The 72,089-nt window shown below is 37.9% G+C and overlaps 2 protein-coding genes and 1 long non-coding RNA gene across 12 annotated transcripts; 2 read left to right on the top strand and 1 right to left on the bottom strand.

Moving 5' to 3' along the window:
- The first annotated feature begins 15,487 nt into the window (after positions 1 to 15,487).
- LOC142166218 (uncharacterized) lies at positions 15,488 to 31,856 on the top strand. The gene is made up of 2 exons (XR_012696412.1): positions 15,488 to 23,834; positions 31,556 to 31,856. It is a non-coding gene; the product is annotated as an uncharacterized LOC142166218 (long non-coding RNA).
- Positions 31,857 to 34,938: 3,082 nt separating this feature from the next.
- Positions 34,939 to 47,800, top strand: LOC107760538 (U11/U12 small nuclear ribonucleoprotein 25 kDa protein-like). Of its 9 annotated transcripts, none has more exons than XM_075224787.1 (10): positions 34,944 to 35,101; positions 36,320 to 36,613; positions 37,584 to 37,844; positions 38,102 to 38,130; positions 42,652 to 42,718; positions 42,919 to 42,976; positions 44,308 to 44,520; positions 44,630 to 44,735; positions 45,605 to 45,704; positions 47,207 to 47,800. In XM_075224787.1, the coding sequence occupies exons 3-10, from the start codon at positions 37,782 to 37,784 to the stop codon at positions 47,312 to 47,314; spliced, it is 744 nt and encodes a 247-aa protein (XP_075080888.1). In that variant the 5' UTR covers positions 34,944 to 35,101; positions 36,320 to 36,613; positions 37,584 to 37,781; the 3' UTR covers positions 47,315 to 47,800. The 9 variants fall into 9 exon arrangements, with proteins under 9 accessions (XP_075080885.1, XP_075080882.1, XP_075080883.1 ...); XM_075224786.1 differs by having other exon boundaries at positions 37,578 to 37,844; XM_075224784.1 differs by lacking the exon at positions 37,584 to 37,844 and having other exon boundaries at positions 34,939 to 35,101; positions 44,639 to 44,735.
- Positions 47,801 to 48,028: 228 nt separating this feature from the next.
- LOC107760537 (sister chromatid cohesion 1 protein 4) lies at positions 48,029 to 63,965 on the bottom strand. 2 transcript variants are annotated; one of them, XM_016578599.2, is made up of 16 exons: positions 63,748 to 63,965; positions 63,123 to 63,379; positions 60,142 to 60,403; positions 59,423 to 59,520; positions 59,299 to 59,342; positions 57,405 to 57,451; positions 56,511 to 56,598; positions 55,417 to 56,374; positions 54,878 to 55,303; positions 54,467 to 54,614; positions 52,309 to 52,445; positions 50,801 to 51,822; positions 50,065 to 50,101; positions 49,341 to 49,452; positions 48,538 to 48,667; positions 48,029 to 48,437 (listed from the first exon to the last, which is right to left on the bottom strand). In XM_016578599.2, exons 2-16 carry the CDS (start codon positions 63,244 to 63,246, stop codon positions 48,339 to 48,341), a joined length of 3,732 nt encoding a protein of 1,243 aa, XP_016434085.1. In that variant the 5' UTR covers positions 63,247 to 63,379; positions 63,748 to 63,965; the 3' UTR covers positions 48,029 to 48,338. The 2 variants fall into 2 exon arrangements, with proteins under 2 accessions (XP_016434085.1, XP_016434086.1); XM_016578600.2 differs by having other exon boundaries at positions 50,065 to 50,098.
- Between the last annotated feature and the right edge of the window lie 8,124 nt (positions 63,966 to 72,089).

Raw genomic sequence — 72,089 nt, 5'->3', positions numbered from 1 at the left:
CCAACTTGTTGGGGGTAATTTCATGAAGTTGTCTTATGATGAGGCTTGTGACATTCTTGATGAGATGGCTAACACGTCCTCCGCTTGGCAAAGTAGAGCCAATGTTCCATAGGGTGACCCCACGGTCACTCACTTGAACAAAGAACTACACGATCATGGGCAGGCAATAGCAGAGCTGACAACAACAATGAACCAGCTAGAAAAGGCACACTTATAGCAGGTTCAAAATCCACGCCAAGTAAATGCTATGGAGGGTGTCAACATGCTAGTGAACAAAAGAAGACAAAGAGGTCAACAAAACCGAGGGAGTTCGGATCAATATGATAATGATTGTGGTAGATTCCAAGATGATGGTTATGATGGGCAGAATGAAGAAGTGCAATATGTGAACAATTATCAGGGCCAAAGGGGCAATTCTTCCAACCAACAACAATGGAGACCCCAAGACAATTGGGGCAATCAACATCAACAATGTAATAGTAATTGGGGGAACAACAACCAAAATTCCAATTGGGACAATCAGAATAATAATCAGAACAATCAGGGTAATGGAATGGCAACAACAACAACTGGGGTGGTAATAACAATCAGGGTGATTGGAACAATGGCAATCAAGAAAATCGGGGGTAAGGCTTTCAAAGGCCCCCAATGTATCAACAACCGAACAATCCACCCCCATTTCCATCCCAAGGTCCTAGTTCTTCCAACAATAAAATGGGGAGAATTGAAATGATGTTTGAACAGATGATGAAAAAGAATGCGGATTCTCATGCTTAGTTGGTTTCCCACAATACTTCAATTATTTGGAGGTTCAATTAGGCCAAATCTCACAATCCTTGAATACTCGCCTTAAGAGGGATCTACCAAGTGATACGATAGTTAACCTGAAGGGTAGGAACAATCATGCTATGGCGGTAACTACAAGAAGTGGACAAGGCGGTGATGTGAATGCCTCCAAACAAAAAGAAATTTTGAGTGATGAAGTTGAGTTGCAAGAGAATGAGGTCCTTTTGGTGGTTGAAAATGTGATTAATGAGAACGTGAACGAGGAAGTGAATATTTATATTCAAGATGTCGAGATGGAGACTCAGAATGACGTGAATTCGTCTAGGGAACACGTAATAGACATGTTGGAAATGGTTGTTCCTAAAGCCAAGGCTCCTCTGCCAAGGCCACCTCCACCTTATCCTTAAAGGCTCGCGAAGTAGAAAAATGAGAATCAGTTTAAGAAGTTTATTGGCATAATGAAGAGCTTATCCATTAGTGTGTATTTGGTGGAGGCTCTAGAGCAAATGTCGGGTTATGCTAAATTCATAAAGGACTTGGTGATAAAGAAAAGATCCATAGATTGTGAAACTATCAAGATGACCCACCAAGTTAGTGCAGCAGTGCACTTAATGGCCCCGAAGCTAGAAGATCCCAGTGCTTTCACCATTCCTTGCACCATTGGGAGTGCGTACTTTGCAAAAGCTCTATGTGATTTGGGGGAAAGTATCAACTTGATGCCCAACTCAATTTTCAAGACTTTGGATATTGGGCAACCGAGGCCTATTTCCATGAGATTGTAAATGGCGGATAGAACTATGAAGAGACCATTGGGTATTATTGATGATGTCCTTGTCCGGGTGGACAAATTTATCTTACCAGCTGATTTTGTGATCTTGTATTATGAGGTAGATTATGAGGTTCCAATCATATTGAAAAGACCTTTCCTTGCTACTGGGAAGTCCTTAGTTGATGTGGAAGCAGGGGAACTCACCTTCCGGGTGGGTGATGAGAAAGTGGTCTTTCATGTGTGCAAGTCAATGAAGCATCCCAATAGTTCTGAGGTGTGCTCCTTTATGGACCTTGTCATGATAGTGATAGTTGATAATACTAGTGCAATGATCAATGTGGAGGACCCTCTAGAGGCAGTATTGTTGAATCTAGATGTAAATGAGGATGAAGGCCGAGTGGAGTGTGTGAATGCTCTGCATGGAATGGGCTCTTACTCTTATAAGCCTAGGAAACTCTCTTTGGATCTTGAGAATAGGAAGACTCCACCAATAAAACCTTCAATCGAGGAACCTCCGGTGTTGGAGTTGAAGTCGTTACCTCCACACCTCAGGTATGAATTCTTAGGCCCTAGTTCAACTTTCCTAGTTATTCTCTCCTCTTGTCTTACTAACATGCAGGTTGATGCCACATTGGCGGTGCTACAAAAGCGGAAGAAGGCAATTGGATGGACCTTAGCTGATATTCAGGGGATAAGCCCCGCATTATGTATGCACAAAATTATTCTAGAAGATGATGCAAAGCCCTCCTTGGAACATCAAAGGAGGTTGAACGAGGCAATGCAAGAAGTTGTGAAAAAGGAGGTGATCAAGTGGTTGGATGTCAAGGTTGTGTACCCCATCTCTGATAGCTCTTGGACTTTACCGGTGCAATGTGTGCCGAAAAAAGGTAGTATGACTATGGTTACCAATGCACAAAATGAGTTGATTCCTACCAATACCGTCACCGGGTTGAGGGTATGCATGGACTACCGAGTGTTGAATAAAGTGACCCGTAAGGATCACTTTCTATTGCCTTTTCTTGATCAGATGTTAGATTGACTTGTTGGGCGTGCCTTCTACTGTTTCTTGGATGGGTATTCTGGGTACAACCAAATTTTGATTGCTCCGGAATATCATGAGAAGACCACCTTCACATGTCCATATGACACATTTGCCTTTTCTAGGATGCCTTTTGGGTTGTGTAACGCACCGGCTATATTTCAGCGATGTATGATGGTCATTTTCACCGATATGGTGGAAGATATTTTGGAGGTGTTCATGGACAACTTTAGTGTTGTGGCTGACTCATTTGATGAATGTTTGAAAATCGTGATAGAGTGTTGGCCCGTTGTGAAGAAACCAATATTGTTCTTAATTGGGAGAAATGTCACTTCGTGGTTGAGGAGGGCATAGTTCTTGGGCATAAAATTTCAAAGAATGGTATAGAGGTGAACAAAGCAAAAATTGATGTGATTTCAAGGCTCCCTCCCCCTACTTCTGTCAAGGGAGTTAGAAGTTTTCTTGGGCATGCGGGGTTCTACCGGAGATTTATCAAAGACTTTTCGAAGGTAGTGAATCCTATATGAAAGTTATTGGAAAAAGATGCCAAGTTCGTGTTCGATGAGAGATGTATGCAAGCCTTTGAAATTCTCAAGCACAAGTTGACTACCACTCCTATTATTACCGCACTCAATTGGAGCTTGCCTTTTAAGCTCATGTGTGACGTGAGTGATGTTGCCGTTGGGGCGGTCTTGGGTCAAAGAGTGAACAAAATATTTCATCTGGTGTACTATGCGAGCAAGACAATGAATGATGCTCAAGTGAACTACACGGTGACTGAGAAAGAGCTTTTGGCTATTGTGTTCGCAATGGAGAAATTTCGACCGTATCTTATGGGTGCCAAGGTCATAGTTCATACCGATCATGCCGCACTCTGGTACTTAATGACGAAGAAGGATTCCAAAGATAGACGGATGCGATGGGTCTTGTTACTTCAAGAGTATGATTTGGAGATTGTGGACTAGAAGGGTAGTGAAAACCAAGTGGCGGACCACTTGTCCCACTTGGAGGAGGAGGGAAGGCCTCGTGATGGCCTAGAGATCAATGATTCATTTCCCGATGAGCAACTTCTTTTTGTGTTGGTGAATGAATGGTATGCCATGGTTTGCGGACGTTGTTAATTTCCCGGTGACTGGTATAATCCCGTGTGAGCTCTCTTCTAACCAAAGGAAGAAGATCAAACGGGATAGTTTGGACTTCTATTGGGATGAGCCGTACTTATTCAAGATCTGCACGGATGGTGTGATTCGAATGTGTGTCCCGGATGAGGAGCAATTGAGTATCTTAGATGCTAGTCATTCCTCTCCCTATGGTAGCCATCATGGGTTCAAAAGTTCTTAGTTGTGGGTTTTATTGGCCAACTTTGTACAAAGACGCAAGTGAACTTGTGAAGAGGTGCGACGAATGTTAAAGAGCGAGTGGAATTTCGAAGAAAGATGAGATGCCTCTCAATACCATTCTTGAAGTTGATATTTTTTATGTATGGGGCATTGATTTTATGGGCCCATTTGTTAGCTCGTATGGGAACACATACATTCTTGTGGCGGTTGATTGTGTTTCAAAGTGGGTTGAAGCTGTGGCTTTATCCAACAATGAGGCCCGAAGTGTTGTTGCATTTCTCAAGAAGAGCATTTTTATAAGGTTTGGCACTCCTCGTGCAATCATAAGTGATGGAGCATCTCATTTTTGTAATAGAGCTTTTGACACTTTGCTTCCAAAGTATGGTGTCAATCACAAAGTTTCTACCCCTTATCATCCTCAAGCGAGTGGCCAAGTTAAAGTCTCAAACAGGGAAATTAAGAGTATATTGTCAAAGACGGTCAATGCAAATAGGACCAATTGGTCAAAGAAGTTGGATGATGCTCTATGGGCTTATAGGACTGCTTAAAAGACTCTGATTTGTATGTCTCCATATCGGTTGGTGTTTGGGAAAGCTTTCCATCTACCGGTTGAGTTAGAGCACAAGGCCATGTGGGTTTTGAGGAAGCTGAATCTTGAATGGGATGTGGCAACAAATATTCATGTAGAGCAGCTTAATGAACTTGATGAATTCCGATTCCATGCCTACTCCAGTTCGTCTTTGTATAAGGACAAGATGAAGTACCTTCATGATATGTATGCTCGTGGTAAGGAGTTCAAAGTAGGTGATTTTGTTATCTTGTTCAACTCTCGGTTACGTCTGTTTCCGGTAAAGCTTAAGTCGAAATGGAGTGGACCTTTTGAAGTGGTGTTTGTGACTCCGTTTGGTGCACTTGACTTGAAGAACAAAAATGGGGAGATTTTCAGAGTTAATGGGCGCAGGGTCAAGCACTACCTGGGAAAAATTAATGACAACCACGTGGTGGCAATGCTATATCTAAAGTGATTTGATGGTAACTTGCATCGTGCCGCGACATTAAATCGGGCGCTTCTTGGGAGGTAACCTATGTGTCTTTCTTTGTTTTTCTTTGATCTTTTTTTAGTATAGGATTTTCTTTTGGACTAATGGGTTGTGAGATATGTGTAGGATTGTTTTGATGCAGTGCAGGACCAAATTGGAAAAAATATGCACTCTCTGAAGTGTGCACTGCGGCCGCATTACATTTCTTGCGGCCGCAAAGGCCTTAGTGCGGGGGCAACATTTCAATGCGGCCCAAAAAGTTGATTGGTAAAGAATGGGTTTCTCTGAAGTTTTCCACCGCTGCCGCAATGCATTTTGTGCGGACCGTGGTGGACCACTGCAACCGCAAAGCATTACTTGCGGTCCGCAGTGGACATCTCCCAGTACTTCATGTTTGTGAGTACCGCGTATCACGGTTGTTGGCCCAAGTAAAGGTTAGCTTTAAAGACTGACAAAGGAACTCAGGCTGAACCATGTCAATCTCTCAGGTGCATAAAAACGGGCAGATTCGAGTATGTGGGATGCACGTGAAGGAGATAAGCTTAACTTGGTGTATTTAATATCTTCTAATCGAAAAGGTTGCATAATTGATAAGGAAAAGGACTCCTTAATCAAAGAGAACACTATCCAAGATAGGGAAGGAGTTAGAAGTTGAAATCAACTAGAACTCTTCCACCAAGGAAGAGTTACATCAGAACTCTAGTTATTTCTTCATCTACTAACTCTATAAATTGCATGATGTTCTCATATTACAGTGTTGCATAAAAATGCAGAAGTTAAACATAAATTGAGAGCAAAATAGCAAGGCTTTTGCAAGCAATTCGTGTGTGATTCAACTGTGCAAACCTGAAGCTATATGAACCAGATTGAAGAACCAGCTCCATAAAGAGTTTCATGTGTCTATATTTTATTCTAGTTCAATTGTAGTAGGTGATTTTACATTGTACCTTTCAGCTTTCATAGAAGCAATTGTATTAGGTACCTAGAGTGTTCAAGTTAGAGTTAACTTAAAGTTGTCGCAATAGTTGAGGATGTGTGCCACAATGGGATTAGAGTTAATCCTTAGGTTTATAAAGTGTTTTTGTAAATGCTCTTTTGGCTCAGTGATTTTAGTGGAAGTTTGGGAAAATCCTACTGAGTAGTAAGTCGTGATTTTTTCACCTTTTGAGCCAGGTGTTTTCCATGTAAAAATCTCTGTGTTCTTTATTTTCTGTATTTTTATTCCGCAAACAGTAGTAGTTGAAACACATAGAAGAACCAGGTCTTTCCATAAACAGTTTAAGCAAAAAATTGGTCACCACACAAATCACCCCCCTCTTGTGTGGTATTGACGTATAAAACATCAACGGTGCCTTTTTGTGCGGTCCGCGATGGGTAGGTGAAGTGGGCCCCAGTATCTTTTTCTATAAATAGGACCTAAGGCCTTCATTTAAAACTTTTCGATCCTTTGCTCTCAATAGTAAAAAGAATAATGTTCACCCAAGCCCTAACTAGCACGAATTCAATCACTCACTCTTATTCATCTGTGTTGTATTTTGTTACTGGTATTTTTAATCTTTCCTTAGTCTTTAATTGTGTTTATTTTCTTTTAATTGATTAGTTAATACGTCTTCGTCTTCCCTTTCTCTTTAAATTTTTAGCTTAGGGTTACATATTGTGTTTAGTTTAGGATTAATTAGTTAAATACCATGATTAACTACCTATTTGGTTCATAATATGTGCACTTAGGCTTAAATTGAGCAAAATCTAAAACCCTAGGTTGGTATTACTGGTTGTGGCTTATCGCAGTCCGTGTGGATTTATTGCGGTCCGTGGTGATTCTCCGCGATTCGCAATACCATTTTGTGCGGACCGTGGTGGTAAAACTTCTGAAAGTTGAGAATTGAGGACCACGACCGCAATGGATTTTCTACGGTCTACAGTGCCTTAATGCGGACCGCAGTGCCATTTTGTGCGGTCCGCAGTGGCCTTTTTTGGAGAGTGGGTAGTCTGACCCCCACCTCAATGCGGACCATGGTGCTATTTTGTGCGGTCCGCAGTGGTCCCTCAGCAGCCGCACTACATTTTGTGTGGACCGTCGTCTACTGTCTGCAGATATGTTCTTCTGTTTCCTGCAATTATGTCATTCACTGATTCTTCTGATACTAACAAGCTTCAATTGAATTCCACTTGTAGAAAATGGTTAAATTATGAGGCGGTGGTGGAAAACAAAGAAGAAAAGGAGAGTCCTACTAGGGTAGGGGACAAGTCATGATCAGATTGACCCCACAAGTCCGACAAGCAATCAAAGATAACAGAATAAGGGTTGCGGATAGAGCTACTTCCCATTCGGGAAGTAAGTATGTGCCCTCCCGAGAGGCATCTAACTCCGAGTCAGTGCCGGAGTATATACCTGACTGTCCGGAAAGGCGAAGATTGAGAGACACACCTCCGGTCACTCCTACTGCTCAAGATTCAGTGGCAATTTCTTCTGAGTCGTCTGAGGGCTCAATTGAGAGCGGTGATGATGTTTCTTCTACCTCACCTACAACTTCATCAGACAGTGAGGATCCCGTAGAACGAGGGGTGAGCCTCAAGTAGGAGGGGTGAAGAGAACTAGGAAACTAGAGGCTTGGCAAGATAGGTTTGTCAGTGAAGTGGCATACCATAAGTTCAGAGAATGGTGGTCCGAGAGGAAGTTAATACCTGAATGGAGATTCATTGACAAGGATCTTCTGCCTCACAACCCAAATGTGCAGAGGCAATTAAGAGACAGGAGGGGCTGGGATTATTTCGTAGGCAATGTTGAGGATGCAAATGAGCACTTGGTGAAGGAGTTTTACACTAATCGTGCCCACATAAAAAAGGGGACTACAGTGACCAAGGTGCGAAATATGAAAGTTAAGTTTGATGGAAAAACAATTAATGACTACCTGGGCTTCCCGGAGGAGGATGAGACTTTATACTTAGAAAAGGAAGCATTGGGAGAGGATGCTCGTCCGTGGTTAGCAGAGTACTTGGCAGTCCCAGGTACCACCCCAGCATGGTTGACAACGGGGGTCAAAATTTTGAGGAGAACCCTGAACTTCGAGGCGAAAGGGTGGGAGACATTTGTGTGCAGCATGCTAGACCCCACCACTCACGAGAACTATCTTCCTATCTCTCGGGCTATTCTGGTGGCATCTATCATGGCAGGGTACCCAATCAACATCGTGAATGTTATGTCTAGGGTGATTACACGGGTGGTGAACGAAGGTGACAGATCCTACCCCTTCCCAAATTTCCTAACTATGTACTTTGAGGATCAGGATGTAGAAAAAAGGAGATTTGATGTGAAGGTGAAGCCGAAGGCACCCTTTTCCTGGTACAGCCTATAGGGTGATGACAACCCCAAAGGCAAAGATCCGAAAGGCAAATCCACTGCTTCTATTGGCCAGTCTGAATAGCCAGTAGTAGTTGTAGCTCCTACTCAGCCTCCTTCAGCTACCCTAGCTATGGCCCCAGGTCCCTCTACTACCACTGCTCCAGATATCCCCTCCTCTTCAGCCTACCCATTGACTACCCACCGTCTAAACTAAACCATTGCCAATATCAACAACTAGATGCAGGCAGCCACTTCTAAGTTGTCCGTACTTTCTACCTCGGTGACAGCCTAGTCAGTACCCCCTCAGCCACAGGTCTCATAGTTAGTGGAGGACACTCTCAAGGAGCTTCTGGAAAACCAGAAGAAGCTCCTGGAGAACCAGCAATTAATATTGGACACTGTAGGTTCTCATGGAAAAGCATTGAAGGAGTTAACCAAAGAAACAAAGAAATTGAGAAAGACTCGGGCATCGAAGGAGTTAGTGAAGGAGTTGAGGGTGGAGGTAGAGAAATTGAAGGATGATCACTTTCCTTTGGACCTTTTATTGCATGACCCGGCTCCAGCAGCCCAGCCTGAGCAGGAACAGGAGACAGAGAGGCCAGCAAAGAGGAAGAGGGTGATTCCCCGTGCTGATGATGTTGTGATAGAGTTGGAGGAACCGCAGGGAGGTTCCTTTAGCCAGCCTCAGGCCCCAGTGCAGGCCCAGGACCCAGTACAGGCCCAGGTCCCAGTGGAGACACAGGTTACAGGGAGCCAGTCATAGGTTCCCAAGTAGTCCGAGGATCTAGGGACCCAGACTCATGATCCTATGCAGGCGGAGGGCCAATAGGGAGTTTCTCTTTACTCTCTATCTTTTATTGATCTTAATTTGGTTAGTTAGCATTGAGGACAATGTTAGCTCTCATTTGAGGGGGTAGGCCCTATTTTGATGATATTGGGTTGTATATATGACATTACTTTCTTTTTATTATGCTTTCTTTTTACTTTTGGTATGTACATAATTTTACCATTCTAGTTCACTTTTCGGACTTTGCAATCTGGTCTGTATATAAAGTTACTTTCTTATGTTTATATTTATTCCCCTTTATGTATATTCATCTAAATCCCCTCTTGTACATATTTATTCTACTTCCCGCATTTTCTCTTTCATAGCTTCTTATTTCATTTTGATAGCTTCTTATTTTTAGTTTTGCGTTCAATAAGCCTTTGGTTTTCTTAATGTCATGGTTCTTTTCAAAGGTGAAATTTGTGTGAACCGAGTGGCTCTTCCCGATGATGGATGGCATGACAACCTTCTTAAGGGTTTGAGTCTGTTTTCTTTTGCTTTTTGTGTAAATAGTAGATAGTGAGTAAGGGTGCCTCAAGTAAAGCTTCACTTGGGCCTAACGCATTTGCCTTTGATCCTATGATCAAAAATAAATTATTGTGTATAGGATGGTGAAAGTTATGACCTTGAGACTTTTGTGTTGGCCTATAATCATCAAGTGATTTTTCGGGACCATTACTTTTACGCAAATCTTAGCTAAGGTTTTTGTGGGCCCCCGACTCTGTCTCTTTAGCAATCCTATAGCTTGTGTGTTGAGAATTTGAATTGCAAGTCCAAGTCCCGAGCGATTAGTCTAGAACTTGTCCTGAATGTTCGTCTAGGCAAAATTCTATGTGTAGTTTGACTTGAGATGTGATTATAGGCTCTCCTTGATCCGAATGATATATTGAAAACTTCCATAGCCTACTAATGTTAATATCCCTAGTCAACCCTTTTGAGTCATAGACCTTTTTCTTTCAAAAACCACGATACAAGCCTTTACCCGTTCTAAAAATACCCTCTCTTGGCACCCGATCTTTCCTTAGCACAAGGCAAAAGCATAAGTTTGGGGGGAGAGACGATGACGAATACAACAAAATGGTAAAAGGTATAAAATGAAGAAAATGAAAGGCAATGAAAAAGAAAGAAAATCAAAGAGTCAAAAAGAATGAGCAATGTAAAAAAAATAAAAAATGAAGGGACTCAATAAAAGTAAAGAGATGAAAAGTGTGAAAAGTTGAGAAAGGAGAAAAAGGTTTGAAATGAACAAGAAAGAGTGACAGTGTGTCTCTCTAACCTCTAAGAAAGAAGTTAATGACTCAAGAAGTCAAGAGAATGTGTGCCAAAATGAAGTAAATGAAGTGCTTAAGGGAAGATGGAACCTACTTAGACCAAGTAAATGAAGTGCTTAAGGGAAGATGGAATCTACTTAGACCAAATATTTCCTACCCTGAATCAAAAGCATTCACTATATATCCACAAAAGCCCTATATGATCTTGAGTTGAATGAAGCTTACATTAGTGGTGACTCACATAAGGGGCAAGCTTATAGTACTTAGAGTCGGACTTGTGACCTTTCTTTGAGAGAGATGAGTGTGTTTCCACTATCATCGTTCTGAGTGTTACAATCTAAAAGTGAGGTTTGCGTAGGGAGAGTTGAGGAGTATGAGTTTGGGTTACACAATGACCAAAGTAATAGAAAGAGTTTCCTTGATGGGTTGAGTCAACTCTTGATGCTCTTGTGTCTCACTAAAACCATGGTGCTTAAAAGGACAAATGTTGTTAATGATTCATTTGAATTGAGGGCAATTGCTAGTTCTGATTGATGCTAGATGAGGTTACTTTAGGTCAGCTGAATTTTTTTAGATTTACTCTTAAGAGGTAGGTCTTATTTTGTTTGATTGAGGATAAGAAAAAACCTTAAGTTTGGGGGAGTTGATAACTAGGGATTCTAGTTCATTTTATACTGCTTTTTACTTGAGTTTTAATTAAAAATATATACAAAATAGTCCCAACGGCTTACATGTTGTACTTGTTTGCAGGGTTTGGTCAGAAAGGTGACAATTAGTCAAAATCATCTCAAAAAGGAGTGAAATATGCACAAATACCAAGAACAAGTCAAAGCACAGCTACAGCTGGCCCACCGCGATCGCAAGCCATTTAGTACGGTCCACAGTGAGGAGATTAAGAGAGGTGCACTTTTGGACACTAAGGCAATGCGGACCGCAGAGGAGTTCGTGCGGTTGCAGTGGCCTCTTTGCGGCCGCAACCTGTAGACATGTGATTTTTGACACTCCCCAAAATTTTTATATTTTAGCATTTAAATATTTAATTTAGGCATAATATAGCTATTTCAACTAATTCTTACTCTTTTACTTTATTTTATTACAAGAAAAATAAAAATTACAAAAATATATTTTAGTTTATGCATTTTTCATAAATTAAAAAATATACAAAAATAGTACTTTATTTTTATTTTTACATAATTTCGAAAACACAAAAGTTGTTTCATGTTTAGTTTAATTAATTAGGATTAGCTTTGGCATTGTGTAGTACTTTTATCTTATTTTAAAAGGAGTCAATTAAGGTGTTAGACCACAATTTTAAGAGTTTTAGAGCCTAATTCTTGGCCCAATACCCAATACCCATTAAGCCAACCCTAGGGACCCTTATAGACTCTTCTTTGGAACAAAAATAAATAAAAAGACCCTAAGGACTTAACACAAAAAGACTTAGGGACTAATTGGCAAAATACACAAAATGTAAACCTAGACTCTAGACCTATAAGACCCTAAGGAGTTGCAATACATAGGGGCATACAAAAAATAGACGCCCAAAAAAATTGAAGGAGCAAAATACACTCTGAAAAAGTTGCGCAGCTTTTCACAAACGACCCCCCCCCCCCCCCTCGAATCGTCTCCTTCACACCACCCTACCCTATACGATCCATCTCCAACGCCGGAAGCAGCCATTCTTCATCAGCTAGACAAAAACCAAACCAGCAACCTTTCTCTTTCTTCAACCCATTTCCACCCTCTCCATTTCGAATCTAGAACAACCATCCACCACCCAAATGAAGCTCTTCTGTCAAGCAATTTCAGACCGTTACTGCTACGCCGGAAGGTGATGGATCCGGCGAGAAATCTGGCAAACCACCAAACAATAGCCAAAGACCAAAATCCAGCATAAAACATCCCTTGTGATGTCCAAAACCGTCGTCCAAGCTCAGTCGAGTTGAATCCGGTGAGATCCGTTCGAAGCTTCTGATTTGAGGTCTGTTCGAGGTCGTCGTTGAGGCTCTCTGGTCTGGTCTAGGTCGAGTCGACCAGCTTTCAATTAGCAGATCTGAGGTCGTCGTTGAGGTTCTGGCAAGTCATTTGGTTTCCCTGTTCAAGGTTCTCATTTACTTGATGATTTGAGAATTGTTGCAATTGTAAAAGTCGATCTTCTTTCAGATTATATGTAAGTGTTTGAATTCTTAATTCGTTGTTTTGGTTGAAATCGCTTCACATGTTCTAATTAGTTATTTTCTTAATGCTTCTGTTGGGCCTTGTTTGATGAGTTTTGTCGTTTTAACCTGATTCTTGTATGGCTTAAACTTTCTGTGATAATTTTCATATTTATCGTAAGGTCAAATGAGTGTTAGCTCAATTCTCACAAGTTAAAGCTTCTCCTTTGAGTTTAGACTATCATTGTGCAAAAGTATTTTAAGTGGGCCTAGGTGTGTGCTTGGTTCACTTTCAAGATTCTGTTCTTTCAAGCCTATTGAGTTGATTTGGGCTTAGATAAAAGTCGATTCACTTTCAATATTAATGCTAGCCCATTCCTAATTGATGTATAGGCTAGCCATATCTTATAAAGTAGACATCAAAACAGTTATGAACATCCGTAGTTTGCTTTAGTTGAGTACAATTCTTTGAAATTAGAGATGAGGCGCGCCATTTAGTTGAATTTTCATGGCCCTCGCAAACTTAAAAGCGCAGAGTTGCTTTAGGCGCGTTATTTTAATATTTTACCTTCCTAAACTCGAGTGCGCATTTATGTGACCCAAATCCAAATCTCAACAATGTTAGATAAAATGTTAGATAAAATGTGTCGCGGACTGTGGGTGAATTTATGTGACGTGGTTCAAGACATATTTTAAATGATGTTGTAAATCTTTCTTTTAAAAATGGTTAAAAATGATTTAAAGTAAAAATGTACATAGGTTTAAAATGTACTAAAATCAGATAATAGACCATTTATAACAATTGAGCGTCCGTGCTAGAACCACGAAACTCGGGAATGCCTAACACCTTCTCCCGGGTTAACAGAATTCCTTATCCGAATTTCTGTGTTCGCGGACTGTAAAACAGAGTCAATCTTTCCTCGATTCGGGATTTGAACCGGTGACTTGGGACACCATAAATTATCCCAAGTGGCGATTCTGAATTTTTAATAAAATAATCCCATTTCAATTGTCACTTTAAGTTGGAAAAAACTCCCATATATACTCCCTTCCGGGGGTGTAGGTAAAAAGGAGGTGTGACAGCTCTGGTGACTCTGCTGGGGATCGAACCCAGAGTCTCTGGTTCAGAGTTCAGAATTCGAGCTTAGATGAATTGTTGTATTTGGCTTTATCTGTTATCAAATTATATACTTGGGCCTAATGTGTTAAATGATGCTCTTACCGCTTTGATATTATCTGAATTGTATATAAACTGCTACGAAACTCTTCTCTTCTCATCTTCGGGGATGTGCTCGCTGGTCGAGACTCCTTATTCTGTTAGTGTCATACCTTGAAATAAGAAAGAGGCTCAGACAAGTTGCTAAGCCGGATGGCCTTTTGGTTCACGGTACGTAGCCCCTCCTTGGCTCGAGTTATCCGTTCGGGTACACAGTCTAGAACAAATACCCAGGTTTGAACCTAGAATAACTCAGCCTCATGCCGGATCTCTAGTAGGAATACTTGTTTGCATCATGTGCATTTTGACTTTGGGGACTCAACACAGGGGTTGGGTCCGTCTAGGACAGGTGTACCCAAAATAACATATCATCTTGATGCATCATATGTGCTACATGTTGCATTTCTTCGAGGGTAAAAGGGTCATTTGGCGGATTAATGATAGTTGAGGGCAAATGAAAAAAAAATGAAAAAAAAAAGAAAAAAAAAGAGAGAGGGTGAAGTGTGAAGAGAGTGGGGCCCAATTATACTTTCTGTCACATTTTTTGTTAAGGAAAAAGAGCTTGAAAATTCAAAAAAAGATTTTGCACTCTTTCATCATTTTCTGAAAATCAGGAAATCAAAAAAAATCCAAAAAGAGTTTACATGTTCCATCATTTCAAAAAAAAAAGATAATTTTTTTTTCAAATTACTGTTTTTTTTTAATTCTTGCCCGTATCCAATCTGCCCGAACTACGCATACATGATTCTCGTCTTTCGGGGCGTGATATGTAGGCAACCCACATAGGGTCCGGTCTCCCTAGTGATCTCAGGTTCTTGGCTTTGCGGGGTCTTAGCCAAATCTTACATTTTTAGTCACTTTTAGCCACACGGGTTAATTTTAGAAAAATAGCCTCAATCATGTCTTGCATGTGTCCAACTGGAAGGGTTATTGTCTCACATAACATTATAGGTCTTTACTTTATTTGGTCTTAATTTTCTCATAAAGGAGTGGGTATACTTATCGGAGTTTGAGCATGACATACACCCCGAGACCATCCATTCAAGAGTTGCTTAAGGAGATTTTTCTTTTGATGTTTTGAGTCTGTTTTTCTTTTTATGTTGTCTTTTACCTTCTAGTTTTGTACGGTAATGTCGAGTCTTTGGTTATTGCATTTTCTATTTTTGTATTGAAAAAAAAAGTGTGTCATAAATCAAAAATCCAAAAAGAGATTTTGCGTTTTTATTTCCTTTGGAAGTTTTCTTTAGAATACCAATTCTAGAATTAAAAAAATAATCTTTTGAGGTGTTTCTCCTTAGGAAGTTAATATCTAGAACTCCAAATAGAAAATTTTTGCATTTATATTTCCTTTAGTATATTCTGACTAAAAACTCAAAAAAAAAAGAATTTTCTTTTCATACCTCTTTAGAAGTTTTCTTTTAAAAAATAATAAATTCACAAAATCCAAAAGATTTTCTTGTGAGGTTCTTCTTTGGGAAATATATATATAAACAACAAAATATATATTCTCTTATTTGCACTAGAATTGTAGGACATTGTATATAGAAGAAAAAAAATACATTTTATCTTTTGTTTATCTTTAGAGTTTCGTCTTTAGGTAATCAAAAATTGAAATCCAAAAATATTTTATCTTTTCCATTTCTTTTATTCGAAATCTTTTTTCAAGATATCAAATGAAAATTCAAAATATTTTTCTTTGGTCTATTCTTTAGATTTCCTTTTTTTTTTAAAAGAAAGAATCAAAAAATATTTTTCTCTTCTAGGGTTTTTTCCTTAATAATTTCCCATAGAGTATTTGTTTCAAAAAAATACATGCTCGTTAGGCTTGAGTTTAGAATAGGTTATAGAACATTCAATCTAGAAAAATCAAAAAAAAATATTTGCTTATTTTGTTTCACTTTTCTCATCAGAGTAGTCATTAAGGTAAAAAGAAAAAGAAAAAGAAAAGAAGAAAAAGAAAAGAGAACGTTAGTTTGTTTACTTTATTTTCGATCTTCCCAAACTACGCAAAGACCTGATTCATGCGACGTCATGATACGTAGGCAACCCACATAGGGTTCGATCGAATCATATTTTTTAATAGAAAAAGAAAAAGAAAAGAAAAAGAAAAAGAAAGGAAAAAGAGAAAAAACAAAAAAAGAAGAAAAAAGATGGTGAAATTATGGAATGTGAGAAATGAGAAGGAAGAAAAGAGCGATAATCAGAAAGAAAAAGGGGAAGGAAAATGAGCGAGCTAAGAAGTGCTAGAAAAACAAAGAAAAGAGAGGTTAAAATGAACAAATTGGAATGATGCCAACTAACCTTTGTACCCTCGAAATCATTTTAGGACCGATAATTGTGGCTAGGTGCATTGCACATAAAGTGAGATTATCTTATGTTAAATGCCCTGACGCTAACGTGATGGCTTCATTTTGTTATATTCATAGCAGAAGGGTGGTTGTTTTGTGGTTTTTAAAGTGGTAATTCTTCTCTACAACACAAAGTCAAAAGGCAATGGCAGACAACAACAGAACTGAGTTGGTTGATACTGGTGCCCGAAAGTAGTCGGTTGAACAGGACAATGGGTTGGTTGAAGAGGTAAAGATGTTAAGACAACACATGGCGGACATGTATCAGGCTTGGATGACTGGGAAGGCACCCCCACCACCACCTAGCTTTCTAGATGCTGCCCTTACCCAAACTCCGGACACAATGCCAGATGATCCTCCATACTCTCCAGATCCACCCGCTTATCATAGCTTTCCCAACCACCCCAGTATCTCAATCACTCTTCCTCCAATTACCTCTCCCCAAAATGGCCCTCATGTCATATCCGCTATTCCCAATAATGAATACCTACTCAAAGCTCATGGTGCCCAATATTATCCCTCAAAGGTTGCCCATAAGGTTCCTGACTCACACAAGAAGAGCCCTCGGGATAAGCTTCATGCTGGAAATGAAAAGGTTACAGGAAAAGAATGGCGAGATAAGATATCCAGGAAGCTAAAAAGCATAGAACAGTCTTTAAAGAACATACAAGGGATGGGAGACCAGGTTAGCATATCTTACAAAGAGTTATGTATGTTCCCTGACGTTCGCCTGCCCGCGGGGTTTAAAATGCCAAAGTTTAACTTGTATGATGGGAGTGGAGATCTGATAACCCATCTGAGGGATTATTGCAGTGAAATGAGAAGTGTTAGCGAGAAATATGATTTATTAATGGCGTATTTCAGTGAGAGCTTGACTGGGGCAGCTTTGGAATGGCATAATCTTCAAGATGTCGTGAAGTGGCATACATTGGGCGACATGGCTCAAGATTTTGTGTGATGCTTTCAGTACAATATAGACATTGTCCCATACCGCTCCTCCCTATATCAGATGGAAAAGAAACCCAAGGAAAGTTTTAAGGATTTTTGGCTCAGATGGAATAAACAAGTTGCTTGGGATAGTCCTCCCATTAATGGAAAAGATGTTGTTGAGCCCCACCGACGACAGGGTCCAGTGGTCGTTCTTGCTAAATGCTTTTAGTCTCAATACCGACCCCATGAACATCCCCAAACTTCGCATAATCCACCCCAGCATTATCCGTCGAACAACATCCGGTTATCCGTCTAACCACCAGGTCACTCCCTTCGCCAACGAAAGGGTCCAGTGGTCGTTCTTGCTAAACGCTTTCAACCTCAATACCGAACCCATGAACATCCCCAAACTCCACATAATCCTCCCCAGTATTATCCGCCGACAACATCCGGTCATCTGTCCAACCACTAGGTCACTCCCTAGGGCGAGCACCAGTATCCTAAAATTCTCGTGTGACTTTACAGCATTTTCAAGCATCCAACAATCCTAGAAAACTGAGGCATGGAGGGAAACAAAGGCAAAAAGATAATTTCACCCCCATCGGAGAATCCTACACAAGTTTGTTTGAAAAGTTAAAGCATTCTGTCCTGATTGAGCCGCTCCTCGGCTATACTCCAGAACCATATGCAAAAGGCTTTGATCCTGCTGTACGATGCATGTACCACTCTAATGTCCAAGGGCATAGAATTGAAGATTGTCGCTCTTTGAAAAGGGAAATATAAAGAATGATTCAACAAGGGGTAATTGTGGTCAATGACAGTGACAGGGAGCATGCGAATCCTCTTGGGAACTTGTTGACTAAAGTTGATAATGTTGAAGTTGGTAATGGTCTTGACAATATTGATGTGGAACTCAGTGGCTAAGATGCCATGCTTGGTAATTGGAAAGACGCTCCATCTCTTGGCTAGCTGGAGAGGAGTCTTGGCGGTTTATTTTGTTGTCATTTCTGGTGTCCGGGTTATTTTCAGGGTTGTAACCCGGATATTGTCTTGTGACTCAAACCCTTCTATCCTTTTATTTTGCCTAGTTTGCTTAGTCATAGTAGCTCGTTAGTGTTATCTAGGTTTGTTCCAGGTTTGTGACCCCAGTTTAGTTTGTTTGTTTTGTTGTTCAATCCCTTTCACCATTTGTCTGATGCAATTTTCTGTTTTCTGTTATTTTAGTCATTTTTGTTTTGTTCTCTTTTCTTTTTATAGTTCTTTTCCTGTTGACTCTAGTGACATGACATGCACGCGTAATTCTCAGCTTGGTCTTAAAAAGTCAGTTTAGTCATGATGCAATAAAACAATTTTGAAGATGATAGGGACATCTGAGGGAAATAAGTAAAGGCATGTTGAGATCACTTCAAGCCCAAGTTGTGTGAAACTGGGGCAGGTAGAACATAAAGAAACCCTATTGAAATGCATCATGCCACATTGGGTTGAAGCTAAAGGCAAGTTTGCCCAAATTGATAGGAGTCGTTCGTGGTAATGAGAGTGAGAGTGTTGTCCAATGGTGCTTTGTATTTGACAAATGTAGAAGGCAAATATGTAGAAATTGCTATCAATTCTGATGCGGTCAAAAGATATTATGTATGATTTCTTTGGTTAAGTTGTGTTTGTTTGTACTTGGCATGTTTTGAAGATTGGAATGACGAAGGCATTTTGTTCTGCTATCTAAACACTTTATCCTTTGTTACCCTTTTTGAGCCTTATTTATTTCTTTTTCATACCCCTCTTTTGGAATCAATAGTAAAATTCAGAAACGCAAGTGCAAAATGTAAGTAAAAGATAAAGAGAAAAAGAGAAAGAAAAGAATGAAAAGAGAAAGAAAATAATGAAGAGAGAAAGAAAATAATAAAAAGAAAAAGGAAAAAGAGAAGGAAAAAAAGGGAAAAACAACAAAAAGAAAAACAAAAAGAAGAAAAGAAGAGAAAGAAAAAGAAAAGAAAAATCACAACAAACAAAGTAATTTCTATGACATGAACTACGTTCGACCTGATTCCTTTTAAGGATACGTAGGCAGCCTCACGGTTCGGTCCCATCAAAGTAAAAATTCAAAAGTCCCCAAGCGAAGAAACTGGGGCAGAAGTTGTGATTGTTGTAGGAAATTTGATTCCGAAAGTTGTAATCTTGAACCCATTTGAATTGTTTTGAGCCTTTTGATACCCTTTCTTTCTAACCCTATCCAAAAGCCCACATTACGATCTAAATAAAGACCTTCCGATCAGTCTTCAAGAGATGCCAAGTCAAGTGAGTAAAGGTGAATCATATCAGGGGCAACACTCCGGTCCAAACAAGGAAAATAAAAAATGAGAGAGTCTTATTGGTGAAAACCTTCACGAGCATCGTAAGGCGATGAAAGCTGAGAGAAATAAAAAATGAGAGAATCTTATTGGTGAAAACCTTCACGGGCACCTTGAGGTGACGGTAAGTTGAGAAAAGGAACAAAATGAGAGAGACTTGATGGTGAAAACCCTTCGGGCACTACAAGTCGAAGAAGGATTGTGAATCAGATTGGATAATCGGAGCATTGAAGCCCAGTTTCACGGTTTAAAGGTACAACAAGAGTTGAACATCAGGCTTGTTTGACAGAATAGTCCACAAGTGCTTGCCATGGTCATTAGAGTTTGTATCCACATCTGATAGGTTTCTACTTTATAGTTTTCTTGTCAGAAATCATCTATTTCCATTGTCCTTTACTCTGTTCCTGTTGCCTTGTTTACTTCCTCATCCTGAGTCTGTTTGGTCAGAACAAGTGAGAAATGACTCCAAAATTTGCCACCAGCTTTCCAATTGCATAAAACGAGATCTGGCTAGCACATTAAAGTGGCATAAGTCAGGAAAGAATAGTAAGCGCACTGAGTTGGTAACAATCAACATGCTTTAGGATCCATATGAAATACAATGGTTTGGTATATATCAATTCATGAACAATGCAACAGATGGAGGGTGTTAGGTCAACGGATCAAAGGTATTTTTTGTGATAAGATTGACAAAGAAAGTGGTTAACCAGTAACAAGCAAGGTCTTCCGAGCAGAAATCAAAGTTATCATGGCAAGTGAGGGAGCAATCGACCTCAAGGCCAGGGCAGGGGTTTAAGTCAAGTAGGAATAGCATACACAATGAGTGGGTGACAATTGTCGTGCTTTGAGATTCATGTGAGACTCAAAGGTTTGGTAAATATCAGTTCATGAGCAATGCAACAGATGCAGGATATTGGGTCTGAATGGAAAAGAGGTATTTTTCGTGATAAGGGCGATAGAGAAAGTGGTTAGTCAATAAACAAGCAAGGTCTTCGAGTGGAAATCAAAGTTATCATGGGAAGTGAAGGATCAATCGCCCTCAAAGTCAAGGACACAAACCAACCACCATATTTTTAAACTGACAAGATTTTTCTTTGATGTGAAACAGGGACAGAAAATTTTGTTTGCTTCGGAGAAACCCTCCGTAAGGAAAAGCAAGCACCAGACAGATTTGACCATAAATTCTCAGGACCCTCCTGGAAAATGGGATCTAGTTTAAAATTCAAAATAGTCATGAATAGCAAGATCTAGCATAAGTGTGCCCCAAAAGAATATAAGTTGTCTTTAAAGTTTGCACGCTTGAGACAGGATTCAATTAGGAGTTTTCAGGACCCTCCTAGATAATGGGACCTAGGTTTAAGATTTCCATTAGATAACAAGATTTAGCATAAGATCTGTCTTAGGGAAGTATAATTCAGCCATAAGAATTCTGTCGCAGGGAAGTGTAATACAGTCGTAAAAGTTGTCACTCTTAAGATAAGACTTGAGTTTTGATTTTCAGGACCCTCATGGATAATGGGATGTAGTTGTAAGACCTTCTTAGATAACAAGATTTAGTGGAAGTCATACCTTTAGAAAACATAATTCAGCTTTTAAAACGGTCATTTAACTAGGAGTATTCAGGACCCTCCTAGATAATGGGATCTAGCTTTCAAATTCTTAGTAATATTTGGTAACATGGTTCAGTTTAATACTCACAGATGTGCCCAGCTACCAAACTGGGGCAGAAAATTTTCTTTGTTTTGTCTATTTTGTTGAAATCAGGAGCCCACCTGGAGACCACGGGAATACAATTCAAGTTCAGCAATCACGCGCCCACCTAGAGACCACGGGAATACAATTCAAGTTCAGTAATCAGGCGCCCACCTGGAGAGCATGGGAATACAATGTTCAGAAATCAGGCGCCCACCTGGAGAGCACGAGAATACAGTTCAAATTCAGCAATCAGGCACCCACTTGGAGAGCACGGGAATACAATTCAAGTTCAGCAATCAGGTGCCCACCTAGAGAGCACGGGAATACAATTCAAGTTCAGCAATTAGGCGCCCACCTGAAGAGCACGGGAATACAGTTCAAGTTCAAAAATCAGTCGCCCACCTAGAGAGCACGGGAATACAATTCAAGTTCAGCAATGAGGCGCCCACCTGGAGAGCACGGGAATACAGTTAAAGTTCAGCAATCAGGCGCCCACCTAGAGAGCACGGGAATACAGTTCAAGTTCAGCAATCAGGCGCCCACCTGGAGAGAACGGGAATACAATTCAAGTTTAGCAATCAGGCGCCCACCTAAAGAGCACGGGAATACAGTTCAAGTTCAGCAATCAGGCGCCCACCTGAAGAGCACGGGAATACAGTCAAAGTCTTGGAAATCAGGCGCCCACTTCGAAAGTAGGGGAATACAGATAGAATTTTGGCAATCAGGCGATCACCTGGAGAGCAAGGGAGAACAACACCAGTTTTAGGGAAGGGAAACAATTTAAGTGTCAGTAATCAGGCGTCCACCTGGAGAAAAGGAAAGCATCTCAGATTATAATTCAAGTTAAATAATCAGGCGTCCACCTGAAGAAAAGGGAAAGCATCTCAGATTACAATTCAAGTCAGCAACAAAAGAATCTCGCGGCAAGAATGCGAGTTAACAGTCCGAGCTGATCAATAGAAGTTAGTCACAATAAAGAAAAAAAGAGAAAGGCAAGAAGTTAATCCAAATGCAGAAGTGGATGAAAGATATGAGCTTCTCAAGACATGGTTGAGGTCACAAGCACTACATGTCCGGTCTTGATCCGAAAATCTGAAGAAGAACAAGCTAGCACCTACAACTAGCAAGTGTCAAGGTTCAAATCCAAAGTCTGCATGAAAAACCATTCAAGGCTCAAGATCAAGCTTCAGAAGACTTATAGATAGGAATCTTGTAACTCATAGTTGACAGGCTAAGCTAGTTTTTTTCATCTTTTGATTTTTGATGTAATAACAAGACCGCGGACCGGAACCTCGGCGGAACGACATCTCGACCGGCTCTCCATCTCGGCATACTCAATCATCTCACTCACCTCTGAACTACACGTGGCCTGATTTCTTTATAGCCAAGGATATGTAGGCAGCTCAGATACCAGGGCTCGGTCACATTCCCCTTTTCTCAGTTTTAGTCTCTCCCAAAAAAGGGTCGGGTCAAAAAACCTGTCTAGTCGTTCTTTGTATGAAAACTCTTCTCGTTTCAGTCAAAGAGGGGCAGCTATAGACATGTGATTTTTGACCCTCCCCAAAAATTTTATATTTTAGCATGTAAATATTTAATTTAGGCATAATATAGCTATTTCAACTAATTCTTACTATTTTACTTTATTTTATTACAAGAAAAATGAAAATTACAAAAAAATATTTTAGTTTATGTATTTTTCATAAATTAAAAAAATACAAAAATAATACCTTATTTTTATCTTTATATAATTTCGAAAACACAAAAATAGTTTCATGTTTAGTTTAATTAATTAGGATTAGCTTTGGCATTGTGTAGTATTTCTATCTTATTTTAAAAGGAGTCAATTAAGGTGTTAGACCACAATTTTAAGAGTTTTAAAGCTCAATTCTTGGCCAAATACCCAATACATATTAAGCCAACCCTAGGGACCCTTCTAGACTCTTTTTTGAAACAAAAAATAAATAAAAAGACCCTAAGGACTTAACACAAAAATACCTAGAGACTAATTGGCAAAATACACAAAATGTAAACCTAGACTCTAGACCTATAAGAGCCTAAGGAGCTGCAATACACAGGGGGATACACAAAATAGACGCCCAAAAAATCTGAAGGAGCAAAATACACTCTGAAAAAGGACTGAAAAAGTTGCGCAGCTTTTCACAAATGACCCCCCCTCGAATCGTCTCCTTCACACCACACCATCCCAAACGATCCATCTCCAATGCTAGAGAAGCAGTCATTCTTCATCAGCTGGACAAAAACCAAACCAACAACCTTTCTCCTTCTTCAACCCATTTGCACCCTCTCTATTTCAAATCTAGACCAGCCATCCACCACCCAAATAAAGCTCCTCTGTCAAGCGATTTCAGACCATTACTGCTGCGTCGGAAGGTGATGGATCCGGTGAGAAATCCGGCAAACCACCAAACAATAGCCAAAGATCGAAATCCAACATAAAACATCCCATGTGACGTCCAAAACCATCGTCCAAGCTCAGTCGAGTTGAATCTGGTGAGATCTGTTTGAAGCTTCTGATTTGAGGTCTGTTTGAGGTCGTCGTTGAGCCTCTCCGGTCTGGTCTAGGTCGAGTTGACCAGTTTTCCATTAGCAGATCCGAGGTCATCATTGAGGTTCCGGCAAGTCATTTGGTTTCCCTGTTCAAGGCTCTTGTTTACTTGATGATTTGAGAATTGTTGCGATTGTAAAAGTCGATCTTCTTTTAGATTGCATGTAAGTGTTTGAATTCTTAATTCATTATTTTGGTTGAAATCACTTCACATGTTCTAATTAGTTATTTTCTTAATACTTCTGTTGGGCCTTGTTTGACAAGTTTTGTCGTGTTTAACCTGATTCTTGTATGGCTTAAACTTTCTGTGATAATTTTCATATTTATCATAAGGTCAAATGAGTGTTAGCTTAATTCTCACAAGTTGAAGCTTCTGCTTTGAGTTTAGACTATCGTTGTGCAAAAGTATTTTAAGTGGGCCTAGGTGTATGCTTGGTTCACTTTCAAGATTCTGTTCTTTCAAGCCTATTGAGTAGATTTGGGCTTAGATAAAAGTCGATTCACTTTTAATATTAATGCTAGCCCATTCCCAATTGACGTATAGGCTAGCCATCTCTTATAATGTAGACATCAAAATAGTTATGAACATCCGTAGTTTGCTTTAGTTGAGTATAATTCTTTGAAATTAGAATCGAGGCGCGCCATTTAGTTGAATTTTCATGGCCCTCGCAAACTTGAAAGCGCGGAGTTGCTTTAGGCGCGTTATTTTAATATTTTACCTTCCTAAACTCGGGTGCGTATTTATGTGACCCAAATCCAAATTTCAACAATGTTAGATAAAATGTGTCGCGGACTGCGGGTGCATTTATGTGACGTGGTTCAAGACATATTTTAAATGATGTTGTAAATCTTTCTTTTAAAAATGTTTAAAAGCGGTTTAAAGTAAAAATGCACATAGGTTTAAAATATACTAAAATCAGATAATAGGTCATTTATAACAGTTGAGCGACCGTGCTAGAACCACGAAACTCGGGAATGCCTAACACCTTCTCCCGGGTTAACAAAGTTCCTTACCTGGATTTCTGTGTTCGCGGACTGTGAAATAGAGTCAATCTTTCCTCGATTCGGAATTTGAACCGGTGACTTGGGACACCATAAATTATTCCAAGTGGAGACTCTGAATTTTTAATAAAATAATCTCGTTTCGATTGTCATTTTAAGTTGGAAAAAACTCCCTTATATACTCTCTTATGGGGGTGTAGGTAAAAAGGAGGTGTGACACAACCCATTTTGTGCGGTCCGCAAAGATGGGGGTTTAGAGAGTTGGGAGTTTGGAGATTAAGGCCAATACGGTCCGCGGTCCTTTTTGTGCGGGCCGCATTTGAAGCCACTGCAGCCGCGGTGCATTTTATGCGGCCCGCGGTGGCCAGATTCAGAGAATGATCAATTAAACAAAGAAGCCTCATTGCGGTCCAAGGTGCATTTTATGCGAACCGCACTACCTTGTCAGGGGTATTTTTGTCCAGAAAACTCGGCCTAGTATAAATACTTTATTTTTACATTTTTAGGGTATCTTTTGTAATCTAACTTTCAGCTGAGCACGTGAACGGTGGCTATTGACTATTTTGAGTAATTTTATAGTGGGTTTATCATTGAATCTTCAATTATTAGCTTGTAATTAAATCTTATGGATTATTCTTCATCTATTTATCAGTTTTCTTTCATTATTATGAGTAGCTAGACTTATTAGATAGGGTTGTGACTCAACCCCAGTGTGGGTATTTCATGGGTCTTTTGATTTAAGGCTTAGATGTTTATGGGTAGTTGATATTTGGACTGATTTGTGTTTTCCATATTGAATTAGTGGTTGCAAACACTAATTTGTGCTTATTTGACTTGGGCTCTTCTTGAGAAAGAGAGCTTGAGTCTAGGAAAATCAGTCCAACAAGGAATTAGGGTGTAATCAAGAGATTGATAGCCCTAATTAAAGTATTAAACCTAGAGATAGTAATACCCGACTTGAGCCTATATTGCTTGCACAACTTTGACACTCAATTGGTCTTGAGAAAATCAATTAGGGCAAAGTCACTCAAGCTACCGAGAGGTATAGAGTGAGTAATTTCGTGCATTGTCTATATCACAATCCCCAACATGACGTCTTTGCCTTAGGCTTTAGATATCGTCAAGTATTCACCTAGGAGAAAGTCACTTCCCTAGTGCCTCTTTAACTAATTAGAAAACCCTACAGGCAATCATTCGTAGTTTAATTTAGTTTATCATTAGCATAAATATTAGAAGTACTATCCAACCAAAAGATGATTGGAAGAGTAATTAAGAGCACTACGCATCTCTATTTTAGACAGGAATCCAATTCCCACTTCTAGCTCCCTGTGGATTTGATCCTGACCATATCAGGTAAAAGTTGTGGCCCATAATGGCTTTTTGTTGCTCCCTTAGGATCCTGATTGTATCAACGACGTGCTCTTCTTCGGCATCATTAGGAGTTGTCTCTCGAACATGTCGTGGATATCGCCCGCCATAGATCGGTATGGCCTCGTCACCCTTGTTGTGGATATAACTGATGGATTCTTCATGCTGAGGCTGATTTCCTAGGGCCTCAACATTGTGTGCGATGTTAACATAGTTATCTGCCATTTTTATGATTTTTGCTAAGAACAGAGAATCAAACAAGTTAATAATAGATCCAAGGATCAACTCAACTACATAACTGTCTAAGCCCCTCGGTGGGCACCAAATTATTTACCCATAAAACAATATAGTTAAATCCATATATGGTTTATAGACAAGTGAATCGACTTGATCCCCAAAATGATAAATAAATTAAATAGGGATGTAAGACTTAACATTAAAATCAAGATAAGACAACAGAAATCCTAGTTTCAGGGGCAAAGCTTCCAGAGGCAGTAATCACAATATTAATAAGCAAGAAGGTATGGTATTATTGAACTTTGAACAGTATATAGTATAAGCTTCTCAGAAAATCCGTCCCCTCATAATGGTTGTTAAACTCACTATTTATAGTTATTCCTAGGGAACAAGGTCCTATGATCAAGCCCTCTTAAATATCAATTATGAGGGTCATTGAAGAAGGTGTAACAATAGGCTATGAATGTCATATTCTCTGCAATGGACTATGTATTTAATGCCATAGAATATTCTCCATTAAATGTTACCGGGCGGAAGGCATTTATTTTGTCTTTATGAGCAATATTCCCTTCGGGAACAAACGAGATTGTTGTCCTCAGACTTGACTGCTATTTGTCTCATTTTCCATCTACCTTTGGCTCCACGTGTTGCTTTATGATGGGAGTATTTAATACGAACATATTATACCCTATATATTTGGTATTTTGAGATGATTGACATTCAGATATGCTTTCTACTGTGATAACTATGTGCAAACACTAATAATATGTTGGATTTATAGTGAAGCCCAAATAAAATATTCTTTACCTTGAGTTAACAGTGTAGAGTTGGATCCGAAGAAGGTGGAAACAGTGCAGAGTTGGCTCAGACCGTCCTCAGTTATGGAGATCCGGAGTTTTCTTGGGTTGGAGGCATATTACTGTCGATTTGTAGAGGGTTTCTCATCTATTGCAGCACCTATGATCAGGCTGACCCAGAAGGGTGCTCCGTTTAGGTGGACAGAGGAGTGTGATGAGAGCTTTCAGAAGCTCAAGACAACTTTGACTATAGCCCTAGTATTGGTAGTACCTTCAGGTTTGGGTTATACTGTATATTGTGGTACGTCACGGGTTGGTCTCGGCGCAGTGTTGATGCAGGACTGTAGGGTGATTGCCTACGCATCCAGACAGTTGAAGGTGCATGAAAAGAACTATCCTATCCACAACCTTGAGTAAGCAGCTATTGTTCATGCCTTGAAGATTTGGCGGCACTATTTGTACGATATCCCTTGTGATATCTACACCGATTTTTAATTGGAGTTTACAGCATCTGTTCAATAGAAGGATCTTAACTTGCATCAGCGGAGGTAGTTGGAGCTGATTAAGGATTATGATATCACTACCCTACACCATCCCAGGTAGGCTAATATACTAGATGATGCCTTGAGTTGTTGGGTAGAGAGTTTGGGAAGCTTAGCATATTTACCTTTATCAGAGAGGCCATTGGCGTTGGATGTTCAGGCCTTGACCAACCAGTTTGTTAGATTGGATATTTCTGAGCCTAGTCGAATGTTAGCTTGTGTGGTCTCCCAATCTTCTCTTTATAATCGTATTAGGGAGCGCCAATATGATGACCCTCATTTGCTTGTCCTTAAGGACACTATTCATCATGGCCATGCTAAGGAGGTCACTATTGGAGATAATGGTGCATTGAGGATGCAGGGTAGGCTATGTGTGCCCAATGTAGATGGGTTGCATGAGTTAATTCTCCAAGAGGCTCACAATTTGACGTACTTCATTCATCCGGGTGTCGCAAAGATGTATCAGGACTTGAGGCAGCATTATTGGTGGAGGAGAATGAAGAAGGACATAGTAGAATATGTAGCTTAGTGCCTAAATTTCCAGCAGGTGAAGTATGAGCATCAAGGGCCAAGTAGGTTGCTTCAGAAGTTAGAGATTCCGGAGTGGAAATGGTAGCAGATCACTATGGATTTTGTTGTTGGGCTTCCACAGGCTTAGCGAATGTCTAATACAGTTTGAGTGATTGTGGATAAGCTGACCAAGTCAGCTCATTTCATTCTTGTAGTGTACTTATTCTTCCGAGCAGCTGGCTCGAGTTTATATCCTCGAGATTGTCAGGCTTCATGGCGTGCCAGTATACATCATCTCTGACTGGGGTACGCAGTTCACATCACGGTTTTGGAGGGCCATACAACATGAGTTGGGTACTCAAGTGGAGCTGAGCACAACATTTCATCCTCATACAGACGGACAGTCTAAGTGCACTATTTAGATACTAGAGGATATGCTCTGTGCGTGTGTGATAGATTTTGGAGGTGATTCGGATCAATTATTGCCACTTGCGGAGTTTGCCTACAACAATAGTTATCAGTCGATCATTCATATTGCACCATATAAGGCTCTGTATAGTAGGCGGTGTCGGTCTCCAGTGTGTTGGTTTGAGCCGGGCGAGGCTAGATTATTGGGTACATACTTGGTTTAGGATGACTTAGAAAAGGCTAAGGTGATTCAGGACCGACTTTACACAACCCAGTCTAGATAGAAGAATTATACAGACCGGAAGGTTCACGATGTTTCATACATGGTTGGAGAGCGGGCCTTGCTCCGGATGTCACCCATGAAGGGTGTTATGAGGTTTGGGAAGAAGGGAAAGCTGAGCCCAAGGTTTATTGGCCTGTTTGAGGTGTTGCGGCGTGTTGGGGAGGTTGCTTATGAGCTTTCCTCCCAGCCTCGCAGGAGTCCATCCGGTATTTCATGTTTTTATGCTCCGGAATAATCATGGCAATCCGTCTTATGTGTTGGATTTCAGCTCGGTCCAGTTGGACAAGGATTTATCTTATGTTGAGGAGCCGGTGGCTATTTTGGATAGGCAGGTTCGAAAGTTGAGGTCAAAAAACATTGCATCAATGAAGGTTTGGTGGAGGGGCAGCCAGTCGATGAGGCAACTTGGGAGACCGAGCATGATATGCACAACTATTATCCTCATTTTTTCACCACTTCAGCTATGCACAGAGGGGGAGAATATAACGACCCAGCTGGTCATTTTGAGAGTATTAGCCCTGATCCTATATCTACTGTTTCCCCAATATCTTTGTCTACTTATGTGACTTGCCGGGAGGTTGTTGTTGTGGTTTGTGAGTGATTTGGGACATTTAGTCCCTAAAATGGAAGCTTAAGTTTTAGGATTTTGACAATAGTTTGAACTATGTGAAGACGACTCCAAAATGGAGTTTTGTCGGTTCTGTTAGCTCCGTTGGGTGATTTTGGACTTAAAAGCGTGTCTGGATTGTGAATTTGAGGTATGTAGCTGATTTAGGCTTGAAATGGCGAAAGTCGAATTTTTGGAGATTTTGACCAGAAGTTGACTTTTTGATCGGAGTCGGATTCCAATTTTGGAAGTTGGAATAGGTCCGTAATGTTGAATATGACTTGTGTGAAATATTTAAGGTCAATCGGACGTGGTTTGATAGGCTCGGCATCAGTTGTAGAAATTTGAATTTTCAAGTTCATTAAGTTTGAATTGAAGGGTGATTTGTTTAGTGTTGTTTGATGTGATTTGAGGGTCCGGATAAGTTTATATGGTGTTTTAGGACTAGTTGGTATGTTTGGTTGAGGTCCCGGGGGACTCGGGTGAGTTTTAGATGCTTAACGGATCGAAATTTGGACTTGTGTAACTGCTAAAGTTTTTCAATTTCTGGTGTCATCGCACCTGAGATGGGGTTGGCCGCAGGTGCGGACACGCATGTGCGAATCAAGAAGCGCAGAAGTGGAGTTGGGAAGTTTGGTGAGGGGTTGCAGGTGCAAGGAGAATGCCGCATCTGCGATTCCCGCAGATGCGCTAGAGGAACCGCATGCGCGAAGGAAGACCGCAGAAGCGGACCATTGTCTGTAAGTGAGCACATGAAGGTGCGGCCACTGGATCGCAGAAGTGGTCGCAGTTACCTTAAGTCATTTCCGCACCTGCAATGGAATTTCCACAGGTGTGACTGGAGGCTCGCAGATGCGAAATCGTTGGGCAGAAAAGGGCCAAGTTCGAGGGTTTCATCCCATTTTCAATTTTGGGACTTTGTGAGCTCGGTGTGAGGCCATTTTTCGAAGGTTCTTCAAGGAAATTGTTGGGGTAAGTAAATCTAACCCAAATTGGACTATATTTCATGATTCAATTACTATTTTCATCATCTAATTAGGGATTTGAGTTGGAAATTTGGGGGAAAATGGTAAAAACTTCCTAGACTAAATTTTTGAGTTTTGAAAGGCGATTTGAGTTCGGATTCGAGTAATTCTTGTATTGTTGAACTCGTGAGTAAATGGATGTTCATATTTTGTGACTTTTACCCGATTCCGAGATGGGGGCTCGGGGAGGATTTTAGGGCGATTTTCAAATTTCTTGTTAAAATCTTGATTTCATTAGTTAGATTAGCTTATTATAGTTGTATTTATGATATGTAATTGTGTTTATCTAGATTTGGGCCATTCGGAGTTAGGTAATCGAGGAAAGGGCATTCTTACGGATTGCTTTGAGCTTGGTTCGAGGTAAGTGACTTGCCTAACCTTGAGTGGGAGAACTATTCTTAGGATTTGGTACGGTTGTGATATATGAGTGCCATGTATGCAAGGTGACGAGTGCGTACACGAGCTATTCGTTGTAAAATTCGATTTTTACTGAAAAATAACATGTTTCACCTTAATTGAGTTATACTAGCATGTGTAGTTATCCTGTTTAGCCTAGAATAGCATGTCTATATGTCTTAAATGCTTATCTGAACTCTGTGCAACATGCTTAGTGGATTCATGTTTCTTCCTTAACTTGTACTTAGTCTAAATTGTAGGATTTCTTGTTGTAACTGTTGTTTCCATTGTTTTGAGCTTCATATTTACTTTGGGACTACGGGACGGTATCTCGGGAGATCCCCTTGCATATTTACTTTGGGGATACGGGATGGTATCCCGAGAGATCCCCCTGCACATTTACTTTTTAGACTATGAGGCGGTACCTCGGGAGCTCTCCCTGTACATTTACTTTTGGGACTACGAGACGGTATCTCGGGAGATCCTCCATTTTATCCTTGTGTGTTGTACTGTTACTTATCTGTGGATTTCCTTTTTGTTAAATTTCAGTCTTTATTTCGTTATAATATTTTCTTTGCCATAATTAATTTATATATATCAGTAGGCCCTGACTTGACCTCGTCATTACTCGGTCGAGGTTAGGTTTGGCACTTACTGGGTATCATTGTGGTGTACTCATGCTACTCTTCTGTACATGTTTTCGTGTGAAGATCCAGGTACCTCTTACCATCCCCGCTATTAGTCGTGTACTTGTTGCTGCTCCGGAAACTTCAAGGTATATCTGCCCACATCCGCAGAGCTCGGAGTCCCCCTCTATCTCTTTTATGTTGTTTCTTCTTTGCTTCTTCTAGTTCTGATATATATAAACAATTAGTCAAATTCGTAGAAGCTTGTGACTTATGATGTTCCAGGTCTTGAAAAAGTTCTTTGTATATTTCGAGAGTTGGTTATTGTATATGCCGAGTGGTATTTCCATTAGTTATTTAATTACTTGTTGCTATTAGCTGTTAAGATTTATGCTTTCATTTTTATTATTTTCCGCAAATGTTAGGCTTACCAAATTGTAGAGACTAGGTGTCATCGCGACCTCTCGCAGTGGAAAGATTGGGTCGTGAATGTGTCAAATTCTGGTGCAATTTTGCATATGGTTTGACCAATGAATAGGACATAACATTGCTTTTCTTACCTTGGAATCGGAGATAATTGTTAAGCGTGACTTAAATAAACAACATGTCGTGAACATCACTGTCCCTACCAGATAATTTCATGATCAACTTCATTATCTCGTAATCTTCACAACAACAACAATAAACCCAATATAATCTACAAATGGTGTTGTGGTATTATCTCATAATCTTGAAACAATTGTATTGCATTGAAGCACATGAGCTATCAAAACAGACCTACCACATAAGGTTAATAAGTTACCTTGCCAAACTTGAATCTTGTTTTGAACCTTAACCAAAAGATTATCACAAAAGCTAATTTTCCTTCAACTATAAAAGATTGGACACCTACATAAGCAAAAAGAAAATCGTTTTACTATGTTGATATGACCACTTACAACTTGATGATGCATATAAATTCACTACAAAAAATGAAATTACCTACACAATTCGCTTCTAATCTTCCGCTAAATTGCTCGTAGCTAATAGAATTTTTGAATAATATGTCGCTAATCTTAGTGATGAATTGTTTTTATATCCATCGCTAATTTACGTTTTTCTAGTAGTGATTGCACTTTTATCTCTATAATCATTTGACCCGAGGTCATTTCATACTCCTTCAAAACCCCCATGAGTAGATCCAAGTACCATCTATCCGATGAAATAAAGACGATTGTATTACTAACATAAGATAAGCGGTTGATTATGGAGCTTCAACTTCGCATAATAAAATCATAATAAGCTGAATTAAAAAAGCATTTACGCTACAGGACAAAGCTTCAGACGTTAAAATAAATAATGTCAGAGACAATCACCTTATTTAACCTCTCTAGAAGATTGAAAGAACCCAAATGCTTGGTCATTTAGTAACACTGAATACTTGCTACCAATCTCCACACCATGTCAATGAGAATTTCACAAGATTTCATTTTCTTTAAAGATTAAGTGAAAAAGTTAAGAAAAGCGATCATATACTTTTGCCATGTCCAATTTTATCACCACTCATAATATATGGAACTCCAACTTTGCTTCAATGTTATCAAAACGATTTTAGAGTGAGACTCCAAATATGTAAGAAACTAAGGGTGTGTTTGATATAACGGAAAATGTTTTCCGTGGAAAAGATTTTCCAAGAAAATATTTTTGTGGAAAATAAGTAGTAATCTTATTTATTTTCCGGTGTTTGGCGCGCAAATTAAGGAAAATGACTTCTCAAGAGTATTCATAAATAATTTAGATATAATAAACATGAAGCCATAAACTTTCAAACCAGCAACCTTCCGAACCCACAAATTTCATAAACTTTCGAATCACTAAACTTTCAAAACCGCGAAATTTCGAACACGTAAACTTTATAATTTCTAAACCCGTAAACTTCCAAACACATAAACCTCCGAACTCATAATTTTGGAATTTGTAAATTTTGAATCTTTAACCGATAAATAAAAAAATTAAAACTGAAAAATATATTTAAAATATGGGGGGGGGGGGCAGTAAAACAAAAAAAAATAGAAATTTAAATTACAAAAAAAAAATTGTACGGGGGAGGGGGAGGGTGGTGCAAAAAAACGAAAAAATAGAAATTTGAAATAAGGTAAAAAAAAATTGCGGTGGGAGGGGGTGGGGTTGGGAGAGGGGGAGTAAAGTGGGTGGTAATGGAAAAACTAAAATTTGAAAAAAAAAAAAACCTTTTTTGGAGAGGGGGTGGGTTGGGTTGGTGAGGGTGGGGAAGATTGAGAAGGAGTTTTGGAAAATGTTTTCCCTTCTCTTGATAAGAAAAATGAGTTAATAAGAAAAATATTTTCCAAAACATTTAAGGCAACATGGAAAAATTGGAAAATATTTTCCTTCGTATCAAGCACACCCTAAGATCAAAATATATTCAAATATATGTTTTATGAGTCCATTATGTATGGTATAACGTAAAATATTTGCCATATTCTACCAAATGAAGAGAATTACTATACTTCTCACACTTATGATTCGATGTTATTTTCCTTTATTAAATCACCAAAACTTTATATTACTACTTTGCCCAACATCTATATATTGTTATTAGGGGTGTTAATGGTTCGGTTTGGATCGATTTTTCCCTAAAAAAAACCAAACCAAGTAAGTCGGCTTTTCAAATATTAGAACCAAACCAAACCAATTAAGTCGGTTTTTCCTCGATTCGGTTTATGTCGGGTTTTCGGTTTTTCGGTTATTTGTCGGTTTTTTCTTAAATATAAGACTTACACTACCAAACACATATTTCGGCGACCACATTTTCAACGTAACACTATCAAATCAATTGCCCTTTGAGAAATCTATTATTTACCAAGATATATTGATGATAATTTAATCAAATAGTGATGAATAATTTAATGACTCAATTAAAAATATATTATTTTTAAAATGAAATAGATTTTTACACTTAACAAAAGAAAACTACCAATCAAATTAGAATGTAAAGGTAAAGAACTATACTAAAAGTGCAAACTATTAACATTTACCATAAATTTTTTGAAACTTTGTATAAATATATATATATATATATATAAGTGTAATAATAAATTTGAAATAGTTAATCCTATAGTCGGTTTGGTTCGAGTTTTTTCGGTTTTTTTGTGATTAAAACCAAACCAAATTTGATCGGTTTTTAAAATTCAAAACCAAACAAAAAAGTATCGATTTTTTTGATCGGTTTGGTTTGGTTTTCGATTTGGTTTGGTTTTTCGGGTTTTTATGAACACCCCTTATTGTTATTATTCATTTTTAGTACTCAAATATTTCATCACCGTTTAATTGAAAATATTTTCACAAATCTTCTTCTTTTTTTTTTTTTTTGTTCGTAAAAAACAAAAATTAATTCCCAAACTTCCCAATTTTTTATTTACCGCTTTTCCAGCTAAATATCTGAAAATTTTGCTTTTGAAAACTAGTTTTCGCTCCAAACTAAATATTACTAATAAAAATATTTGTCATAATGTAAGTCATTCTGCGGAAAAACATTTTGCACTTAGAAGTTTGAACCTAATTTAGCGGAGCATCGATTTTGTCCGGAGTATCGCGGAGCAACAGAGTCCCAATTATAATTTGCTGAAATAGGTGAGATTTATTTAATTCCTATCATATTGCGTTATTAATTCAATTCCCCAAAAGATAAATCTTTAAGCAAATGATAAATTGTCTACTTGTTTAATAATTGGCCTTTTTTTTTGTGTGCCTGTTGTGGTGTATTTGATGCGGCGCAGTCGCTGACTAATAACTGTTGGTGTTACTGCTCTCATTTTTCCCATTTATAGAAACCCGTGATTTTCAATTGCAGAAAATTTTCACCAGCCAACAAGCCTAATTATAATTGTTCAATGGTTTTAACTTTTAAGTTATGTGCACTGACAATGTAAAAATTGTGCTATCTGTGAATTTTGACTTGTGATAGGATGCTATTTACCATATTTACCTGATTACTAATTAATGTTTATCAAGATATTTGCCCAATAATTGACCTGATAGCATGAATTTTGACTGTGATAGAAGGTTAGTTACCATCTTGCGCCTATCTTAACTAATTCCACAGAATATCTACTAGCTACCGCTAGCAACAGAAAAGTTACCATCTTTACTTGATTAGCGGTTAATATACTTTATACTATCGATGAATTTTGACATGTCATAGGAGCTTAGTTATCATCCTTATCTGATTTCTAGTTAAAGTTTATCAAGTGATTTACATGTAATTATCCAATAATTGACTTGATAGACTGATGTGTAACATATTTATCCATCATTCCATTCTCTTGGAACAATGAGCCTAAATATCTGAATTGTTTGCATTTGAGCGCCTCAACCCCATCTAACCTCACCTTGATTTCGCTCTTTTTATGTTGGCTAAACTTGTAGTGCATATAGCAGTCCTACTGTTACTTATCCTAGGACCCTTACTCGCTAGAGTGCTTCTCCATGGTTCAAGCTTTGGTTGCATTATCGATGATTTCGTTACTAAGTACAATATCGTCAGCAAGTAACATACCTCATGAAACCTCATTTTGTATTGTTTTTGTTATCTCACCTATCACAAGGGTAAACAAGTACGCGCTCAGTGTCGATCCCCAGTGTAAACCCATGGTTATTGGATATTCCTTTGTATCTTCTACTAGTGTTCTCATGCTAGTGACGGGACGGCTCCTTCATACATGCCCCACAAGATGAAATCTTTAAGCAAATTGTTTATATGCAAGTTTTAACTTTGATACTGTGATAAATTTGTCTACTTGTTTAATAATTGGCAGTTTTTCCCTTTTTGGTGTATTTGAGTTGCGATAGATATATACAAGGCGGTATAATTGCATGATTCTGATGGGGCATCATGAGACAAAGGCTTCCACTAGTAGGGATAGGTCTCCGTCACAACAGAGGCACAGGCATAAACCTAAGGACATGGATTTGGATAGAGAATTGTCATCTGAAAGAAGAGAACGAAGGTCAGGAAGAGATGTAATTGAGCATAGGTCTCCTAGGCTGAGACATGATTACTCCTATTCGGCTTCAGATCATCAAAGCATGGATCATCACAGATCCAGTTCAAATTTTAATGTTGACACAGAAAGACAAAATGAGGTGCTTTATTTATGAATACCCTTTTACGTTGGAGTATTCTGCTTCTTCTTTTGTTGTGCACTTGTTTACTATATTGCTATTGGACATTCTTAGGAGAATTGTTAAAAGATTGCTTAAACTAAATTCTGGCATAGACTGCCATTTGTGGAGTTTGAGAATTGAAATACGTGGGCATTGAATAATTAAGTGGAACGCGGAAATTATAAGAAACAGAATGTTAAGATAATGGAAAAGGGCCAAATCTGCCCGTGAACTATTGCCTTAGGGCAATAAATACCCTTTGGTCACCTATCAGTCCAAAAATGTTCCCGCCGTGACTTTTTGGGCTCATTTCTGCCCGTTTGACCAATGAACAACCCGGTATTTGCGAGACGATAACACCATAAATTTTCAATAAGGCCGTTGAAGTTGCATAAAGCCGGAAAAAATAGAGATCGCTGGATACTTTTTTGAAGGGTCCAAATTTTAGTTTTCTTCCTCTCTTTTCTGCCAGAAAAAGATGAAGTTGCTTATTCTTGTTCTTTAGATTCAATCATCTCACTGCTTCTTGAAAAGAATTGTGGCTGGAAAAGTGGAGCTTTGCCGGAATCTTCTTTTTCTGTCAACTCTTTCTCTCTATCTTTATGTTTTTTGCTGAGATTTTATGTTTTCCGGGCGGGTTAGTGTTTGGGTTAGAAAACCAGGTATTGAGGTGGGTTTATTTAACTGGGTCATTAGTTTTAATTTGGACCAGTAAAAACGCCACGTGAAATTTGAATAATTTTTTAGGTGCAGTATTGACCATTAGTCATAAGGGCAGAAATGAGCCCAAAAATAACAGTGGCCACATTTTTGGAGGGTATTTATAGCCCTAAGGCAATAGTTCAGGCCAGTTTTGGCCCTTTTCCAGTAAAAAAATGAAAGAAGATAACAGTGTGAATCTCATTTATATCTCATAAGACAACCTAATTTAACTTGGCCTCAGACACAGGCCAAAAGAAGAGGGTTTTTGGAGATTACATCTACAAAAAAGATAACAAGCACTAAGAAGGAATTGATGCATGTTGGAGGTTGCGTTGCCTTGAAATTTCTACCTTACAAACAAGAGAGTAGAGGGAATTTGACTAATGCTGTTTGGTGGGGGTTCTAGAAGAAAGTAAAAACTTGAGATATCTAAAATCTGAGTAAGATGAGAACGATGGGGCAAGGAGTAGTAGGCAGCGATATACAGCAGCAAAGACAAGCTGGAAAGGTATGATTGCCTTAATCAGTGATTGAATATCCATCTTCTTTTCCTTCAATAGGTGAATATCCATCTTTTCTTGAACCTTGTAACCAACAGTGGTTCGCTTCCTTTGTTTGTTCTAAAAATAAAATGAATGTTAGAATCCCTAGCATACTCTTCTTTCAACTTTAGTTGAAGATTCTGTACTTCCAGTTGCAATTTGCATATATGACCTCTCTCTCACGGGAAAACATAATTTAGTTACTATTCCATCTTCTTCTCAGGTCTTCAACTCAACTGGTCCCGAAAACTGGTAAGCCTCTGATGGAGCTTTGGTTCTTACTTTAACTCTTCTTCTCGGTACATGTCCATAAAATTCCTTGCCTTTTTTTAATACCTATTCAGGTTGAAAATCAGGAAATCTTTCTTGTCAAGAATACGTGAAGTGTTACCCATATTTAGAATATGGCATAAAGTTATCAAGGTTTTTAGTTCTTAATTTCCTTGTTCTTTTCTGGGGTGTTGGTAGCAGTGATATGGTGTGATGAAAAGAGCAATAAATAGCTGAAAATAATATGTATTGTGGTGAAATTAATATTTTATTGATTTGATGGATAAAAAAGTTCCACATACAAGGTGCATAAAAAAGTTGATGAATTTTTCAAAACAAGGTGTATACGGAAGTAGAAATCCTGTATCAAAACATTATCCTCCGAAAAAAAATACTTCAATCATCAACACTAACTGAAATATCAGTTTCGACTGTAGACAAAAGATAAAAGAGGTCCACTAATATGTGCTAGTGTGTTTTCAACTTTTTGAACGGTTTTCAGTTCCTCTATTTGTCTATTGTCCAGAGCGTCGAAGGACCTATTTCCTATGATTTCCTTCTCTGCCCAGTGTTAAAAATAGCGTGAAGTGAGGAAAAGCGACAACCCCCATTTCACAAGAAGCGAGAAGCGAGAAGCGAAGCGCCCGCTTTTTTGGAGTGAAGCAGAATTTTAAAAAAAAAGTTAAAATAAATACAACATAGACAACACATGTAATTGTAAGCAAATGTTCAATACTTGAATTAAAAAACTAAAGAGTAGCATCAATTAAAGCACAAAATGAGCATCCTATTCTTCTACAAGATTGTCAAATTCTTGTATTCCACTATCATTATTATATTGCTCGTCATCTTCTTCAACTTCATCTTCTTCATCAACTAGGGACAAAGTAGCTGTCTGTTTTCCCTTTCTCTGTGAACTTGAAGTTGAGGTACTCCCCGTCAAATCATAAATCCTCTCACCAATTCCACGCGTCTTCGCAACATCACCCCAAGTGATATCAGAAGTATCCTCAAATACTTCTTCATCTGAATGATCTTTCGGGACTCCAGTTAGCCATTCATTAGCATCATCGATGTTGTCCAAACTAATTGGATCAATTACATTGCGAGCGTTGTAACGACGCTTCAATGTTCTATTGTACTTAATGAAGACTAGATCATTGAGACGCTTCAAGGTTAGTTTGTTCCTCTTTTTGGTATGAATCTGCAAATAATAAGTAATTAGTAAGATTAGGACAATTGAGATATAATTTAATTATCTCAATATACTAAATCTTTCTTATTAGTTCTTACATGCTCTAACACCCTCCAATTCCTTTCACACCCGGATGAGCTACATGTTAGACTTAGAACCTTGATGGCAAACTTTTGTAAATCTGGAGTGGAATGACCATATTGCTTCCACCATTCAACTTTAGAAGTAGAACAAATTTTTCAAAACATAATATTAATAAAGAAATAACTTATTAACTATAAAACAACATATAAGCACTCGCTCACCTAGTGACTTCGTCTTTCTTTGTCTAATCGCCATGTTTTTTCCAAAAAATTGTTCAGCATTCCTATAAATACTAAATTGCTCTGTGATTTTATCTTGCACGGATTCTTCAGGTATCAACTTCTCAATGCATTCATAGTATCCATTCCACAAAGGTTCATCTCCTAGAATCCTCTCTTCATTGTCATAAAACAGTTCCGGGTTCAAAACAAGTCCAGCTGCATGCAAAGGGCTATGAAGCTTACTATCCCACCTTTTATCTATGATCTCAAAAACTCTTTTGTATTTTCTTTGATCACTAAAAGAGGCTTGAATAGCCTCCTTTGCCCTATCAATTGCTTCGTACAAGTATCCCATTGGTGGCCTTTGCTCCCCATCCACCAAACGAAGCACTTTAACTAAAGGACCACCAATCTTCAATGCATGAACCGCATTGTTCCAGAATGAAAGAGAAAGTATAATATCTGCAAATTCTCTCCCTCGAGCTTCCCTTCCACAGGCACTGCTAGTGTACTCATCTGAAACAAACAACTTCTTCAAATTGCTTTTTTGCTCATACATCCTAGCCAAAGTCAAGAATGCAATAGCAAATCTTGTCTTTGCAGGTTTCACCAAGCTTCTTTGTTTAGTGAATCTCTTCATCATGTTCAATAACAAAGGACTTTGAACAATATAGGAATGCACTCTAATTGCTTGATTGAAGACAGTACTGAAGGGTCTTTCCTTGAAAATATCACCAAAGATCAAATTAACAGAATGTGCTGCACACGGAGTCTAATAGATATGCCGGTAGCAAGCAGACATCATCTCACCAGCTTTAACATTTTCACTGTCGTTGTCCGTGACAACTTGAACAACATTTTCTGCTCCAATAGAGTCTATTGTACTCTTGAACAAGGAGTACATTTTGGTTGAATCAGTCGAAGAGTTGCTTGCATCAACGGACTCAAGAAACAGGCATCCCTTAGGAGAATTCACCAAGATATTGATGATCATTTTTCCATTTCTCGTTGTCCACTTATCCATCATAAGGGAACAACCAAACTTGTTCCATTCTACTTTGTGCTCCTCCACGATTTTGTTCACCTTTGCCACCTCTTTTTTTAGATATGGCCCACTAACTTCATAATAAGTTGGAGGCTTCATTCCTGGGCCATATTGGCCTACGGCCTCGATAAAAGCAGCAAAAGTGTCAATATAATTAACACAATTAAAAGGAAGACCTGCAGCATACATCCACCGGGCAAAGCAGGTAACTGCACGGTCCCTCAAAATCGCTTTTGCATCAACTTGAGGATTACCACTTTTTCCTCCTTTATCTCCAGATTTTTGCGGGAAGTAACAATCCATAGGACCTTTGGTCTTGCCAGTAGATCCACAACTAGAAGACATTGGTGGAAGCATCCTTCCCCGCTTTTGTGATTTTGGTGGAAGCGACGAAGCATCGTCACCTTCTTCTGTTTCATCATCATCATCATCAAGATTATAAAGTTCTTGTTCATGCATCATTTGAGTCTTTAACTCTTTCTTTTTTTGAAGGTATGCTTTCAATTCTTCCTTCACATGCCCCGGAACTTTAGGACAAGATGCGACATTTGGATCACCACCGATTAGATGCGCTTTTTGACGATAGATTCCTCCATTTGTAATCTTATCACAAAAAAGACATCTAATGGCCATCTTGTTGATCTCGCTAACTCTTGCCGAGTAAGCCCAAGCCATGGTCTTTCCTATCTTCTTTTGGCGCCATTAAAATATCAACTACATAACACATAAGAAAGGCAATAAGAACTAAGAATAAAAAATATATAATTTGGCAGAATCTGGGCAAAATTTGGGCAGAATTTTTCTGAAAAAAATTTGTCAGCATTTCGGCGCTTTTTGGACGTTTAGAAAGAAGAACATACCTGTTGAAACTTGAAAGCTGTTGTTGACTTGTTGTAATGTTGAAGAAGACGAAGAAGAACCCTAGTTTGCTTGAACAAATCGTTGCTTCATGTGAGGAAGAAATCGCTGGTCTTTTGAGGAAGAAAAGGCTAGTTTATAAACCTAGGTTGCTACTGAAGAATGACTAAAACAGAAGACTCACTCGATTTGGGTCTTTTAATTGAAAAAGACTCGTTTGGGCTTTTATTTCCAGAAGCGATCGCTTCTTCCGCTCCCTACCGCTTCACCGCTTCTCGCTTTTTTGGGAGAAGCGATCGCTTTTTACCACCTGAGCCGCTTTTAGTTGGGGTAGCGACCCACCCAGCGCTCCGCTTCGCTTCTCGCTTAAAGCGAGGAAGCGGTCGCTTTTTTTAACACTGTCTCTGCCTCTTCTAAACTTCCTAGATTCTCTCTGCTGTTCCTAGCATCACAAAATCAACTCTGAATATAAGTTCCTAAAGCCCCGTTTGGCTGGGCTATGGTGAAACTTGAGAGGCTCTCGCTTCTCTACACATTTCATAATTTTCACAATCTTGAATGATGAAATTAAAACACTGAATGACCGAATTGCTTATCATCAAATCTAAAATAAAAAGGGAGAGCTTCTCTCTTCTTAACATGAGAAGAAGAGGAAGAAAACATGAACAACTCCACTGCAGCTATTGTGTCAAGAAGGGAGTGTAATGGTCAATTATCTCATGTGACTATTTCTTAGTGCATAGTAGTTTTCATTATTGCTGATCGGCTACTGTATCATAATGTTATGAGGAATAAAGGAGTACATGCCCTTCAAATAAGAAAAGAAAGGAAAGGGCTGCTGAGTAGACTTGTAGTCATGCAAAACAGTCGGGTTTTATCTTTCTTTGCAATGTCCAAAAGTTGTGGCATCTCTTGGAGAATACTTGTCCTTTTCTTGACGCCTGAGTGGCATACTGGTGTCACCCATTGCTTTCTTACTCATTAAGTGAGCATGAGCGTAGCTATATCAACCTTTTGAAAGTGCAATCGCTAACCCTGTTTGATCAGCATATATAACTGCCATTACCTTTCTTTTGAGTCAATCATTGCTTGCTGAGCAGGAAGGAAAGCAATGATCCCGTGACTAAAACGAAAGCAAATGAAGAGTACCTGGAAGCTAAAGAGGAGGTAAATGATTCTGCCATTGTTATTATTTTATTTTTAGTCTAAACTTACCTTCTGTTGGGCCTAGAAAACTGCAGCACAATTTGATTTTTTCCCATTTCAACTGTTTAGATTTTGGGTATTGCAAAATGGAATATTTGCCTCTACATTGTCGATTGTCCTTTAACTTCATATACTAAGTAGCTTCAACCACTGTTATGCAGCAAATGACATTGTTAGAGCTGTCCGGAGATCTTACTACAGAATCTGAACAACACACAGGTGGTAATTGTGTTTCGTTTTAGCTTCATATCCCAAAGAATTCTTCTTTTCACTCTCTCATCCTCAAGGAGACTTTTGTCAGAGATTCTGATCCACATTATACTCAAACCTTTAGGTTGAATATATATATTTCTTCATGGTCTCCTCTGTAATCCTCTTGTACAGTTCTTTTTCTTTAAAAAAAAATGTTTACAGACACACTCATTACACACACACACACATGCATCTTGCCAACATGCAAGTCCAAGTATCTATTATGACAAAGAAGTAGAAATTACTATTCATTTCTTAGAGAATTTCTGAAATGCTTGGTTTTTCAAATACTGGCCCTAAAATCAAGTAGATTCTTATTGATATCAGGGTTTTCCGGATGTTTCCCCATAGATGTAACATGTCCATTTTAATGGTCACATAGGTTTTGCTACGAAATTATGAGACTAAGGTCTTTGGTTATGGCTTTGCCCCATCACTACGTTAGCTCATCATATTTTACTTTCTTTTATGTTCTGAACGATTTCCAATTATAAGAAAGGGAATGAATTTTGATGAAGGTGTCATAAGATGCACTTTTGGTGAGCTATCAATGTTTTACTTCATATACCTATTCCGTTAACTTGCTTAACTGAAGCTTAACCAATGTCTGTTTTGTTTCTTTTCTTTTTGTTTTGGGAGGTGTCTGGATGGACTAGTACACTTTCCCAGTTCTTTGTGAAACCAATTTCACATGAGAACTCTCTTTTCTCTATCTTCAATAAATAGGAAAAAGGGTCAAATTTGTACCTTGAACTTTGCGAAATGGTCCGGATTTCGCCTTCGTTAATAGTTGGGGTTAGATCTAGCCTTGACGTTATGAAATTCGGGTAGATTTACCTTATTGACTAACGACATAAGCTTTCTGACACATGCTTTTTTACAATCGAAAAGGGGTCAAATTTGCCCTTGAACTATTCAAAATGGTCCAGATTTGCCACTTCTGTAACTCTACTCTCTCCCACAAGGGTAAGTCTAGCCCACTAAACATGTGTCAGTGCACAGAACAAAATGGTTTCTCTATAGTTGATATAATGCTAACCATAATTTAAGCCTATGTATAGATACCTGGGTTATATTCTGTATAATGCTTGGAAGATGTTTAGGAGAGAATATGAGGTTGAAGTACAAGGGAAGTACTAGGTAAGGTATATGGACTTTTTCTGCCTTCTCTTAGTTCCCAAATTAGCTTGCATAAAAGTTGCTGGACTTATTTGCATTATCTATTTTTCTGTGTATTTTGTGTAAGCCTATTAATTCTTATTGGATACAGACTGATTTTAAGATATATTAACCAACAGAGGGGAGGAAGGAGGAAACCAAGATTTCACTGGAATACAACAGCGACATGAAGAAGGCAAGACTCCATTCAACACTGGTTGCTCTCCTCAACGATCCTGTGCTATCTGATGTACCCAAAAAACCAACTCTGATGGATGTGGACACCCTTATCAGCTTGGAACTTGGGAGTGCCATGCGCATCTCTATCCTCAAATTGGATGGCAGCTGCTTTGGTACCTCATCTCACTGCTATTAGTTGTGAACTTTTTTTGTTGTTGTTGAATTAGACAAGAATAAGCAGTTACAACTTACATGTATTAATTTTCTACTTTTGCCGTGAAGATGTAACAGTGATGAATTCCGCGACAGTTAAAGACTTGAAACAAGCTGTTCGGCTAAGGATTGATGACAATGAGCAATCTAAGATGGGCCATCGACATATTTCTTGGTATGTTGCTTGAAATGTTATAGGGACTCATAACTTAGTGTTCTTAGAGTTGGCTCATGATTTCCTCATAGCCGTCTTATGGATACATGCTCCTTTTCCTCTTTGTAACGGGAATAAAAGTGCTACAAACTCAAAGACGGAAAAAAAAAAATCGTACACGTGCTGTTAGAGGTTAAATATGTTTCGGTTCTCAGAAGCAAAAAGAAGAGAGTAAACTGGAGACAGAAAAAAAATAAGGTAAAGGGTCGAAGTTTGCTAAATCAGAAATTTGCCAAGAGGAACTGAATTTGAAGGTAGCCTCAGAACGATGATATGGTGCTGGACCTGCTGGTACCTATTCATAGAGGATTTATAGCTATCTTTTGGGGAGTAACCTAGAAAGAGCGAGTGGCCAGGTATTCACCAAGCTGAATTGCTGCCAGCCATTGTAGGTGCCTCTGAAGACATTGTAACATAACTCACCAACACTTTTGACAAACTACAATTGGTTGATTCATTAGATGTTTCTGTCTACTTTAATGGAGAATATTTGATACACATAAATCCTTCTGGAACCCTGGCTCGTATAAGTGCTAGTACTTTCATTTCCATGCTAAAGAAAACAGATCTGTTGGCGCACTGATTCGTCATTGCATTACTTTGGCTCACTTGATGTTCTGGGTTATACTAGCCGGAACTTTGATTGAACTTTTAGCTTCTATACTTTACTACAGTTTTAACATCAATTACCTTGTTCGAGATTTTATTTTAATGGTCAAGCATAGATCAGTTGAGCTACAGCTTGATCATACTCGTTTTGAGCTACTTGAAATGCTAACATTTATTTTCTCTCCCTTTTACTAACTTGAATATTTATTGTTGATACACAGGAGGCATGTCTGGTCAAATTTTTGCCTTTTATTTCACAATGAGAAGTTACTTGATGATACTGCTAAACTTCAGGACTACGGCATTAGGAACAATGCTCAGGTATTCTACTTTGATGCTCACATTCATGTTGCAATTACATTACCCAATGTCAGTATTTGTTTTACAGAAGATTACCCATAATGATCTCCAGAAGTTGTAAATATACCTGATATCAAACTGCAATCTAATTGTAGAAAACACTCATGAAACATTTTTTTGACCAGAGTAGAGTTTCAAAAACCTAATTTCCCATGAGTCACAATTTCAGATGTTGATATCAGATTGCAATTGTCACTCACCTTCGGCTTATTGGTATTAAAATCCCTAATGAATGGGTTCGCTATATCGTAGAATAAACAGGTGTTTAAAGCCATAAACAAATTCTGTTAGACAGATAAAGCCAATGCTTCAAATAGCCTCATCTCTAGTCAAGTCAAATTAGTATTATTAATAGTTCCCAAAGAACAGTGGTTTCACAACATTGTAGTCACTTGAATTACCCACTAATTAAAACTATTATGTAATGTTGTTACAAAGTCTTCTGATATTCCATGTGGTAGAGGCCAAATGTACGGAGTTGAGCTTCTTGTAATCCAGGGTTAATGCAGATTTGTAACCCATGCCATGTCCATATCCCTCGAAAATGCTTGATTTGAGTTTCATGCTGATTAGACCTTAAGTTTCATGAAGTGCTTCATTGGAAACTGGAAAAGATACATTAGCTTAATACGTGCAACTTAGCTAGTACACACGTCAGAAGCATGGGTAGTACTATTTACAGTTAGCCCTGCTGAAGCTCTGCAGTTGCAGCGTTAGTATCATATATGTAAAAAGCAACTGCTAGATGTCTGACTCAATCTCTCCAGAATACAACTATATTGCAAAGACTAATGCAAGCTTCAACATGGATCAGTAATGCATTGATGCATTGGGTATTACTATATTAGGCCGCAGCTCTGTAGTGACCACTTCCATAATTTTGAATTATCCTCAGGAGCTCAGAACAAATCAAATCATCAGGAGAGCCAATTCTGGCAATTTCCAAATATTAGTAATCTGATCATAACAATATCGTGCTTAATATTCTTGAATGGTCAAGTTAATAAAAGAACTCCTATTTATTGAAAACTACAGTAATTCTAAAACCTAGCAGAGGAACTGGATTAGGATTTCTCGTTGCCTTCAGAAGAATTTGAATTTCAAGGGTGATGTCTTATTTGTTTGTCCTGCAAATCATTGTGATCTCTTGTCCCGCAGATTGATTATGGAAAATGGAAATCGACCTTTTCGTCTATATTGTACTGTCTTTACCTTTAAGCTCCATAATTGCTGGTATTTTCTATGCTTTAAGGGTCTTCCTTTTCTGTTTTGAGAAATAGAACGAAACTATATCAAACGGTTAGGATGGAGATGTGAATCGTCCTCTAAAAGAGGACTACGTTTTATATTCCAAATATTGGCTCTCTTAAAATAGTGAAAGTAGGAATCCATTTTTTGTTTGCCTCTTGTAAGATCTTGTGTGATTCTCGATTCGTTCTTGTCTAACTTGAGAAGTTTGGCAGGTGCAATTCATTCCCTATGTCATCTCGAGGGCCTCAAAGAAGCATTCGAAGAGGAGAAAACACCGATTTTTTCATGGCCTAAGCAAAAGAGGACGAACAACTGATTGAATCAGGGGTTAGATTACTGCATACAGAAGCCATAGAATGCTTCTATCTAGCTTCTAACCACTCGGATATAATAGCAGCGCTGGTGTAAAACCGAGGAAAAAACAATCTAGCCTAGGCGCCTTCTCAATTGCCTAGTTTTGAGATGAGCTTAAATGGAGTGAGATGGCCAACGAGTATTCAAATAGCTGAGCTCTACTTTTTCGGATTGAGGTCTAGCTGTTGCTATTGTACAACTGCCTAGCTTTATAAAATATAGCTACAGGAGGTACCAAAGAAATTTTATGTTAGATTTTTCCCTCTGTAGAAAGCTCTATTTGGTTAATATTGTTACTTTCTAAAACGTTTTCTGGTTTGGAAGTAAATGTTGCAATTCACGAAAAGATTACTTCCTAACGAACACTTAGTCTTAACATTTATAACCAATATTTGTGTACAAATCATTGGATGTAAATTTATTCCTAGTGATCAGTTTAATTGATCTTCAAATTGGTGCTAGAAGCGTTAGCTCATCTGCTTTTGGTTTAACTTGATTTTGGGTGAGGCGCACAAATAGCCCCTTTTAGGACTGCTATTTAGAACATGGCCAAAATTTAAAAAACATTTAAGATTTACATTATACAAACTGGCTATATTTTAAATAGCGTATCTAAAAGCCATCCTACCTTGACTTTTACTCAAAAAGACACTAAACTGACCATATCACAAGGCTAAACATAAAAGCAGATATTTTTTCTTTATTAGGATAAATAAGGATAGGGCATTAGAACAGAACCGTGGCCAAATATTATACAGGATATTTACATATAAATAAGATCTATATTGTACAGAGTGCAACAAACACCCGTGTCAAATGATCTACTCTACCAGCCAAGTAAAAACCTAACTACATTGACCATCAAAACATGACTTTAAAGAATGAAATCTAGCAAGAGTAGACCACAAACAGACCCAATTGACTAACTACTAGAAATACATATTTCTGTTTACCGACTTTTCATGTTATACCCTACCAAACGTATCAGATTCAAAAGTCCGATTTCATAAGCTGCATTCGTGGCTTTATCGCGACATCGTCAAAGGGTATCACCTGCTCTACATGGATGTAATCTCTTGTTTTAAGAACCTGCAATAAACACAGGTGATTTAAATGCCATTTGCGCGAAGGAGAGGAAAAAAGGTGCAACGAGAATGTAGAAAAATGATAAGCAGTATTAATTACATACCAAAGTTTCAAAAAACATCCTTGATGCCTCCTTTCGTGTTTTACCAACTAAAAGACCGTCCATGGAGAGAGATTTTCTCCCACGCTCAGATTCCTTAATAAACAAGGTCTGGAGGTACTTGGAAACAGCCCTAAGTAAACAAACATCATTGTGAAAAGACGTTGAAATATTAGTTCATAAACAATAGCATCTAGCTATAAGCATGTCAAGGAAAATACTAAGATAAAATCAGAATAAATAACAGACCCTATCTAGAGGTAAAAGAAAGGAAGCCAAAGCCGTGCTGGTTCAACTACTGCTTATCAGGCCGAGCTTTACTGATCGACTATCTTAATATACCACATTTGTTAGTTGGTAAAAAAGACTAACTAGACCATTCTGCAGACACTATAAGAGGGGTAGCTGAATCAGAGCAAGAAGGCAAGGGAGCAAGATATGGGGTAGTTCATCCGGTACTCTAGACGGGAATTACTTCCTTCAATGCCAATACTTGTCAAGGAAAAAGAAAAGACGAGATGCACCTTTTAAGACATAAAAGAACGATCACAAGTTTCGTCAAAATATAAGGTGAGAGCCACAAGGAAGAGAAAAAGAACGCAAAACAAGCGAGAAGCAGGAATTTAAAAAGGTCCTTCCCCGAACGCATTTCTGTTGTGTAAATATTGAGCTTCGCGGGTTACTTGACAATTTTGTACCCTTACAGATCAATGAGCGAAAAGGCAGGGAAGGAGGGTAAATTTGCCTAAAATGTCACGCCTGTTAGTGCAGCAGAATAACAGGAAACAAAAGGACAAGGTACACACCTAGTACGAGAAGACCATCCACTGTTGTCGGTGATACGGGTGACATCAGCATCAGGTACATAATCATCAGCTGCTTCTTCATCATCATCATCATCATCGAAGTTCAAAAACCCTAGATACCAACGACAATGCACCAGAGCTAAGAGCATGGAATCACAAACACCTTTGAGAAATCTTGCAAAAAACTCCCAAATAATCTTACATTAATGAGGTTGGCACCATGGTCGGTTTTTGTTAGTTAAGTATAAATAGTTATCTTAGGTGAAATATAGCATTGGTCTCCCATCTCCCATAAATACAGCTATATACATTGTAAATTGTTCCTATAAATGGATTCTGGGTTAAGACATTAGTCATCAGACATTCTCTCAAACTCTTCGAAGTGTGTCACTTATTTCTTCACATGTTTAAATGCAACAGGGACAAAGAGAAGAGTCACAACATTCGTCAATGTTTACGTTAAGGAAGACCTTCAAAACAATTATACAACAAATCACATCAAATCAAATGCAGATTTTGGTAAGCCATCATCGAATTTACATTACCGTTAGAAAATTCAGATAACAAAGTTCCGAAATCTATTAAGTAACCAAACATGCCTACTGCCATTGCAAATTCAAAACTGTTTTCATCCTAATCCAGTTTGACATTGTTTGATTTTCTTTCTTTTGAGGCAATTGGAAGTTTTTAGGTCTTACAAAGTTGCAGATGAGGGAAAACAAACCTGTATCATCTCCAGCAGCTGAATAATCCAGATCCTGCTGAAAATACAACAAATGAGAAAAGCACAATTCAGCAGAGAGAAGATATCAAAGAAAATCTCTTCATTAAAGCAAAGAAAAACAGCATCATTTCACGCCCATTTCAACAAAAGCAACTAGCTGACAAAAAATCTATTAGTTTGGAAAAGCAAAACAGCGCAAGACTAAAGGGAACATCCAGCGTACATGTTCATCTACATGATGACAAAGTTTCTCATACATATTGCTACCCAAAAAGGTTTACCAATCACTTATAGCCAAGACTATAAATTATCCAACTTCCAGATTCTTTACAGAAGCTCTAATTAGTTCCTTGTCAGCACAAATTTGTGATGCCCTACAGTTTGTAATAGGTTATTTAGCAAAATTAGTTAAGATGAGCATATTGACGTTTTCTGTACTCAACTCACTTTCTTACAAAATTCAATAGAAGCTATATTTTAAGAGTACTCCAGTTTTGCTGTTCATAATTGTCTTTTTAAGGCCTAAATAAAATCTGCTTTCAGCAGTCGCGTTTTACTATCTTGACATCTCACACTATCTATAACGATCTAGAAGTAATCCTGGGCACTTCTATCAAGTACATCAAAACAAAACAAATAATGTTTGTCATACATGTGTGTGTGTGTGTATAGAGAGAGAGTACTGAAACTCCAGAAAACAAGAGCACATGGAAACTCGAAATTTAGCAGAACTTACATCAAGGTCCCCCCGATTGGCATCAGAGAAATCTGCAGCCACCGTATTGTAGGAGAAATCTTCTTCTTTACATGGATATTGTCCAGCTCCTATGGAATGATCCAGCATATAATCCATTTCTTCATATACAATATCCCTGTTAGGTGGGTCAGTTCCTGTAACATTATCAGCAAAGCTCTGGTTGTCATTCTCTGCAACAATATTTTCTACATTAGTTGCATCTTTAACTGTAGCACTGTCTTGGGCAGCCTCCAGTAAAACTGCATCGCCTATCATATTTTCAGTTCCAGTTCCAGCTTCAGATGTAAAGCAGTTGTTTTCTTGCCACTCACTACCATCCACTAGGTTTTCATCGTTCAAATTTTCCAGAGCCTTATCAACTTGAGCAGCCAGTGTATGATTAGGTGGTCCACAAGATACTTCCGCTAAAATAAAAGCATCTTCCTTTCCGGACTCATTAAACGAATCGGCCAGAGGTAGACCTGCTATTACATCACCATCGCCACCTAACCCACCATTATTATGACATGACAATAATTCTTCAGCAGCAGAGGCGATATCTGTTGCTTCAGCTGCCTGAGAACCTGAAAGGCAAGTTCCATGTGGACCTACTTCTGCTGCATTGTCGGAAGGTTCAAGGTTAAAGTCATTGGGCACCGCAGCATCAGTGATGGCGTCCGGCCGCAGTTGAGAGGCATCGCTATTTAAACATTGGCCATGCTCATCAACATCCCTGTTCTCAGTTGGAACAGTAGCCTCAACAGCTCCTAATATGCTATCATCTCTAGCTACATACCGTTCATTGCTTCCTTCTATTCCACTCTCTCTTTCAACATGTGGTTCATTGAACACCATGGCACGCTGTTCGTCCAAATTTGAGATGGAATTTTCAGTATACACAGCAGTTTGCTGTGGGTCAACCGCCATCCCAGTATGAGAACAGCTAACATCAATAGAAGAGACCTTCACCGTACTCAAGTCAAATTTTTGCTTATGTAAAGAAGCCAATTCCACTGACATATCTGCATCAAAATCAAATTCAGTCAATATGATGAACTAGTATCCATTACAGGAAAGACCATTGGTATTATGCAGCACCGGAAACAAAGTTAAGAGGAAGGCAATAATGTAACTTCTCCTAACATGAAACAATTAGCAAATGAACTTAAACACTTTAAAACATGTGCTTGTACTTTGAGGGTGTCTTCAGAAAAGCTATCTGACAGCACTTGACATAAAGTCCAACTATACTTGTTTGCCAAACACATCAGTTTAACAGCTCCACAGTGTACATCCGAGTAGAGAGAAGTTAAATTAATCAATGGAAACGAATCTCCAAGGAACTTGAGGTGTAACTAGCTCATATAAGCACTTCGACGAATTAAAAACGGACAATATGTCATCTTTTATAATGTTCTCAGTTATTGATCCACAACAAAAACAATTGCATGATTCAACAAAGGAGATAATCAAATAGCAGAATGTGTAGAGTTGTATGTCGAACCCACCAGTTAATACCGCTTCTCTGAAAATTTCATCTTCCAACAACTTTTTCCGGATTGCTGCGATTTCAGCATGTGTGCAAGGAGCTTTCTTCCTTATGCGGCGTATGTCCTCAGCATGTATCAACTGTTGTCTTATCATACTATCACAAATGCAAATATGCTTTGTCAGTCAGTTAAAGGGTGAGACGAGTCAAGCTATTTAAACAAAAACCAATTTTTCAGTTCATCGAGGAATAACTTATCAGGAAAAAAGTATTTCACTGGGAAATAAGGCAGAATTGACAAAATAAAAACTAACTATTTGGAGTGAGAGCAACTGAGAGGGAACCTAACTGAATTGGCCATCATTCAGATCCCACATCAATTCACTACTAGATAGCAAACACTGGAATAGCCACTAGAAGGGTCAGCTATTGGCATGCCGAAAACGAACAAAAGACAGTCAGTTTTTTTTCTGTTTTAAACGTAAAAGATAATTAATTCTTTAGTGGACTACAAACAGGTGAAGATGTATTATGGTAGCAAGGCAGCAGTAAGGGTTTATTCAAAGTTAATGCAGCTTACAAGAGGATGAATTATTCCAACCGGTAGATAGCCAACTGGCCTTGGAAACACATCTGGAAAACAAAAATTCCTCACAAAGTCGCATGTTTTGTGTGGCTACTGGCTAAAGAAGCAGCCCTTACACAAGATAATTTGATGAAAAGAGGTTTCATTTTATGTTCCAGAAGCCTTTTGTGTGGGGAAACAGCAGAGACAGTTAACCATCTCTTCCTTCACTGTAAGGTAACAGCTCATCCATGGAGAATTATTCTTAATCTCAAGGGCATTTCCTGGACCATGCCTGGGAAGGTTACAGATGCTCTTAATAGTTGGGAGGAAACAGGCCTACAAGCAAAGGATAGGACCAGATGGAGAATTATCCCTGCTTGCATTTGGTAGACAATTTGGAAGGAGACAAACTCCGGGTGTTTTGAGAATGCAGAGAAGGGGGTGCAGAAGATCAAGTTAAGCGTTATTTTGCTGTTGTGTTTTTGGTGTAATCAGATCTACACAAATGATACTGTCACTATTATTGATGTTTTAGATTCAATATAGAGAGAGGACAGTAATAGTTAGAGCCTCTTTTAGATATGGTTTCAGTACTATCTAAGTACTGTTTTGCCACATAAGAATTATGAAATATAGAAAAAGTTACCAGTTTCAAAAAGATAATCAATTCTCTTTCCACTTTTTTGGGGGGGTAACTGTGGTTCGAGCCAGCTTGCGAGCTCGACTATTCTACAGTGTACCTACATCCTCCCACCAACAAGCACCGGATAACTCTGCCCACCAATACATAGGCATAGATGGGAATAAATCACTTAGCTTTTTTGTCTCTGCTGGGATTCGAACCCTGGTCTCCCATGGTCTTTATTCCAGCTTCATCGACCGCTAAGCCACAACCTTGGTTGCACAATTGGAAATGATGGAAAAATGTGTTAAGGTATCTCCGATCCAACCAAGAACCAACTTGATTATAAGAGGATCTGTTCAGGATCATTAGGAAGTATTAGGTTGTTCTATTTGTCATCGACATTATATTTTTTAACAGCACTGATCTAGTATAACACGAGAACCAGAGTGCTAGACTATAAGTCATGATAACAGTTGCCAGATCGCTGAAGCACTAAGGAATAGGTTATCCCAATAACAAGGGTTGTACACTGAAAGTTGACTGGGAAAAACACAAAGCAACAAGACGAGGCGACCACAACAAATGTGCAACGTCGAAGCAAAGCCTATAAAAGAAATGCCTTTGACCATTGGATCGGAGCAAGACCAGCACCTAAACTCTGGCACACACTAAAGAATTCAGTAATGCAAGAGCAGCTAGACCAAGATTTTATTACGCTACAGATGCAGATCTTATTTAATAGTAGACCGAAAAGCAGAGCCAAGAAAATGCTAGCTCCTATTTTCAGTCTGCTTGATGATATGGATCCATTTATAATTGTTTAAAGCCCGAGATACACTTTTATTCCTTTCATATATTTAATTCTGCTATATTTTGACCACAAGACAGGAAATACAAATCACCCGGCAGAGTGATATAAACTGATGAAAAACCAATATGTATTTGCAGGAAATGAAACAAAAAAATACAGATGATGGAACATACTCTCCATGCAAGACCATGATATCATCCATAAGAACATTCCTCCTTTTCCTGGCACTCATTCGGGCAGCAGAACGGGGACGCTTGCTTGATGTTATCTCAGAAGGTGGAGGAGTAGGCTTAAGCTTCAGTGCTGAAGATCTTCTTCCAACTGAAATGGTAATGAAGATTGTAAGCTGGTCGTAGGTTCAATCCTTGCATGCGACATAATATTATCCTTACTTTGACAGGCCTATTATAAACATTACTCTTTGCAGAATTGTGGCAAATAATTTGGAAAGTGGGAATGCTTCACGGGAATCAGAAAAGAGGATATATGCCATATTCTAAAGAAGAAGAGCCAGAAATTTTCATTAAGATGAAAAATAGTCGCCCTTTCATTTTATAAAGTCCGAGAGGAGAATTCTAATGTACCTAGGATAGAAGAAAGCAAATCATCATCATCAGGAATAAATCCTGCAGTCATTTTGGAATGGACCATCCTTAAAGATTCAGCTGAGTAGAGACTCTGCTCTGTTAGTGTGCTTTCAGCGTAACTGCGCTTCCTTCCTGAAATGAATTTACCACTAGCATCAGCTTCATTGATCCCAGCCAAGTAATCCGGTGTAGCCTCTGGAAAAATACTCCGAGGTAAATCAACAAGCCCTCCTGGCATCGATAGAATCTTTTCAGGAGGTGGCAAGGCAGAAGCAGCTGAACCGCTCATAATTTCCACGTGGCGATCTTCTAGAACGACAGTATCCGTTTGATTAGTTGATTTGTTAGATTCTTTTGGAATGTCTTCACATGAAACAGGTTCTTTCACGGGATTCTCTTTTGAAATTTGTTCTAAATCACTTGCTGCATGACATGTTTCAACTGGAAGTGTAAGAGTACATTCGCATTTCGCAAACAACATTACAATAAAGCACACAGATTTATACCCAAGAAACCTAGAACTCTAGCAGAAATACCTGAAGCATGTGATTCCTCCTCTTTAGAAGTTTCTGGTGGGTGGAAACCCGAAAAAGTAGATGGTGGCTCATGATTAATAACATGCTCAGACCTAGACATTGATGCGTCAAGTTGAGCAGCATTACATCGACTCAGAACATGAACCTGGGCACCATTGGCGTCTTCAGTAAAAACACTTTGTTCCAGACAATCAACGGTCTTTGGTGTCTCTAAGCAAGTTATATCTTGGGATTCACCAGCTTCCAAGTTTCCTGGACTTGCAACGTTATTTGAGACTGCCTCAGGTGATCTCTGATTACTTGGCGAAATATCTTCAGGAACAGGCTGGCCAATGCTACTTAAAGCAGAAACATCATGGTCAACTTTTGCGGAACTAATTCCATTTGGAAGTGGAGCCTCGTTGTGGAAGCCACCCGGGGTAGATACATCAACCTTGTCTACGCCAGAAAGCATGCACTGCGTGTTCCTCTCATTTGTTTGACTATCAGATGCAGCAATAATCTCATCTGCACATTCTAGTGCAGATGATTTTGAATTATCCTGATGAACAGCAGCAAAGGATGGTCCAGATGCTACAGCGGGATCACTTGATTTCACAGGATCGATTGCAACTTCACTTGGAGGCAGCTGACCATCCGGCACCAGTTGTTTGTCACACGTGTTGCCTAAATGGTAACCATTCTCCTCAGGAATCACGAAGTGAACAGTATCAGCATTCGAGCCATCAGTTAGTGCTTGATTTTCTAGAAGTTCACTCCCGTTATTCACGTTATTTTCACAAGAGAGATTCTCTGTATTTCTTTTTACAGCATATTCCATTAAATGACGATCTTCCAGTCCTATATGGTCCTCACATGCTGATGTTTCCTGAATGTTAGACAAGTTCGGTTCTTCCGCCAACCCAGGAGTGCATGGAGCATGATCCATGAAATCAGCATCGCCATCAACTCCATCAATCTGCGCAGAAAGAAAAGGCCTTGATCATTCTAGCAAGTATGCTAAGGTACATAAAATGAGATGTTTGACACAAAAAACAACAAATAGTCGATAACCAGCTATTATATATGGAATAAAGGACAGATAGACTAGTTACCATGCTCTCGGAATTTGCAGCCATCTCTTCATTGTGCTCTTCTTGTTTGAGTGGTGTCATTGGTTCAACGGACGCTAGAGGATCAGCACTAGAATCAGCAAATTTTTGTGTCAGATAGTCATATGATTTAAACTGTAATAATACAGTATTGCAGCCTGATGGATTAACAATCAAACTCCTTTTAAAGATGTTTGATCTGCCCCAACAGAACCCCAAGAATAGAAGTCAAGAGAGTCAGAAAAATTTTCAAAAGAAAAAAAGAACATCAAGCTGCAATGTTTTTGGCTCATTTCATGCCAAGAATCCAACCTGACGTATTAGCCCTGGTATTCAATAACCCTATTTAGCACTAGATGGATTCTGCATCAATTACTTAGTAAACCATGCGTATATAAGTTTTTGGCAAAATTCATCTTGGCAGTAGGGTACTCATACACTTGAAAGAATCTTAACTGCAGAGAGAAATGTGAATATAATAAATTTAAGGTACAGTGAGCCTCTAGCGGATAAGATCACAGAGCTTTGTAAACTAGATTGGACAAGTTTCACCACAGTAATATCAACAAAATCACACTCCTCCCTACTTACCGGTAAATCCAAGGGATTTTAGAAACTTAACTAGGTAAATGGCATGCAGTTATAATCAGGTATGAAATGGCTTAAATCTGTCACACAAAATGAGGGCATAACGGGAGGTAAAAAAAACCATATCATAGTTTTAAATTAGATGAAGCTCCTAAGAAACTTGTTACTGGGAACATTCTGCAGAAATATGTCCGATGTGTATATGTATATATATATATATATATATATATATGGCTTTAATCAGAAATATCCTTATGAACATGGAGGTAGGGGAATATTGTAACAGGCAGTGTATAATTTGAGATCAACCTCACACTAGCATCTCCAGCAGCAGCAACCTTGTCCAAAAATAATTCCTGTTTGCAATTAGAAGTCCAAAATCAGAATGGAAGATAGATAAAATGACATAGCACTGTAATACACATTTCATCCTTTATCAAAAGGAAATACACATTTCTTCGTAAAAGGAGCACATGTCCTGCATCAATGGAGGACTACAGATTAACAGCTATCGGATGTAATTCATGTAGAAAATATGCCATTAGCAACCATGACGCTCGAACAAGATTTTTTCAGTTAGGAAGTTTCTCTTTCTCATGACAGGATAAATAAAACAATGTACACCATGACCGATTATTCTTCCCTAGAGATCCTCTAGAAAGAATTTTGTATATCCTCATAAACATATACTCCCTCCGTTTCAATTTATGTGAACCTATTTCCTTTTTAGTCCGTGCCAAAAAGAATGACCTCTTTCCCTATTTAGAAACAATTTACCTTTATGCAATGATTTATAGCCACACAAAATATATGTCTTTCATTTTACACCACAAGTTCAAAAGTCTTTCTCTCTTTTCTTAAACTTCGTGCCCAGTCAAATAGGTTCACATAAATTGAAACGGAGGGAGTACTTTTTAGGTGTCTATTTCTGTCCTGTAAGGCGAAGTGCTCAAGACAAATAAATACTTCACACTGGAAAATTAATTTAAAACATTGAACCAATAGAAAGAAAGGGGAAGGTAAAAGAAGGTAAAGAAAGGAAAAAACAATAAAAAGAAAAGGGAAGGGGAAAAAAGGTAAAACAAGAAAAAGGGAAAAAATAAAACATTGAGACACATACACATACATGGAGAAAACACTAAATTGAGACACATGCACATACGTGGAGATTGAACCAATAAAAAGAAAGGGGAAGCGGAAAGAAGGTAAAAAAGGGAAAAAACAAAACATTGAGACACATGAACATACATGGAGAAAACATTAAATTGGAGAAGCTGCAGTATATCTATCCAATATTCCACAAAGCTCGACTGTTCTAGCACCATAGATATAAATAAACAATTGAGAAACTTTCATTTAGAAGTAATACGCTCTTGAGAAACTTACGGGTGCTTAACTAGAAACAAAAGACGGGCTTTTATTTTTATAAAAAATCATTTCCCATGAAAAGCAACCACGTTCCTTTTCCCCAATGCACCCACAACATAGCAAAAGCAGTGACATTCAGTGCTTTGGAAAAAATCATTTTCCAACCTTCAATTGTTCTGCTCCTTATTCCTTTGGGGGTTTGGAGCTTGTAGGTCCTCCACTTCCTAGAATGCACCTTCTACTTTCCATAGATTTCGTTATTCTATAATACCATTTTATCTCTAGCACTAGACTCTAAAAAGAAATTTCAAGGAACTCAACAAAACAAGACAAAGAGGTTGCATCAGAACATCAGTAGTTTCAGCACAGACAAACATGGAGGTAAAGAAAAAGAAGCAGCAGAACTTGGAAGCATCCCATTTCCAAAGGAAAGAAAAAGGAAAGAAAACACTATATCATGTTCAGTGAAGAGGTGCTTCCAATTGACCAAGTTTGGATTGTAAAACTGGATGAAGAAGTCTTGTCTAAGTGGATATAAATCAATCACGTTCCTGCTTCCTAGTAGCATCCAGGACTACAGAATATGGTCAAAATTTAAGCAGCTTCGATAATCATATTGCTGAAAGGCTAAGATCTCAATTCCAGACCAGCTCATGAACACACTCACCCACCCACCCCCACCCCCACCCCAAAAAAAAAGAGCTGCCGAATGCTTCCCGGCTTCCATCAAGAAGGCAAGAATAACAAGGAAAGGGAAGGCATTGGAATTAAGGTAAATGAAATAAAGCAACAAGATAACGCGAAGCTAAGAGGTGAAATAATAATATGACCTTACCTCATCGAGGTATAAACCAGAAGTGTCACCATCCCCAAATCTCTCTGAGCAAAAATCACCATGTAACATATGAGTATCAGTGAAATAACAAATCTAGAAATCAGTTATCCAAAGTAATAATTACCATCCAACCCAAACTTTGAAGTTGAGTAAACCACGCCCTCCATGTTATCTTGTAGTGTAATCTGCTCCCTTGAACTAACATGATGGTCCACATAGTTACTGCAGAATTGACATTGACTTTAGTAGAAAAAATTGAGGCACAGTGAGCTCTAAGTGGACCATAACACAATCTTCCACCAAAATAGATTAATTGATGAACAGGACGAGAAGAAAAAGATAAGTACTTCAGACACAACTCCCACAGCCAGCAACTATAGTACTCCCTCCATTCCAATTTATGTGAACCAATTTGACTGGACACAGAGTTTAAGAAAGAAATAAAGACTTTTAAAACTTGTGGTCCTAAACAAGCCATAACATTTGTATGGCTATTATTCTTTTTGAAACTTGTTTAAACATGCCAGAGTATTTGTGTGGCTATAAAAGCTTCTCATTTAGGGTAGAAGTGGAAGTGGAAGTGGAAGTTTAATTATTTTCAAATTCAGAAAGAGACCATTCTTTTTAGAACGGACCAAAAAGGAAATACCTCCAAATAACTGGGAAACAGAGGGAGTATGTTGTATTCTCGTAAAAGCCATGACATGCAGCAAGCTAGTAATATAATAAACAACAACAACACCAACAAAACCCAGTTTGTCTGGGGAGGGTAGTCTGTAGGCAGACCTTACCCCTACCTATAATATAAATAAAGAGACAACAAAAAGATAGACTGGAACTGACCCCTGAAAAATCTCATTGTCTGGCAACTCAAAATCATCAAGTTCAAAAGTCTCTGGCAAGGTGATTGAGTGATATGGAGCCTTAGATTCTTCAGGTGGTAAATCCACAGCGGTGGAGCGAAAAGCTTGCTTGACTTTTAGCAAAGCCTCACTGCAATCGTCAAATAGGTAACCCACCTTTCGAGAATATATCCTCACAACTCCAAGAAGAAGATGGCTAGATAACCGCAATGCAATTGGCGCTTCAGGAAAAAGGATTGAGTCTGTTGAAGAAGAACAAGACAAGTTAAAAACAAAGGGAAGAATACCTTTCGTGATTAAGCAACAAAAGAAAAATTAGTATTCAGAAGAAAAGGATGGAGATAAGATGACCTCGGGCTCTCAACCCAACAATTAGAAACATTGTTGAAAAAGCACATTCATCCTATTTAAGCACGACCTACATTTCCTGTATTTATTTATTTTTTTAACCAAAAGTTTCTTCAACAAGTTCAATGCAAAGTAGCTGTTCTCTTCAAAATATCATAGGCACAAAAGTCGGTTGGAACCAAAAGTACCAGACTATTCATATATTCAGATATATATGGTAATAAGCAAGAACTTGCTGAAACTTGTATTGGTTGAGCCTTACAGAAGGACGCTATTTTACTGTTAACTAGAGTTAATGAGCAGGCTGTCACTTCTTATACCATAGGTTAAAAACGGGCATGCGCTTTACTGCAGAAGCTCTGGTTTACTAGGTGTAGACTCTTGGTGCTTTCTAATATAACTACTTTACTTATCAGACGCCAAAATAACTAATTAAAAAAGTGCAATACCAATGGTGGTACAAGTTCACAGGGCACACAAATTTTGACCAACGTTCAAGAAACTTAGCTTTCCACATGCTTAAAAGTTAAAACCCTTAGAAAGAGGGTTTATAAGCTGCAAAATATTCTCTTCTTAAATAATAGGTATAAACAGGTAAATCAAACGTAGAATTGGAAAGTTCAAATTCTTTTAAGCATTGCATAACGTAACTCCAATCGCCTATATTTTCTTCAGATTTTGCAGCCTAAGGAGCACAAATAAACTACTTTTTCATTTATTTTACATGTATTTTCAACTTGCCTCTTTGTGCAATATACTAAAAAGGAAAAAGTAATTCACTAAAAGAAACTGGAAAGTATTTCTGCAAAGAAACCCAGAAAGAGCCAGAAGTAGAGCTTTCAATCTTTTTTGTGGTGAACTTTGTCACATCTTCATTGCTTCTTTGATATTTAAAGGTAAGTATCTTTATAACATCCAATGGGAATGCGAGGCCAACACAAAGACCCAGAAAGATTCAAAGATCTCTTTTTCACACCTCATAGTTGTATTTACTCCCCAAATCACTCCCTGGGTCCAAAGCATGACTGATTTTCTTTAATGACACATTTTCCTCCCTCCAACAATTCAAAAAATTATAAACTAAGTAGTAATTCATATTATTCCAAACTTTATGCAGCATCTTTTTAGGTAACTATTCCATTATGAGATTTCTAATCATTACTCAAAATAGCTCTCAAACTGTCTAAAAACATTTTATTCATAATCTCCAATAAGCCAATGTGATTCGTGCATCCAGGAACAGAAAAAGTATAATTCAAGTTCTCTTGATACAACCGACATAATTAGAACTTTATACATTTGAAAAGTTAAAATACTCATATTTCTCAGATACGGATAAATATTGGGTCTTTTTTTAATAACCAGATATATATTGAAGTCATTAAAGGTTGTATTCAGTGAAGTTTATATTCATATTTCTCTTCTCATCCTTTTTCATTGCCTCTTCTTTTTTAATGAGTTCATTAACTCTCTCTTTTGTCATAAAGAGGGATGGAAGCATCCATGGACGAAGAGTTCCAATGAAAATATTTTTACACCATTGCAGCATGCAGATAGCTCACAAAGTCGAACAAGGAGAGTTTAACATCCTGGTACTAAGCCCTTCAAACTTAAAAACATAATGAAACAACACAGAACAACAGTTTGAACGCTATCAAATAATCAATTGCTAAAATTTCACTAAAATGAAAAAAATGAGAGCAAGCCCATTAGTCCACATTTAACAGAAGCATTGTGACTGCCTATACACTTGAGATGTTAAAAAATGACAGTCAAGGGCATTAAATGGCAGATCTTTCTTTACAAATGTGATGTCAGGACCAACTTAAACGCACCTCAGCTAATTCCACATGGTATCTACTAGCTCGACTAGCAAAGGTACCGGGTAATTCTGCCCTTCAAGGTTTGGGCATATGGGAAGAAATCACCTAGTTTATTCTTGTTTACGCTAGGATTTGAACCTAAGACGCATTAAATGGCAAATTTCCTTCTAGGTTAACCAATCAGGTAATCTAACCATCAAAATCCTATGAACTAGGATCAAATTCAGTTAACCCCTAGAAAACCACTTGGTTATAAAGTAGCTTTATGTGTTTTTTTTTTGTTTTTTTTTTTTTGGGGGGGGGGGGGGGGGGGGGGGTGTAAGTGGTCTTAAAGTTTTCCAAATGAAAGACGAAACGTAAAGATTGTAACTATAGACGGGAGAAAGTATCCTGACTACCAACAAGCAACAAACATTGATGAACACCATTAATCGATCCAGGATAATCTATCCGAACAAACTCTAGCACTTACTTCTACCATAAAAAAGAATCTCCACACTTAGCACCAACATGAACACAAGAAGATCATCTTGTCCCACATATTGGAAGGCATTATATGCTAGTTATTCAATTAACTATGAGATTTTGAGAGCATTAATGCAAGTGAGCCACATTGCTCCTGTATATTTTGTTATTACTTTGTTATGTAAATGTATATTTTACCATGAAATTCATCTAGAAAGCAAGAATTTTAAATACAGCTAAATAATTAGGCAGCTAGTCACAGTAAACAATTGAACAGGAAAATGAAAACAAGGAGAAAGTAACCAATCACATATGGAGAACTGACCTACGGAGACGCCAATATCTGTATCAGCAACTTGATTCTTCCTAAGTTTCCTCTCCAGATGTGCTGCAATCCATATAGTTCCCAAAGGCCCCTTTTTGGCCAATATGAACTGTGAGTAAAACATTTCTCCAAAAGAACTTCAAATTCTTCTTGTACACATACACAAATAGAATCCACAAACACCCTATTATAAAACCCTAACTCCAAATCCAAAAACCCTAACTTTTTCCCCAAATTTCAATCAGGACCTGAAAAACCTACAACCAAAGAAACCAAAGAAAACCCCATCTTTACTATAAACAACATAACAAAAACTTCAATAACACACAACAATTAGCTTCAATCTACAAGAACCAATAAAATTTCCCAAACCCACAACTCAAATTACTGTGTTGCACTAAAAAGCTAGGGCTATTCCAATAAAATTCACCAAATTCAAACTAAAAAGCCCATCTTTACAATAAACAGCATAGCAAAAAATTCAATAACACAGCAATTAGCTTCAAATCTTCAATAATCCGTAAAATCTCCCAAAACCCACAACTCAAATTACTAGCTTGAACTAATAGGCTAGGGTTTTTCCAAGAAAAGACCCGAAATTTGAGAAACCCTAACTTTCCCTTACTTGGAAAAATTCAAGAATTCAGCTCAACCAATAATGAAATAGCAACTCCCAAAGCTAAGATCCAACTCCAAATCAGACTAAAAGTGGAATAATTAGCAGATAATTGATGTAATTAAAAGTTAAATTTTTTTGTGGGGGTGATTTGAACTGAAAGTGGGAAGCTGAGAATTTTGTCAATTTTTTGAACTAACTCGTAGTTTTTGGACCAAAGCGCCTTCGAACTGAGAATAGTTGTTTTATTATTCATGTGTGCTTCTGATGGTTTGACATAACCGTACGATCAGAGAGATCGGAAATGGACGGTTTAGATTAGAACTGAAAGTCATCGTTACGTCTGTTGGAAGTGTACCACGTACGCTTTTTGTGTGCTAATTAAGTGGGCAAGAATTGTAAAAATTCCGAAAAAAGTTTTTTAAAAAATGGTATTTGAAAATTAAAATTGTGTTTGGACATGAATATAATTTTGAGTTATTTTTAATTTTTTTTGAGTGATCTGAATGCTTGAAAAATAGTTTTTTGAAATTTTTCAAATTTTTAAAAAATTCTAAAATTTATTTTCAAGTGAAAATTGAAAAATATTGCTTTCGAAAAAAAATGAAAAAATTTTGAAAAAAAGTAAAATAAATTTCATGTCGAAACGGACTCTAAACTACTAGTATAAGTTTTTAGGGGTTGTTTGGTTTGCATTATAGAAAATAATTATTTTTTGTATAGAATTTTATACTATTATTTATTTCTTAAAACTAATATAATATTTGATTTTTTAATACAAAACCCACATGAATTGTCCTATGCGGAGTTTAATAATAAAAATAAAGTAGTTGTATAAATTCTGATAACTCTATATGAAAGTCTTTTTATCTATTGTAATACATATATACATGTATTTAGAGACAAAAAATATACTTAAATTAGGAAATTCTTTCGTAACAATCCATGTATTATTATTCACCACATAACAATTTATAGTTATTACACCACATAAACACTCTGTGCATTTTAATTATGCATAAATACACTATAAACTCATGCGACCTCTAATTTTTCTTATTTTAGAATTTTCAACGTATTATGCTCTTAACACCATAATTTGTTTTTAACTCAAAAAAAAGGACTCGGCCTTTAATGTGTTTAGCGCATACTATATTACTTTAAGGAGACCTATTCGAAATATTAAAACTATTGTGTTCAGCAATTATAATGATATCAAATTGGTTATGTTTGCCTCTGTAGGTCCTTTTGGGTCTTTTCCTAATTAAGTCCTATTTTTTTTTCTTCTTTTTTGTTTGGAACATCTTACGTATGTTGGATCATGCACCTCTTTCGATATTGTAATGACCACAAGTTCATAAATCATATTATATCCAATTTGGGGTCGTTTGAACTTAATATTTTACTTTATTTTTGCATCACGATGTAAAAACTATAAATATATGAGCCTTCCTTTTTCTCAAATTCGAGAACCAGTTTAATGTATATGAAATCAAAGAGTCATACTAACCTCTTTAACATGTCTTGAGAAAATGATATAGGAATTATTTGTGCATACACGGCCTAACAATACCTCAGAATTTGTTGGTGGTACTATGTTTGTTGATTTTTAAAACTGGTTATTAAATGATGGTGCCAAAAAAATTATCAATTGATGTAGGAATTTTTTTAAGCGTTATTGATGCTGGAATTTTGAAATTGTTAAACCTCTTTTTGACTTTCTTCATTGTGTATGCTAAAGCTATAATTTTTCATGGAGGCAGGATTTGAGAGAGAATAATCAAGAGAAGCTTGCAAATTCAAAAGGTTGAGGACTCAACATAATAATTGTAAATTCAATTTTATTTAGTGTAAAGTAAACATATTTTTAAAAAAAAAGACCTTCCATTTATTAATTAGTACTGACAAAATTGATAAATATTTTAAATATTCGTCCAACTCGCTCAATAAAAATGGATTAGATAATCAATCTGTTAAAAGCGGGCTATATGACTAGTATATTAAGAAAAGGATCAAGTATGAATCGATTTCATGTCATCTATTTTTTTTAATGGACAATTGAGGAGTCACATAGATGGAATTTAGAATTTCTATCCAAATTGCGCAATTTTGGTTGAGAAATTTCACTATGCAACATTTGCGAGAATTCCAAAAATATGCAACAGTCATATTTGAAATGCGATTTACATGTGCTCTATGTTGGGTTCGGCTCTGCTCCATTACTTTTGGCTCCAATAAACATCAATACACCTGCAGGTGAATGACACGTGTCCATATAACTATAAAGGGTTGTTGTTTTTGCTTTTTAAATTATTCTTGTATTTTTTGTTATTCTCCATCTTTTGCGGACGGGGACAGGAATAGTAATAGTTCCAACTTACTATTACTTTGAGTACGACAAACATGTACCTAGTGCACTGATTTTTTATTTTATTAATTAATAGAATTAATTACTGATTTTCTACATATAAAAAGCTAACCACATTTTATTCTATTAAACAATTAATTCATATATTTTTTTTTTATAAGAATACAATACACTCGATAACTTTTTGCCTTGTGGCACTCTTTGTTATGTCTATATGCTTTCATGGAAGGGAATGATTGATTTTGGTATTAACATGAGATAAGTACACTAGAAGGATAAAAAATTTGACGTCAACAAATTTCTTCTTGTTCCGTCCGCAAAAGATGGAGAATAACCAAAAATACAAGAATAAATTAAAAAGCAATCGTAGCCCTTCGTAGTTATATCTATATTTATATCTATCTATATCTATATCATACTATATATAAGTGTGAAGACTTTTAGATAATATTATTTTACTAAAATATCCTTCAAAACTTGAATGATCAAATTACCCTACCTTAAGTAAATTTATTTGTCATTTAAATATATATAAAATTGATTGTTTAATTGAGGTCCTAATAAATGGTAGTATTCACTTATCCTTCCCATCTTTTTTTCGTTTTTTGTCAGTTTGCTCTCCTTTAAGCTTCCACTATTAAAATCATCCGGTCAGAACCTTTTTATATGCTTGATATTTTTTCGAATAAAAATGCACACAATATATTGTCACTTAATTTCTTTTACAGTGCATTCTTCATGCCAAAGTCGTATCTATGTACAAATTTTTCTTTTCCTTTATTATTTTGTTTCAGAACTTCACGAAATTTAGTTTGTCTTTTAGACTTTTGAATTTCTATGCTATTCTAAGCAAGATTATGTCGGATATTACCCATAAATAAAAATCATGTATTAAGCATCATCATCTGATATGTACTGAATTACTTCATTAATCCCAATTTAAAAATGAAAAAGAAGAAAATATCTCCTTTCACAGTGCTAAGTTTTCCTTCATTACTATTACTTTTAGATCCTACAACTCATTTTTTTTTCCAAAAATAATTTTTTTTTGCCCATGTTGTTGTCCTAGTATATTAAAGCCTGACTAATAGGAGTATTGGATTATGTTGTCACTGAAAGAAAAAAAGATTGAGAAAACAAAAGCATAATTGCTACTCATATTCACATGTAAATTATATTATTGAAGTATAAAAGAACAAAAACAATTGTCAAGCTTAATGTTTGATATGTTAGACAAACTGCATAATTAAAGTTGTTTAAACATACTTTTCAAACTTTATTATATAACTTTTATAAAAAAAATTATACTATTTTATACTTATTATATGGAGTATACGCGCAGCGTACGTATATAAAACTAGTGGAGCCAAAAGTAATAGAGCAGAGTCAAGAGTCAAACCTCTCTAAGTTATACAAGAGAACATACGGTTTGGAGATGTTTCATTTACTTAAATTGCATTTTAAAATACAATTATAAACCCCACTTCTAAAATGCAACTTATAAATTTCATTTCAGACATTTAATTAATCGCCAACAATCTCAAGTGTTATGCCAAATTACATTTCTAATGTAAACAATACGATCAGCATAAATCGACTAAATATAATGGGCAAATATAAGAATGACTTCTTTTTTTAGTTTATATTTTGAGGTTAGTATCATCGCCATATATAATAAAGTGTATTCAGTTGAACACCATTAACCGAAAAATTATACTATTTATATAAGTCAAAAAATACTTTTTATAAATAGCAACATACCTAGTATTATCTCATATTGTGGGGTCTGAGGAAGGTAGTCTGTACGCAGACCTTACGCATACTTTGATGAAGGTAGAGAGGTTGTTTTCAATAAACTCTCGGCTTAGAAAAGTATAAGCACCACATTAATGAAAAGATAGATAAGAAGAGACAACACCAAAAAGCTATGTAAAAAGCAACATAAAAATAACACGATAATAAGATGATCAAAATGAAAGAAAATAACGGGTAGTCATAGAAACCCACTACCAATAAAATACGAGAGTGTGTACTCATACTACTGGTATGGACAATATAGACCACCTACCCAACTGCCATAATTCTCGACCTTCACACCTTCCTATCAAAAGTCATGTTCTTGGTAAGCTAAAGTTGCACCATGTCTTGCCTTATCACCTTTTCCCACTTCTTTTCACGACCCAATTTCCCCTCCGTTGGATTTCGTGACGGCACATAGTCTTAAGGACTAGGTAAGCCTAATATTTACGGAGGAACAACAATAGTAAATATATCTTAAAATTCTTCTGGAATAAATCCTTTATACAATGAACACATTCCAAAAATCTGGTAGTACAAATCATAAGCTCTACAAAGTTAACTACCACTTTTAAATATAACTGTTCGGAAAAGAGTGAAAATAGTTGAATACAAGTAAAAAGGTGACTCCGAAGCCTGTGAACGCAACAGCAGGTTACCTTGATTCTCCTCAACAATGATCCACACAGCTACTAACGATCAATACCTGGATCTGCACAACAAAAATGTGCAGAAGAGTAGCATGAGCACACCACAGCAGTGCCCAGTAAGTATCAAGACTAACCTCGGTAGAGTAGTAATGAGGAACAGTCAAGACATCTATCAATCCAATAAACGGTACAAATATAAGCATAGGAATGGCGGAACATGATGTGTATATATAAAGACTATACGAAATGACTAACAATACTACAATCACAATAAGGAAAGAAAACAGTAAGTAACAACGGAAATACCAAAATAATGACATAGAAGAACGAGTGAAAACACAAACCCAAAACCCTAAATCACAATCCAATAAAGGTAACTCAGATCCTACGACAGTGTTCACATCAGGTCTAATCCAACAAACTCCACGAAGTACCGAATCACGGACAAACTTACAGCTCACGGGTCCTAGTACCTGAAATCTAACACTTGGCATTATGTGCCCCCACCATACTTCATGGTTATGCCGACAACTCACTTGCTAACTAGAGCCACTCTCACATATATGACAAGTAAATGAGGGTGTGCATCAATACTTAGCAAAGTCAGGAGAACTTCATATCCAATGGGAGTGTTCAACTACATGTATGCTTGTGCAAGTGCTCTAACATAGTTCTTACCAGCTAATAAACATAAGGAAAATAACGGACAACACGTAAGATGTTTTCTCACAACTTCCACAAGATAAAAACTCATACAGGTAAACGTACCACAACACAATAACAAACAGCAAGAATGCCCCCAGGCCATCACAAATCATCAAAATCAATCTCTGATATAGCACACCTTGTCTCACCACATGTGCAATAATAATATAGTGAATGCCCGCCTTGTTTCGCCGCACGTGCATCATAATGTTCCCACCTTGTCTCACCACATGTGCAACCCACATATAAGCATATATACATATACCGCCTTGTCACGCTGCATGTGCAATATAGCAATAGTAGCAATAGCATGGCAGAAACCTTGTGCAACCCCACAACAACAACCGCACAGCAAAAACCTCGTGCATCACAATATCAACAACCGCACGACAAAAACCTTGTGCACCACCACAGCAAGTACAACATCAACAATGACAATATATATAAAAACATCACAAGTAAATCAACTCGAGAACTTTCGATCACAAGGAGACGGTAAAACTAGCTCACAAGGAATAACCACAATAGAGAATACTAAGCATAGTAAGAACAGCTCAACAAAGGAAAAAATAATATGAAACAACGATCCCACAATATGTAGTTCAACAACAAGGAAGCTAACACGAATAAAATAATTACAAATAAGAAAATGTCAACTAAATATATGATATCTAAACTTCTTTGAAGGTTGGGCCAGCGGGAAGATAATCATAACTTTAATTAAGACTAAACAATTACATGAGAGATAATAATGATTTCCAACAAAGACAAGCATTTATGAAAGATAGCATGACAATAGAAGAGGTAAAAATCTTCAATTAAGCAAAATAAGAGTCAAATAGGCAATAAGAGTGAATTATAAAGCAATTAATTCAAATTAAAGCATGAAGAAGTAAAACTAGTAAATGGGGAATTCAATCATATCAAGAACAACTTCATACTCAGTGAATATAAGGACCTAATAACCCTAAATGGCCAAATTTTCCGCAAATAAGTTCGAGCACGCACTCGTCACCTCACGTACACAAACTACAATCAACATAGCAGACTCAAATCCTAAGGGGAAGTCTCCCACACAAGGTTAGGCAAGATATTTACCTCAAAGACGACAAATCGATACTCTAAAATGCACTTCTCAGGTGAAAAGACCTCCGGACGGCTCAAATCTAACCAAATTAACTTCAAAGCACAAATAAAACACATAAGAAACTATTCCGGATCATAAAGTCTCAATCTTTAACAAAATCTAAAAATCGGTCCAAAAGTCGACCCCGGGGCCCGCACCTCGAAACTCGACAAATTTTATAAAAACCAAATACCCATTCCGATATGAGTTCAACCATACAAAAATTATCAAATCCCGATACTCTTTGGTCCCTCAAATCACGACTTTTCATTTTAAAATTTTTCTTCAAAAATCAACTTTTTCCCCAACCCAAAACACAATTTAAATGATAAAAATGAAAATAAAATCATGGAATATGTTAGATTCTAGGTGAAGAGCACTTAACCATTCGATTTGTGTGAAAACCCCTCAAAGAATCGCTCAAAACCGAGCTCCACAAGTCAAGTTATGATGAAAATAGTGTAACTCTCGATTTTGGGATATACTCTGCCCGCCCAGATATTTGTGCATCGAGAATGTGGAGGAAGTATCGCATTCGCGAAGAAGAAAAAATGAAGGTGCCAAGGTTGCTTATCGCGAACGCGACAATGCGTCCGCGAACGCGAAGAAGAAAAGTCGGATGACCCAAAGACTGCTCTTCGCGAACGCGTGAACTAGTACGCGAACACGAAGAGTAGAATGGCATAACTACACGAACGCGATGAAGGAAGAGACATAGCTTCGCGAATGCGAGGAGTGTTACGCGAATGCGAAGAAGGAAAATTGAGGCGACCGGCAGAGACTCTTCGCGAACGCGGAAGGGGCTTCGCAAATGCGAAGAAGGATATCAGACACCAGAAAACAGTAGTTCAAAAACAAGGAAAAATGACCTGTAGCCCACTCGGAACACACCCGAGGCCCCAGGACCCCGTCTAAATACACAAACAAGTCATATAACCTAACACGGACTCGCTCGAGGTCTCAAATCATATCAAACAACGCCGAGATGATGAATCACACCATGAATCGAACTTAGGAACTTTCAAATCTTCCAACTTCCAAAACTCGTGCCGAAACCTATCAAATCAACCCGAAATGATGCCAAATTTTGCAGAAAAGTCGAAAATGACATAACGGAGTTGCTCCAACTCTCAAAATTGCATTCTGACTCCGATATCAGATATCACAAAAGTCAACTATGGGTCAAACTTCTCCATTTTCCAACTTCCACCGAAACACCTCAAATTACCCTACAAACTTCCAAATCTGAACCCGGGCGGACGCCTAAGTCCAAAATCACCATCCAAAGCTGTTGAGACCACCCAAAACCCATTCTGGGGCCGTTTACTCAAAAGTCTAATTCCGATCAAATCCTCACCGTTTAAACTTCCAAGCTAGTTTCCTTCTTCCAATTTGACTTTGAATCATCTGTTAACTGAATTTAACCATGCACGCAAGTCGATACATATATTATGAAACTGTTCAAGACCTTATGCTGCCGAATGTAGCTTAAATTCTCAAAATGATCGACTGGGTCGTTACATCCCCCCTCTTAAAACCAACGTTCATCCTCGAACGTGCCAAGATTCACCTCGAAGTCCTCAAGTCACTGAATGCACACTTCCAACATACACCCGCGGGTGATCCCACGTCACCCCAATCCACATAAACCTGACGACATCATCTCAACTGAAATTTAGCCTTTCTAACCATACCAATAAGCCTT

The sequence above is a fragment of the Nicotiana tabacum genome, chromosome 11, assembly GCF_000715075.1.
Source record: "Nicotiana tabacum cultivar K326 chromosome 11, ASM71507v2, whole genome shotgun sequence".
NCBI lineage: Eukaryota > Viridiplantae > Streptophyta > Magnoliopsida > Solanales > Solanaceae > Nicotiana > Nicotiana tabacum.
This window is presented reverse-complemented; position numbering and strand designations above follow the sequence as displayed.

Excerpts from the sequence above, each read along its gene's own strand:
- LOC107760537 (XM_016578599.2), bottom strand. The coding sequence starts at position 63,246 with ATGTTTTACTCACAGTTCATATTGGCCAAAAAGGGGCCTTTGGGAACT. Across the intron at positions 59,521-60,141 it reads GACAATGAGATTTTTCAGGG|TAACTATGTGGACCATCATG; the intron begins GTCAGTTCCAGT and ends TCAATTCTGCAG. Across the intron at positions 59,343-59,422 it reads TTCAAAGTTTGGGTTGGATG|AGAGATTTGGGGATGGTGAC; the intron begins GTAATTATTACT and ends ATTTTTGCTCAG.
- LOC107760538 (XM_075224781.1), top strand. The coding sequence starts at position 36,344 with ATGATTCTGATGGGGCATCATGAGACAAAGGCTTCCACTAGTAGGGAT. Across the intron at positions 38,131-42,651 it reads TCAACTGGTCCCGAAAACTG|GAAGGAAAGCAATGATCCCG; the intron begins GTAAGCCTCTGA and ends CTTGCTGAGCAG. Across the intron at positions 42,977-44,307 it reads AGAATCTGAACAACACACAG|AGGGGAGGAAGGAGGAAACC; the intron begins GTGGTAATTGTG and ends ATTAACCAACAG.